Genomic DNA, 72,089 nt, shown 5'->3' with positions numbered 1-72,089 from the left:
TACTCTGTCCTCTGGGGTCACCTAGCATCAGAATTGAAGCCATGGCAGTTGGATTGATTGTTTGGTATAAGAGACCACAATGCTCAAAGTGGATAACCTTTCTTAGTTGAGCTATTATTTGGTTTTAAGATTTCAATGGACATTTTTTATTTAGGGATTTATATTTTTTGACTAGGTACATTATTTTGTACTAGATTTCCAGAATCCATGAAATAATTCAGGAAAAAAGCCTAAAATTGGAGCAGCAAAATTATCTAGCTTGGACTGAATAATAGTAAAGGTGAAATAATTTTTCTCATCTTAATGATATTATGATTGTAAAACCCATGTTATTTGGGTTGTAATCTTTACTTAATTTCTGTATGTAAACATCAAATGTTTTCTTCATTTCTTCATGTAGAATTTTACTGTCCCTCACTCCAAACCCAAAAGAGCACATTACTAATTGCTGATATAGGTGAGGTACACTTCTGTTGCCCAAAGCAGAAACAAGTCATAAGATCTGAAATGTGGTATAACCATCATACATTAGAAACTACTGGGTTAGAGAAAGAAAATGTTAAAATCTTCTACCCTAGAAACTAATAGTAGTAAGCACAGATTTTTATAACAATGCAAGCATTTTTTTTCAAAGCTACACAGGCATTTATTTTTTTACCTCTATTCTGAAAATCTTATCAAATAAAATCAGATAATACAACAAGAGGTATATATGTTTTCAACCTCAAATTCAATAGGGTTTTTCTCCAAATGGTCATAATTCATTCAGCCTTTAAGTTGCACTCAGATGTTATTTCAACAGACAAGCATCTGCACATGCCCCTCAGGCGGAGCTAACATTCTTCTGTGACCTGTAAAAAAGTTGAAAAGTGTACATGGGCATTATATGGTTGTAATCACTAAGCAAATCTTGAATCATTGCTACGTGGTCATTGGAGCTGAGTAAAATATCACTGGATTTTTGCTTCAGGGATAAGATGGAGGGACCACAGATGATGACAACTGAGGCTGCAGCTGTGTTTTAGCTCCTAGTTCATGATAATACCAACTTCTTAGGATTGCTATGAATATTAAAAGAAATTAAGTTATGAGCACAGAGTAAACCACATGCCAAAGGCAAAAGAAATTCCGTGTATTATTAGGTTAAATACATTTCCCAAACCTTTCAAACCCTAGGATTCCATGCTATGCTGATTTAGGATTTAAGATAATATTGTAGGATTTACTTAATTTAAGTTCTGCTTATTCATGCTATTTAAATTTTTTTTTAATTCAGTTGTATTTGGTATATTTTCAAAATGTACTCTACATGATTTCTAACTGTATTAGTGTGGGTAAATTGGAGAAACAAGCCCACAGAAACTCATATGTTTTATATAAAGGGTAAGTGTACATTATAAAAGCATCCCAACCCAAGCCCATAAGTCCAACTTTAGCTCATATAGTCAATACTGATCTACAAAGTCTTCCTCCACCTCACAAAGCACATGCAATGACACTGACTGCTGGAGGAAAGTCAAATCATTGAGTGTGTAAGCATCTGAGCACTGGCAGGGGTCTCCACATGGCTGCTCCAGCACCCAGGGCTACACCGGGGTAGGTCCATGTGACTTCTTCTCAGGGATGTCTCCTAGGAAGTGAGCCTTGCCAGGAAAGGCAGCTGCACCCTGGTCTGGCCACCAGAGAGCAAGTGACCCCCAGAGCTAGAAAGGAGAGGCTCACTGAGCCATTTATCTCTGCGCCCTTCAATTAATCCCACGTGTTTGTTGGCCAGGTTGACACAATACACCTTAACTATCTCAATCCACCCCTGACAACTTGACACCTGTACACAATTCTTTAGCCCAAGAAATGGAGTTAAGTATCGTCTACACCTTAATTCTATAATCCTATAATTATATTCCACCACCTATGAAAGTTTGTAAGCCATCCACTTCATGCCTTTAACCTCCTAATTTTGGATATCAATTTCTATACTGCCCACTTACATCAACCCAGTGTTTAGAGGAGATGATCATATTTTTGGACATTAAGAATCTTCATTCCAGTTGGAACCTTGTGAAGTCTGCATCCATAAGCAATGTCAAATCAGGATAGGCCATCCATAAAGTCAGCAACAATATGCACCAGTGTATAGGCTCAAAAATCTCTACATCTATTTGGGCACACACATGAATACTAACTTTTGTGGTGGAACCAGATTAATTGATGTTCATTGACTTGTGTCTCAAAGATTTACTTAAAATTGGAAATGGGCCGAAATGAACATCTGGTATGAAAACCACGTTGAAAGAATGATATCTCCCTGGTGATAAAATATAGTTGCTTTAAAATTACCAGAAGTTATAATCCCTTAGAGGGTTTTCTGTAATTAGAAGGAAAACCGAAACACTTGGTTTTATCTGGCAGAGAAACAAAGTAATAGGTTGTATTTGGAGATGCAGTATTAATTTCTTCTTAAATTTTTCCTCTGAAACTTAAAAGCATTATTAAAAATATATATTTCATTTCTAAATACATACCAGAGGATACTAAGAGCATTATTTTCTTGACAAAGGAAAAGGAGGATATTGCATATTTGATAAACTATATTCTCTAGAACATGAAAGTTAATTAGAACACCTGCTGAATGAGGTCAAGTGTATGCTGTTAGCAAAGCATTTTAGCAGCTAGACAATAAGGTGATTTTCTCAACACCACAAATTCTATTTTTATCCAATTTGTTTACTTTTCTAGAAATATCTGTCACAATAATAAACTTTGCAAGTGGATCTATTTCTGTATATTACAACAAGAATATTCTAGTTAAAAGTCAGTCTGAATATGTTTTAAAATTTTGCCAATATAGAATAACATTCATGCTTTAAAGTACTCCATGAACATCAAACTAAAGAGTTTAGCAAGATATTTCTGGTTTTTGAAAGGTCAATCTATTTTATTATCATAGCATGACCCAACACTTGTATAAATTCTAATACTGGCATTTTTGCATCTGAATTGAATGATATATTATTTAATTTGAAATGTAAAATAAATTAAATATAAGTATGGAAGACAGAACCTCTAATAAGACAAGTATAATGGTTAACTGTGCAAAGTTATGATACAGTAAATTAAGCCATCAAATAATGTAATAATGAGAAAGTGTGAAAGTAACATGGCCACATTTTTATATTTAAGAATAAATGGCAAAACCCCATGATTTTAATTATAATGTGTTAGGAGGCTCATCTTGCTACTAATTGAGACTCAGATGTACCTTCATGTGTCTCACAAATTGGTGGTGGAGGAAGCCTGAGTTCTAGTCATTCCTTTAGCTCCATGAAGGATAAGAAATCTTTGAAGATATTCACTCGTTGTGCATGGATTTCTAAGAAGAATATATTTCAGCTACATTTTTGGATATTGAGTCATTAGTAAAAATTGAAATAACTATTCAACAAACTCTGAAAACAGATATGACAGCAAGAACAATATTACCATGAGAACCTAGGGGAAAAGTTAGTGAGGAAAAGGAATTAAATGTGGCGTATTCCTGGATTTTGCCTTCCCTGGAGCAGGACATCATGTTTGGGAGAGGGGCAGCAAAACTGAGGAAGGCCATCCAGAAAGGGATGGACCTCATCGCTGCAACCATGGACTCAAGCATGGGAACAGGTGGAGGGTGCCACAGGATCAGGAAGTGTTTTGTGTTGTCATGCTTGAGACCACTATGAGTGAGAGCTGACTCAATGGCACGTAACATCAGCAACAACCATCTGATGACTCTAAGTACCCCAAACCATGGAAATCCTCCTGTTATGCTCAGCAGGAACCTTTGCCCCTGTTCAGCATTGCGATTGATGAAACAACTGTGTAATGCTAAATATATGATGAGATTTTCAGATTAACAGAAATATTTAGAGCTGAAGGGATTGGCAGGAGAATGGGGGTACTTTTAAAAATAAACCGTACTGGGAGGATAGAGAGTTATTCCTCTTAATATGATACCATCTGTAGGCACAGGTAAGGCCTTTGGAAACTTGAAGGACTTTCCAACAAATGGCTAAGAATCTTTTGTCTTCTGAGAGAAAAGAATTTGAAAATATTCTGCCAACAGATTTCTGGTCATTTGCATGTATATCCAATAACCTGGTCACTTGAGGGAAGATGGTGAAGGAAGACTTAAGGAGACTTGATGGGTGAATTGAAATATATTTCTCCTGCGTAAACTTCTAGAAAAAGTTATTGAAGTAAACATATTGCACAATATAAGATTTCTCCGATCCACACCTTGTCTTTTTCCATGGCAATGAATCTCAACTGATGTTCTAGACTTTGATTCAAATGAACTGTGAGTGAAATGTAGCTTAAAGCTTACTAAAAGAGTCACGAAATTGCTGTGAGTTATCCGTGGCTACGGTAAATAGAGTTAGGGAAGCAAAGTCAACAATGGAGCTACTCCCTAAAATAAGGAAATTTAGAGAATTAATGATTAATGATGATCTTAGGGTCATATCACTTAATAACCTTAGCTTGTGCTTAACTTTATGTAAAGTACTTTACCCATAACTTCTCCTTTATTCCCCATAATGACTACACCCTTTGACAAATCAGGAGTCTTGGTGGAACTATGGGTTGGACACATGGCCTGCTAACTAGGAGGTTGGCAATTCAAACTTAGCAGCCACGCCATAGGAGAATAACGAGGCTGTCTGCTCCTGTCAAGGTTGGCCATCTTGAAAACCCTTTGTAGCGTCAGTATGAGTTGGAATCATCTTGATAGCGGCGAGTTTGGGATGAAGTTCCGATAAATGAAGAGGCCATGCTCGTTGTAGACAGATGTGCCTCCCTACGCATCTCCATTTTTGCATGTGCCATGCACTGGGGTAAGCACTTTACCAGCATCATAGACTGTAATTCTAGGAATTGCTATTTAAAATGAAGACTTTTGAGCCTTACCAAACAAGGTGATTTAAAATAGTCCCAGGATCTTAAAGGCTTGAAGATAAACAGGTGGCCATCTAGCTGAGAAACGACAAAGCCCACATGGAAGAAGCACACCAGCCTGCCCAGACACGATCACTGAAGACAAAGTGGGTGCATAAGCAAATGTGGTGCAGAAAGCTGATGGTGCCCAGCTATCAAAAGATACAGAGTCTGGGATCTTACAGGCTTGAAGATAAACAAGCATCCATTAACTGAGAAACAACAGGGCCTGCATGGAAGAAGCACACAAGCCTGTGAGATCATGAGGCGTTGAAAGGATCAGGTATCAGGCATCAAAGACCAAAAAAATCATAGGATTGTGAATTAGAGGGAGTGCAGAGTGGGGACCCAGGGTCTATCTCTGGGCAATTGGACATCCCCTGCCATAAGGGGTGCGGGGAGGATACCAAGGTCTCAAATAGAAAGCAAATGTTTTAAGAATGATTATGGCAACAAATGTGCTTGACACAATTGGTGTATGTATGGATTGTGATAAGAATTGCATGAGCCCCCGATAAAATAATTTTAAAACAAAACAAAAAACCCTCTGAAGCAGTTCTACACATTGCTGAAGGGTGACTATGGGCTAGAATCCACTCAACGGCACACAGCTAACAAGCTCCTCTAGGAGTACATGGTTGCCAGGTACTTGGCCTGTTTTCAGAATCGTTATTTCTTGGTGCCACTGGATAAGTAGGCTAATTCAAATTCTACTTTTTCACCTGTCCAACTCCTCATAGCAGAAACATCTTTTTAGGAGTTTTAGCTGAGGGCTGAGAAAATGGTCAATCTAAGGTCAAGTATGTCAGGTCTGCTTGGGAATTTGGCTGGAGGTACCATGACTTCTAAAAATTGCCATCCAGAGACAGTGAATGCTTTCTCTGGCTTTCAGCAAATATTCCAGGTAACTACTGTGATCATTTTTTCCTTTATTTAGAAATGAAGGCAAAGTGATTTTAAAAAAATCTAAATAGGCTCAAGGAGGAACATTTTTCTCTAAAAATAATAATGTGTTGAGGATGTATAAAGATGAGACAGCGTGGGTGAAAAATCTTAGTGAACTCTAGTGATAAATGAATCTTGGTAAATTGGACAAATTCACAGAGCGAGAAAAACATTTTTGGCAGAAGACTATTTCGACACCTATCTGATACCCTAACCTGGAGAATGAAATATTCCCGATCATTTATGCCTGGAGTAAAATAAAAGCAGAGGTCCCCTAAAAGCAGTGATGCTTTCGTCTCACTAATAACAACATGGAAACCACACTCATAATTTCACATGTTCCACCCATCGGCACAGTTACAATATGCGATATGCTCTTGCAGAGAGCCTCACTCCGCTCAACTCTGGCCACAAGGATGTATGTACAGCTAACACACTAAGTTTTGACAGACTGGTGCACTGGGAAAATCAATATCCCAAAAATAAGCGCCTTGATTCAACCCTCTGCTCTCAATTTTGAAATCTCCAGGCTTGTATCTTTGAAAAAGTCAGTGCTTTAGATAATGAGTAGCATGGACTAAACTTTCCATGTTTCCAAAAAGAAAGGAAGAGAGGCAGAAATTTCATTCATTTCACAAATATTTATTGTGCTCCATTGACACAGAATAATGCTCTCTTATAAATCTTATATGTGTTTGATATTGTAAAAATTCTACTTTGTTCAATTTTTAATATTTGCTATTGTTGTACCTAGAGTTGGTTAAAAGTAAATAACAGATCAATCAATTGGGAGAAAAATCATTATATGTGCTATAAAACATGCATTATAAGAGAGTAGTACGACTTCGAGACAGTGGTCAAGGCATAAGAAAGAGTAGGAACAAAATGAGCTGAGTGTTTACAAAGTTTTGGAATCAGTAAAGCCCTCTTTACTTTTGACACCAACTGAAAGTTTGAGGGTCCCCAGGAGGACTCTCAGATAGACCTCACAGGATTCTTAAAAGCTTGTGTTCATGCTTACAGTTCATGGCACTGCAAAGGTAAAGTTTAATATCCACTGAGGGAAGAAAAATCTAGGGCAGATTTCAGAATTCATGAGAATCCACCTCCTAGTTGTCCTCTATTGAGCAATTACACAGAAAGCACCTATTGATCCCAGAAGGAAGATGTGATAATGCAGGACATTTTGCCAACTAGAAGCTAACCAGAGTCATAGTGGACAGAGATTTAGGGGGAACTTGAGTACATAAACATGGTTGACTTTCAGTGTGACTGGTTTTATTTCCTGACCTTCCCAGACACTGGGCAAACAGCACATGGTCAAGGTCCCCTACCACCAATCAGATTGTTTGCATAGGCTCTCTGCTTTGGCCATGGGTTTTGTGGTCCTTGGTGCCCTTCAGTCAGTTTTGACTCATAGGAGCCCCACACATAAACAAGAAGAGCAGTCCCTGGCCCTTGGCCGTCCTTCCCATTGCTCTGCTTCCATCCATTGTTGCAGCTGCTTTGTCAGTTCATCTTGCTCGGGGTCTTCTTTTTGCTGACCTGCTCTACTAAGAATGATGTCCTTTTCCAGGGATGGATTGGGTTGGCCTGATAATACAGCTGAAGGACATGAGGAAAATTTAGGGTGTCCTCACTTCTAAGAAGCAAACTGGATGTACTTTATCCAAGACAGGTTTGTTGTTTCTCTGGTCAACCATGGTACTTTGAATATTCTTTATCAACACCATAATTCAAATGTAAGAAGTCTTCTGCAATCTTATACAGGAACCTGAGGCAATTTTAAATACCATAGAAGGTTCGGATCCACCTTCTAATCAAGGTTCACTTTCACATTTTTCTTAATATAAATTATTTTTATTGGGCGCTCTTAAAACGCTTTAACAATCCATACAGCAATTGTATCAAGCACATTTGCACATACGTTGCTTTAACATTTTAAAGAGGCCTTGTGCAGCAGATTTACCCAATGTATTATATCATTTGACTTCTTGACCACTGCATGGATGGGTGTTGATTCTGCACCCAAGTAAAAAAGAAATTATTTATGAAATCTTTTCTCCGTTTATCATAATATGATCTATTGTCCCAGCTGTGAGTATTCTTCCTTCTTCATATTGAGTTGCAATCCACACTGAAGGTTGCAAAGGGTTCAAATCCTACCCCCTTTCAGTCAGCAAGGCTGTTCCATCTGCAATCCAGACGTCCCATGGATTTAGAGCCTACATTCCATGAGCTAAGGGCAATTGTCAAATCTCTCTTTCTAAAACCCAAGTCCAAACTCACTGCCATTGAGTTGCTTCTGAAACATAGCTACTCTATAGCTCAAGGTAGACCGGCCCCGTGGGCTTCTGTAACTGCCAAGGTTAATTATTTTTACTCTGCAGTAGTGAGGGATGCACATGACCTTGCCAACCTGACATGAAAACTTGGGCAGTCAAGTTGGTGTAGAATACGTAGTGTATTCAAAAGCATAGGATTATGGCCTCAAAGGACACATTCATAAAATGTTCGGTGTATCATATGACTGAAACCAAAGGAAAACAGCATGAGTAAAGTTAAAAATAGAAAAACAACAGGAATTATATTGTATTAACCGTGAGCAATCATTTATGTATTTTAAATCCGTAATTAAAGAGTAGAGGCATATTTGATTTTAGAAAGGTAATCCTTTGGGCATCATAGCAAGCAAGAGACTAGAATCAGAATAATCATCTAGGTGAATATTAAATTGATTATTTTTAAAAAGAGACCTAAAATTATGTAGCAGTAAATACATGAGAAAAGACTGACACCCAGATATCTAGCTGGTGTTGTACTAAAAGGGGGGTGGGGTGTGTGTGGGGCAGGGGGACAAAGGAGCAGGAGTAATTTTGGGGAAAAGATAGTGAGATAATTTGGGATCATGTGGAGTTTGATATGTTTAATGGGTACTTATGGTTTTATCATAAATTTAAATATCAACTATAGCCAGAAGTATAGGCCACAGGTAAGAGGATACTTTCCAATACGGGCTCCTTCATGCTTTTCTAGACTCCACCTCTCGGAGAAGTTCCCACCGTAGGCTTTGGATGCTGATTCCTATTGAGCCTGGGCAACTGCACGCGTTACCTTCCAAACCCATGCACGTATTTGTTTTCTAATGAAGGCCTTTAACTTTAAACCAATTCTTGCTTTCATTCCCATTCTTGCTGCCAAACGCCTACCAGGAAATTGAAAATTGCTACCAAGCTTGAGAAAGAGAAACCAGCAGGTGGACCCCATGTTTCATATGCAAACTAGAAGCCAACCGCCTACAGGTTACCCTGGTGACTCTCTTACTTGCGGCATATTTCAAAGATCGTCTAGGAGCCACAGAACCTTCTACTTACTGTCAACTAGCTCACTCAGTATTGCTTTTCCACATCCTGTATACAACCCTCAGCCTGAGAATCACTGCCCATGAAATTGTCTATATTCTTTATCTGGGCCATTTCCCCTCCCCCACATTAGGTTGAGACTAAAGTTCTACCCTTTGGGAAGATTTTTCCTTCAGGATTTTCAGTTAAAGCCACCACTGCAGGTGGCTTTTGTGCATCATTAGCACATATTCAGTTAGTACCAACACCTCCAACCGACCATTCAGCAGCCAGGCTTGATTTTCCTTTCTCTGCTAGATGCTTATAGTGAAATTGATTCCGTTTAGCCTTAGGTCTCAGATGTGGAGAGATATCAGTGGTCCATGTAATTTTACATGGATGACACGGGCATCGCAGCCACTTACTATGTCAACGTCCATGTACCTTTGACCTAAGGCCTGCCTGTCCAAGTTACACCATGACCATGCTTCAGTGAATCGCTGCTGAACCTGCTTAAACTTGATTTGTCTGAAAGAATACAGTCGTGACAGACATCTTTGATTGCATAGACATGTGATGTCACATGATCACCCTTTGTATCAATGCCAGGATTTAATAAAATCACAGGTGTTTTTTTTAATGGTGTTCTACTCAGAGCCATACAACTGATACTGCCTCTGAGCGACCATATAGGACAGGGTCACACTAGTCCCTGTGAGTTTCCCTCTTTCTCCTGTGGAGCACTTGGGGGTTTTGAACTGCTGCACTTAGCAGCTCAATGCATTATCATTATGCCACCGGGATTCCCTGGAATGGCACTACGGGTGTGAATATTAAAATTACCATAGGTTGCCAAAAGAACAAGCAAGCCTTGGAAAAAAAAGTACAGCCAGAACGCTCCTTAGAGACGAAGATGGGAGTTTTTATACTGTCAGGAAAGACCAGGCCCTTTACCTTTCCCAATCCTGCTCGCTAAGATGGAGAAGCAGCAAAAAAGAAAGTGGTCCTCCAGGAGCCATACTGACACAGAGGCTGCAGCATTGTGTGTAAACCTGAGAACACTTGTGAGGATGGCCATTAGTGCTATTGTGCAAAGAGTGAGTCAGACTGGCTCAGTGGCACCCCACGACAGCAACACTTAAAATGACAACAAGCAGCTGCCAACATCCTTCAATGATCACAAGGTGGAATGTATGAAGCATGGACCTAGGAAAATCAGAAGTTGCCCAAAATGAAATGAAATATTTGAGGATAAAAATACCCTTGTTGTTAGCAAGTTCAAATGGCTTGTATGGGACATTTTGAATGATTTAGTCATACGGTCTATTATGTCAGGAATGATAAATTGAAAGAGAATGACATTGCTTTCATTGTCAAAAGAGCATTTCATGATCAATCCTGAGGTACAACACTATTGGTGATATGATGATATTCATACACCAACAGAAAAACCAGGTGACACACTGAAGGATTCTGTGGGCAAATTACTGAATGACACAGACAGCCTAAAAGACGATGGAAAGAATACACAGTCATTGTCCCACAAAGGGTTGGTTGGTGTGCACACATTTCAGGAGGCAGAACATAATAAGATAGAAGATAGCAATGAAAGAAGACGGCCAGGCTGTACTGAAGGCATGGGCATAGGCTGATGGAGATTTTCCAATGAAAAGATTCAATGCTGGAAAATCTCCCACCTCTAGGCCAAGAAATTTGGAAGACGGCTCCCTGACTAATCACATGGAAGAGTTCTATATGTGTGCACATTTCAAAGAAAGGTAATCATATAAAACAGAAAAAATACTGACCAATTTCAGGAATACCACATGGTAGTAAAAGTTTGCTGATGAGAATTCAAACATTACTAGGACATCACGTCAAGAGAGAATCAGACAGAAATTCAAGCTGGAATCAGAAGAGTCACTGGAATGACATTGCTGATGTCAAACGGATCTTGGTTGAAAGGAGAGAAAACTACAAAGCAGTCTGTAGTTTGTGTTCTATTAAAGGAATTTGACTGTAGATGGAGCATAACAAGTTATAGATAACATTGCAAAAAATAGAAATTCTAGAACAATTAATTCTGCTCAGGTAAAACTGGTGCACAGGCTAAAGGGGCATCACTCAAACAGAACAAGGGGGCGCTGCATGGTTTAAAGTCATCAATGGTGTGCATCGGGGTTGAATTCTTTCACCATACTCACACAATGTTTGCTAAGCAATCTGTGGTTCTCAACCTGTGGGTCGCGACCCCTTTGGGGGTCTAATGACCCTTTCACAGGAGTCTCAGGATTCATAACCGTAGCAAAATTAGAGTTACGAAGTATCAATGAAAATAATTTTACGGTTGGTGGGTCACCACAACATGAGGAACTGTATGAAAGGGTCGTGTCACGAGGAAGGTTGAGAACCACTGAGTTAGACTCTATGAAGAACCTAACTGTAAGATTGGAGCAGGTTCAGTAAGAGCTTTCCATACGCAAATGGAACAATCCTGCTTGCTGAAAGTCAGAGGATTGCAGCCTTCAGCGTGGAGTACACCTTAAAATAAAGAAAGCAAAAATGATCATTCAAAAGACCAGTAAAGGGCATCATGGTACAGGGAGAATAGATTGAGGTTGTCAAGGATTCCATTTTACTCGGATCCACAATCAATGTTCATGGAAGCAGCGGGCAGGAAATGCAGTGATATTTTGCACAGTGTAAACTTGCTGCAAAATGCCTTCTCTTCAAAGTATTTAAAAGCAAAAGAAGTTATTTTCAGGACTAAAGTACACCTGCTCCAATCCGTGTTGTTCTCCATCACTTCATAGGCATGTGAAATCTTGAAAAGGAATAGAGAAGACCAAAGGAAAATTGGTGTATTTTAATTATTGTGTTGCTGGGGAATTTTGAACATACCATGGGCTTCCAGAAAGATAAAAAAATATTGTTTCTTTGAGGAAAAAAGATTTGTTTTCTTATGCTATTAACATTATTTAGTTTCTTATGATAAGAAAACCAATTAGTTGTATCAGAGGAAAAAATATTAAGAAATAAAAATACAAGGATTTAATTGCTTATACTTATTTTATCAAAGAGCTTAGTAAAGGAATAATGTGGGTGCATTGAAGTAGCTTTGTTTGTTTGTCCCTATTCATTAATAATTGGGGAAAACGAAGATCCAAGTATTGAAAATTTACTCACAGTTAATGTCCAGTCAATCAGCAGAATCAGGACTCAAATCTTTTAATGCCAAAATTAGGGATTGTTATTACTTTAATTAGACAATTCAAAATGTGTGCACATTATGACCACTAGAATCTGCTCCTTCAAGCTTGTTCTATACAGAAGTACAATGGAACAATTATGACCTAATGTTTTCTATTCAATATTGTTATCTATATAATTTATTTTTACTACATAATGAAGAAAGCTTGCTTTGGAAAGATAAGGTACAAAGTAATAGGCTAAATGCAAACACTTTAGTGAAGGTGTTTTTAATATTTTAAAAATACAGTCATGTTATTTGAATGTCTCAATATAATTGATAGGTTAGAATTTGACCAGTCTTAACAATAAATCTTTGCTGCTCTAAATTCTTAACATGAATTAGGATGATTGTCTTTGTCTCTGCTATTTTTCAAAAATGCTTTAGTTGTTGTTTTGGTTAAGTGCCCTAGTTTTAAAGAACAATTTATGTTTCTAACTCTAAAACAAAAAAAAAAGTTAGATTGAATGTAAGTTAAATGACTGATATTAAGAAAAGAACTTCATGTTTGACAGCTTTACTTTAATCATCGATCTGCTAAGTGAATCTATTTTTAGAGATGTTTAATAAATTTTCTTTATGCATTGAAAAAATGCCATATCTTCAGATAACCAGTAAGAACAAAAGAAAGAAATTCAGTATGCCCTTTACACTGGACCTATATCAATACTTTAAAAGCTTTTTGCTGCTTTGAAACACAGGAATGGTTTTCTGACAATGATTTATGTACTAATATCCCCAGCATATTGCCTCTTTTTCATAATCATAAACCTGCTCAAGTTTGAGTATTAGAGGTAAACATGCCAATATAAACCATGCTGACCCTAAAAGTGGTGTTTCTATCACATGCAAGCACACCGCAGGTAATAGCAAATAGACAGATGTGAAACAGCAAAGGAAACCTACACGTTCGGTCCATTGAGGCTTTTTCATATTAATTGACCATTTGAGAGAGATCTTTTGGAAATGGGACTAACTAAATCGTTACCGCAGGAATAGTACATGATTGGTGTCCTCAGACAGGACACATGACATGGCACTCCTTAGCCCCCAAACTAGCCAACATATGGGCTGTTGAGACCCGAGACAGGATGAAGGTCAAAGGATAGAGTCAGCACTTCCTTGGCATTTTTTCTAGCAAATTAAATTGGGCTCAGCTCAGGCCCACCTTACTTAGAAGATTACTTAGCAAGCAGCCAGATGTTGTTATTCAAGAATGGCCTGTGGGAGTCTCATTAACTGCTGCCCTAACCCTTACATGATTTATCAACATTTTCCTTCCAACCATATCCAAGACTCTGCTCAAGATGAGCTTCCAGAAGTGCAGTGCTATCCATCTTACAAGCCTCCAGGGACCATGTCAGCTTCCTCTTGGCCCTGCAGTAATTTGAGGATGCTGGTGACACTCTTGTTATCACAGAATTTTCTATTCGATCCTTCCTTCCCGTGAAAAGTGTAATGGAATGCAGAAAGGGAGCCATACGAAAAATCATTTCAGAGGCAAAGCTTTAGAGGGCAATATTGAACATGATGACCAGCCATTAAGTCTCTCAATGTACACAGTGTCCTTATGCATTTTCCTTAAGCAATAGAGTTGGGGTTTGGGGTTGTGTTTTCTTTTTAATCTATCGATCAGCACCAGGAAATCCAGGAGGATGATAATTAGGGTATCTGCTCCGGTGAGCTTTTTGTTTTCCTGAAGGTATAGCGCTGTAACTCACCTCTTGGCTTAATTACCTCATAGCAGTGATTGAAATAATATCAAAACTATGATGCCAACTTTAATTGTGTATAGCGATCACACAAAATATTCTCTTATTGTATAATACATTAAAAGGTAGATTTATAAATGTTTGATTCCACAATGAAAAATTTACACAGGTATCCACAGCAACCTTAAATTCATCTAAACATAAAGAAAACTTTCTTCCCCTCAAGTCCCTACAAAATAAAACAAAGCTATTCCCTGTCTCATAGACCTTATCTTGTTAATATCATCCTTTCATTAGCCCAGTCCAGAACATGTGGGACTTCATTTTAGATTTATTCTCTTGATTAGCTTCCACATTAAAAATTCAACACACTGGCACTATATTACACATTTTTCTTCTTGTACCTTCTTATAAATCCTTATTGTCTTTACTCTAATTTTGTGTCCATACCCTTCTCCTTAGATAATTTATTTATTCTCCTTAATTATCTTTGTTCCATAAAGTTTAAAACATAGTTGCTCTTAGGTTTGTTTTGCTGCATGGGGACTCTATGTATGGTGCTCTATAGAGTTTTCAATGGCTGCTTTTACTGAAGGCCATTGCCAGGTTTTTCTTCCAAGGCATCTTGGTATGCCCTTGATTCTCCACATTTCCAATTAATAGCTGAGCACATTTGCTCTTTCAACCACCCAAGGACTTGTCATTTTTGCATAGCCATGAACAAACACTGCTTTCCAGTTCAGTCAAAATCCTAATAGAAGGACAGAATGACACTGCCCAACAACTTTTCTAGGGTTAAACATTATTATGGAAGCAGACCTGGGAGTAAGTGGCAGGTTTCAATTGCCCACCTGCTCGTTAACAGCCAAGTTCTTTAACCGCTGTGCCACCAAGATACCTTCTTTATGCTTTAAAAAGAAAAGAAAATGTTACCACCACTGGCTCAATCGTGACTCATAATGACCCTATACATAGTTTCCAAGGGTGTAGGTCTCTACAAGAGCAGGTAGCTTAACTATTTCTCTCCTGGATTAGCTGGTGCTGATCTAATTCATTCTCATTGTCAGCTCTAGAACAATCTCTCCAATCTATCTTTCTTAGCACATATAAAGTAGAAATAATTTATTGATGATTATTTATTGAAGAATAAGAACATTTTTTGCATAATACAATGATTCTCTTAGTATGAGCCTTAGATAAATGTGGAACCTAACCTGACTCTGTATTCTCTATTCCACTTTAACTCATGGAAAGACTTCCCGGTGTCAGACTCTGTCAGACTCCCTCAGGCCTTGGCGCCTTCACACCTGATTTTCCTTTCATCTGTCAAGCAGGCTGCCAATTGCCACCTACATGTCTATTCAATCTCTCAGTCTTACTTTAAGGCGTCCCTGTTCCTTAAGTATATCTTAGATTCTCCCAGGTAACTGTCAACACCTTGCCTAAGTTCTTCCTGAACCCACTATGTAATTTTATAAGAGAAACAGTACATTGCAGTATAATTTTTTATACTAATATCTATTCCTCCACTTGTTTGTTGGCATACTGTGGTCATTTGCATGTTTCTTTAATGCTGAAAGTTATACCACTGACATGTCAAAAATCAGCGAGGTCATCTATAATGGCTAGATTTTAGCAAAGCTTCTAGGCTAGGAAGAAAGACTTGGTGATCTACTCTTTTAAATATTAGAGTTGGCCTTAATGACATCGATTGGAGTACAGCCTTCAGGATTTTTTAGTTACCTAGTGTTGCTGTTAGGAGCCCTGGTGATATAATGGTTATATGTTGGGCTGTCATCTGCATGATTGGCAGTTCATAACCACCAGTAGCTCTTCAGGAGAAATACCAGGCTTTCTGCTCCCGTCAACAGTTACAGTCTCAGAAACCCACAGGGGGTCACCATGAGCCAGCACTGATTAGATGGCAGAGTGGCTTGTTGTTGGTGTGTGTGTGTGTGTGTGTGTGTTGCTCTTACAGAAACATTATGAATGGGTGATGGCTTAACAAATACATTTACCTTATCGCTATTTAGGAGAGTAGAAGTCCAAGTTCTGGCTGCCAGCTCTAGAAAAGGTCTTTCTTTCCCTGCAAGATCTGAAAAAAGGTCCTATTTCCTTGCAATGCTTGTGGATTTGGTATTTCTTGATCTCCATGAGTCTTGATATCAATCTGCCACTGTACCTAGGAGGTTAAAAGCACAGGGATCCTTGTACCAAACGGTACTGCATTCCCAACGCTTCCTTGTTGTGGTAACTGGTTCTACTCTTTGTTCACTAGATTTCCTTCCATCTGTTGTAAGATCAAAAGTGATGCTAATCACTCCACTGGGAAAATCCCCTTAAACAGAACAGGGAACTGACCCAATTCGGGGTGTTGAGTCTCATCCTTGTCCACTGACATCTAATAAAGGCAGTGAACTGATTAAGGGTGTTAAATCCCTCCCTATTACTCTGACATGAGAACAGAGCTTAACACATCAGGTCACATCCTGTGGGATAAGTACATCACTCCACAGTTGGCGAACCACTGGGAAGTATGACCCAGCCATGTTGACTACTCTTTTCAGGATAAATAATGTGCACACCCTGGGACAGGAACCTCCATTGATGCAGCGCTGCCCCAGAGGAGAACAAAAGCAACTCTGGCTTTCCCGGAACCCCTGGCTTAACCCCCGAGGCATTTCTGAAGAATTTTTTGCACCAAATGCTTAAACAATTGTACATGTCAGTAGCAAGTTAGAGATACCAAGACTAGCCATGCTGGCTGTAAATGTTTTGCATCCTCCTTCAAAATTTTAAAATAAAATTCATTTTCAGTACCCTATGTATTACGAAAGGAAACCCTTCGTTTGGGAAGATGGGAAGTAACATATCCATTAACAGCCATAGTAGTTACATAACCTGGTGTCAATTTGGGGCATGAAAGGATTAAGAGTGAAGGGGTACAGTTTAGGCTGTCAATGAGGCCTCTGTGTGGGCATGGCCTCCTAAGAATTCTGGGAATTCTATGACTCCTGATTTTTTTTCCTCCTTAGAAATAGGAGACATTTCTCTCTCTCTCTGCTCAGACATCCTAGCTGACAAAAAACTTCCTCAGAGATGTTCTACTGACAAGACACATGGCACTACACTGATAGACCCCATGCCCTGGGAACTGGAGAAACCATGTGGAGGCCCCTGCCAGCACTGAGATGCTCACACCGCCACTGGATCCAAAGACTTTCTACCCACTGGCTTGTGATCATCCTGCATTTGGCATCATTGCATGTGCTTTGTGAGTCTGAAGAGGACTTTATAGACTAATATCGGATTTATGGGCTTGGACTGGACTGGGTTGGGGTGCTTTCTTAATGTAGCATTACCCTTTATATTAAACTCTCTCTTATACACATGTGAGTTTCAATGGATTTGTTTTTCTAGTCTACCTGGACTAACATAGCAACCAACAAGTAGAGTATGTGTAATACATGAAACTTAGAAAATTGGTTGTTCTTAGCTGATTCCAAGAGTTCCAGTGGAAAGCAAATGTTTTGAGAGTGATGACGGCAACGAATGTACAAATGTGCTTTACACAATTGATATATGTACAGATTGTGATAAGAGTTGTATGAGCCCCCAATAAAAGGATTTTTTAAAAAAGAAAGAAAATTGAGTGTTCTCAAAAATAAAATTGAATACATAAGTATCTATTTTCTTTTTTTTAAACATTTTATTAGAGGCTCATACAACTCTTATCACAATCCATACATATACATACATCAATTGTATAAAGCACATCTGTACATTCTTTGCCCTAATCATTTTCTTTTCTTTTTTACATTTTATTAGGGGCTCATACAACTCTTATCACAATCCACACATATATATACATCAATTGTATAAAGCACATCCATACATTCTTTGCCCTAATCACTTTCAAAGTATTTGCTCTCCACTTAAGCCCTCCGCATCAGGTCCTCTTTTTTTTTCCCTCCCTCCCCGCCCCCCCCCTTCCTCATGAGCCCTTGATAATCCAAAGATTGTTATTTTGTCATATCTTGCCCTATCAGGAGTCTCCCTTCCCCCCCTTCTCTGCCGTCCATCTCCCTGGGAGGAGGTCACATGTGGATCCTTGTAATCAGTTCCCCCTTTCCAACCCACTCGCCCTCCACTCTCCCAGCATCGCCCCTCACACCCCTGGTCCTGAAGTTATCGTACACCCTGGGTTCCCTGTGCCTCCAGCTCCCATATGCACCCGTGTACAACCTCTGCCCTATCCAGTCCTGCAAGGTAGAATTCGGATCATGGTAGTTGGGGGGAGGAAGTATCCAGGATCTGGGGGAAAGCTGTGTTCTTCATCGGTACTACATCGCACCCTGACTGACCCATCTCCTCTCCTAAACCCCTCTATGAGGGGATCTCCAGTGGTCGACATTTGGGCCTTGGGTCTCCACCCTGCACTTCCCCCTTCATTCACTATGGTATTATGGTATATATATATATTTTTTCTTTTTTTTTCCATGATGCCTTATACCTGCTCCCTTTGGCACCTCGTGATCGCACCGGCAGGTGTGCTTCTTCCATGTGGGCTTTAGTGCTTCTGAGCTAGATGGACGCTTGTTCACCTTCAAGCCTTTAAGACCCCAGACACTATCTCTTTTGATAGCCGGGCACCATCAGCTTTCTTCGCCACATTTGTTTATGCACCCGTTTGTCTTCGGCGATCGTATCATGGAGGTGTGCAGCCAATGATATGATTTTTTGTTCTTTGATGCCTGATAACTGATCCCTTCGGGACCACGCGATCACACAGGTTGGTGTGTTCTTCCATGTGGGCTTTGTTGCTTCTGAGCTAGATGGCCGCTTGTTTATCTTCAAGCCTTTAAGACCCCAGTCACTCTCTCTTTTGATAGCCGGCACCATCAGCTTTCTTCACCACATTTACTTGCTCACCCACTTTGACTTCAGCAGTTGTGTCGGGAGAGTTAGCATCGTAGAGTGCCAATTTAATAAAAGAAAGTATTCATGCATTGAGGGAGTGCTTGAGTAGAGGCCCAAGGCCCTTCCGCCACCTTAATACTAAACCTATAAATATAGACACATAGATCTATTTCCCCATCCTCCTGTGTATTCCTGCCCCTCCCCCCAAAAGAATTTGTTTCAAAGGACGACATTGATTCTGCAGCTCCGGGAGAGGACATATCTGATCAGAGCACACGGGAGCAGATGAAGGGGCAGGAGGAGAAAGTGGAACACAGCCTGGTCTACCAGACTGTGAGGATGATGTTCCTGAGTAGAGCAGCCAGTCCACAGAGAGAACAACATGGCTGGCCCCACTATGAGAAATGATGCCCCTCAGTGATTAAGGGCGATACAGGGGACTGCACCGGAGACACAGTGTGGGAACTGCACCTGACCTGATCCCACCACACTGAGGCAAAGCACTGGGGGAGTGCAGCGGAAGAGCAAGGGAATGGAGTGGCAAGGTCCCCAGGGAATGCTGAAAGTGGAATTTGGGACCAGGGCATGGTGCCCCAACAGACTGGACTGGAAAACGCTCCTAAGGGCCAGCAAATGATCCTTGAACTAACTACAAGCTTTTCTTTTGTGAAGTGTTTTGTTTTGTTCTTTGTCAGTGGTTTGTTTTTGTTGTTTTGTTGTCTGGTTGTATACTATTGGTTTGTTTTCCTCTGTCTTGTTTTCGTGCATGTTAGTGTCTCCACAGGTCTTTCTGAATAGGACAGGCTGGATGAACTATCTGGAGGAAAAACAACGGGACAGACAGTTCTGGGGGGACTTGGGGGGGGGGGTAGGGGGTAAGAAAGTGGTGTTAACAAACACAGGGACAAGGGAACAACATGGGACCCAAAATGGTAGTGAGGGGGGAGTGGCAGGCCTGGTGGGGAATGATCAAGGGTAAGGTTGCGTAGAGAAGAGGTATAGCTGTAGCCCAGGTGGAGACGGAGCATGGTAGTGGGGCAGGAGGAAAGTCAAGGGAGATGGAGGAAAGAGCTGGGAGTCAAGGGGCATTTATGGAGGTCTAGACAAAGGCATGTACATGCAAGTATCTATTTTCTAGGCATCAGTGAGCTGAAAAGGACTGATATTTGCCTTTTTGAATCAGAAAAGCATATAATCTATTTTGCAAGAAATGTCAAATTTAAGAGAAATTGCATCATATTCATTGTCTAAAAGAATATCTCAAGATTAGTCCTAAAATACTGTGATGCCAGTGATAGAATAATATCCATTGGCTTACAAAACAGACCAAATATTTAAATAATATTCAAATGTACACACCAATACTAGTGCCAAAGATGAAGAAATTGAAGATTTTTGATAATTTCAACACTCCAAAATTAATAATCAAACAAGAAATCCAGAATCATTGATAATTACTAGAGATTAACATATGAAAAGTGAATAAATAAAAAGAAAAATGTCAGTAGTTGGAGAAAATTACCTTGATGATGGAAAGGATGCCAGACATTGTTGAATAGAATTTTCCAAGAACAATGACTTACACATTGCAAATACTTTTTTTTCCCAACAACATAAAGTGTGAATGGCTGATTGTGAACCTCACTAGAATGCTAAGGAATTAAAAACAAAACAAAAGTGTAAATGAGGAGAAAGACTGGGTTTTCTGCTCCCATAAAGAGTAACTATTTTAAAACCCACAAGGGCAAGTCTACCCTGTCCTGTGGGATAGCTATGAGTTGGCATCGACTTAATGGCATTGACTTTGGTTTTTGGCCAAATCAATACCACTGTCAATGAGTTGATTCTGACTCATATACTATAGGATAGTATAGAACTGCTGCATAGGGTTTCTGAGATGGTAAATATTTATAGGAGCAGACTGTCTCATCTTTTACATATGGAGTGGTTGGTAGGGCTCAATCACTGACCTTGGAGTGAGCAGCCCAACACTTAACCCATTCGGCCTTTAGGGCCCCTTTGAAATAGACTACCTCTGTGAAAAAGACAAGAGCAGCTCAATAGCAACACTAAGAACAAAGCAAGAAGCAGACTATGGAGCAAACCATCAATTGCTAATATCTAATTGTAAGTTGAAGCTGGAGAAAATTAAAGCAAATGCATCAGGGCCAAAATACAGCATTGAAGTCATCTCTCTGACATTTTGAGGCCACCTCAAGAGCTGATGTGACACATTGAACAGTCATAATTGAAGGCCAGATGCATTGTGGAACCTCTGCATGTGTAAGAACAAACTGCCGTTAAAAAGAGTGGGAAATCCAGGACAGTTGACTCCTCCAGGGCCAGTGGTGAGAGTGGCGATGCCTGGAGGGTGGAGAGAAAGTGGAGTAGAAAGGGGGAACTGATTACAAGAATCTACATATAACCTCCTCCCTTGGGGAGGGACAGCAGAGAAGAAGGCAGGGGACACATTGGACAGTGTACTATATGACAAAAATAATAATTTATGAATGATGAAAGGTTCATGAGGTAGGGGGAGTGGGGAGGGAGGGAGAAATGAGCAGCAGATGTTACGGGCTCAAGTAGAAGGCAAATGTTTTGAGAATGATGATGGCAACAAATGTACATATGTTCTTGACACAGTGGATGGATGTATGGATTGTGATAAGAATTGTATGAACCCCCAATAAAATGATTTTTAAAAAAGAGTGGGAAACAAGAAAAGAGTAAAACGGATGCCAGAAGAGACTCTGCAATATAGCTTGAACTTAGGGTAGCTAAAGTGAACAAAGGAAATGATGAATTAAATAAGATGAACAGAAGGAGTTCTCAAAGAGTAAGTCTAGAGTCTAGAAGTTAAAGTATTATATTGAAATGTGGCGAGAACTGGAATTAGAAAACCCAAAGAGAAATGTATGCTCAGAATTACTAAACTTAAAGAACAAGATCCAAATCCAGCCTCAAATTGCAATGGAAAGATTTTATGAGCAAAATGCACCTCCAGTCTACTAGCTAGCTGTCCTGTGGTGGCCTTCCTGTTGCTGTGATGCTAACAGCTTTGCGACAGGGGTAACCAGGAGGGTCGCTCATGGTGAACAGTTTTCAGATTAAACACAGACTAGGCAGAAGAAATAAGTGGTCCACTTCTAAGGGATAAGCCAGGGAAAGCCCTCTGGCTAGCAGGGGACATTGTCAGAGAGAGTGCCAACAGCAGATGAGCCCCTCCGGCTGGATGGCAGACAAAATGTGACAGAAGCAAACCTCAAAGTAGAGCACCCCTTAATGACATAAATGTGGTCACTTTGGGGGCCCTTTCTTTGCTCCTAAGGTATGAATAAAATTGAGAAGAAACAGGTGTACACTTTAATTAATAATCAGTGTGGTATGTATGAAATATGACTCTAAGAAAATTGGAAGTCCTCAAAGATTAAGTGTAATACATATAGATTGGTCTTCCAGGCATTGGTGAAAGGAAGTGGACTGGTTTTGATCATTTCAAGTTGGATAATCATTTAGCTTACTCTGCTGGGCATAATAAATTCAAGAGGAATGGCATCATGTTCATCAACATGAAAAAGAACATATCAAGATCTCCCTTGAAGTGCAATGCTCTCTATAATAAAATACTAGCTAGTAACCTACAAGGAAATGCAGTTAATACAAGATTTTTTGAAATATTTACACCAACCACTAAAACTATTGAAAAAGCAATTGTATTCTTGTGGAGCATGTACTTCAAACCAGAGGATATCCTTTGAAGGAAATAAGTAGAAACTGCAAGTTTAAAATTGATAAAATTGTGCATAGGGGTTTCATTCTTTTACAATCCCTATTCAAACTCTCTACCGAGGAAATAATCAGAGAATCTAGGTTGTGTGAGGAAGAAACCTGACATTAGGGTTGGAAATATACTCATTAACTTTGTTGTAAATCAAGAGAATGTGAAACACTTTGGATGAAAATCAGTGACTGAAAGCATTCAATAATAGAGGACACATAACCATATGTAAAACAAAAATCATTATAATTTGACCATTAAGCAACACTATGATAAATGGAAAAAACCCTGAGGTTGACAAGGATCTCATTTTATTTGGTTTCACAATATACAGCCCGGGAAGAAGCAGTCAAGAAATCAAATTACATCTTCCACTGGGTAAATCAGCTACAAAAAAACCCTTTAGAATATTAAAAAGCAAAGATATTAATTTGAGGATTAAAACATTGCATTTTCTAGCATCTCCTGTGCATGCAAAGTCTGAACAATGAATAAGCAAAACTGAAGAATTGATATATTTGCATTAAGATGCTAGTGAAGTATAGTAAATATACTATGGCGTCCTGCCAGGAAAAACAAAGATAAATATGTCTTGAAAGAACTTTAGGCCGAATGCTCTTTAGAATGAAGCAACCAATCTCTGAGGAAAGTTATCGTGCTTGATAGCTGGTCAAGGAAAAGAAGACTCTGGCTGAGATGAACTGGCTCTTGGACTGCAGCGCTGAGCTCCAGCAGAAACATGTGCGCATGGCGCAGGGCCTTACAGCATTCAGTCTGTTCTACTCAGGAGTGCCTATGAGCCAGAACCAACCTGTAGGCATGGAAAAACAAGAGCAGCATCTCTCTCTCCATTCTGTCAATTCCTGTAAGATAGAGGTGAGGTTCTTATCTCACCCACATACCTACCACAGTAGGTATTTTTATACAAAGATTTGGAGCTTGAACACAGGCGGCGTACTGAATATATTTTGTAAAATAGATGAATGTGTCAAATGATCTCGGTTTTGAGTCCCAGGATAGATTAAAAACAAAACAAAACATTATGGCTTCTCAAAAATGGGGTTAGTATTGTGGTGGTTAGTAGCCCTGGATTGGGTCCGTAATTCATGGTGACCCATTCACAATGCAAGCAAGTGCTGCCTGGTTCTGAGCTGTTGCGGATCAGAGCACTGTGATCCTCGAGGTTTCTGCCAATTGATTTATTGGAAATAGATCACCAGACCTTTCTTCTGAAGCCACATTCTTTGTATGTGTCACTGAAAATTGGTCAACATCGCAAGGATAAAATGTGCCTGGGTTGGAGGCACGGTAGCCATGAGTTGAATCTAAATCTCCCACTCTGAAGGCAAAAATTTTGATCACTGTAAAAATGGTGCAGCCCAAATATGACTAAGACTAAATAATTTTTCATCCATAACCACATTATCAATTCTACATTTTAAAATGTTGGTTTAGTGAAAGGTCAACTATCTGGGACTTTTTAATTTTTACACTATTTGCCAAGGGTGATAAGCAGAGAGCAATAAAAGAGCTGTTTTATATTGGCTGTTGGATAAATATCAGCTTGTGAATCTTACTTATCAGAATGTAGAAATCCTAAACTCACGTGTTTATATTTGTTCTCTGATTCCCATGTTTAAATAGACATGTATTTTATTTTCCTAGGGTGCTAAGTGAATACAATAGTCCTCTCTATTTTGCCTGTAAGAAACAGAGAGAAATGCATTCGTTTCAAATACACAGACTTTGATTGTGGTGAGTAGTGAATTTACTGATAGATTAAACAGCATAGAGTTGGGCTAGTTACCAGGGATTCAGGAAGTAAGTGATACCATATACAGCCTATATTAGTTTTGTCAGTTCATATGAAACTTGAATTTCTGAAGGAGTAATTTCACAATAATTTTAATGTGAAGTCACAATGTTACCTTATTTAAGGTAAAAATATTTCACTTGCTAAAATTCTTTTCTCTAGTTGTCATTTTCCAATAATATCCCCAAAAGAGTATATGAGTATAAAAATAGTTCATTCTCTGGTCCTTCCTGACCTAGAAAACACTTTAAATAATTTCTTATAAAACATTAAATATGAAAAGGAACGCTGAAGGAACAATCTAAATGTTCATCTATAGGGATCAGATGTCTTCAATACAAGGAGTCTTCAAAGAGTTCCTGGGAAAATGACATAAAAATCTTTTAGTTCAATTATTCCACAAAGTTTTTAAAGCTCATATATATATATATATATATATATATATATATATATATATATATATATATATATATATATATATATATATATATATATATATATACTCAAGAAGCGGCATGATTAGAAATTAGATACTGCATTTTAAAGAACATTTTCAGATTGTAAGCAGCGAAGGTAGTGTAGGAGTGATAGTGGATAAAAAAAATTCTCCTGAGTCAGTCCTACTTGGTGTGTTAGTCTGAGTAGACTAGAGAAAGAAATTCACAGACACACATATGTGTATAAGGAAGAGGTTTATATACAAGAGCAATTGTACATTAAGAAAACATCCCAACCCAGTCCAGTCCAAGGCCATAAGTCTGATATTAGACCAACTGTCCTATACCAATCTATAAAGTCCTCTTCAGACTCATCAAACATATGTACTGAAGCCAAATGCAGGAAGATCACAAGCCCATGGGTAGAAACTCTTTGGGTCTATGGTGTTGTAAGCATCTCAGAGATGGCAGGGGTCTCTCTATGGCTTTTCTGGCTTCAGAGGTCTGGTTGCATCCATGTGGCTTGTCTTTTGCAAATGTCTCTCAGGGAGTATCAGAGAGAGAAGTGTCTTCTGCTTCCAAAGAGGAAGTACCTGATTTCCCAGAATTCTCCGGAGAAGGCTACGCCCACACAGAAATCTCATTGGTTATTTCCAGATTGACAGTCTAGACTCCACCCCTACACTCTTAATCCTTAAATTGACACCAAATTAGGTGACTACCACACTTGGTTTATCCATGAACAAAAGAAACAAACACAACAACCCTTTAGGATAAAGAAAAATCCCTTTAGTTTTCCAAGACTTTGAATCTTTATAGGAGTAAACAGCCTCATCTTTCACCCTTGGATGGCAGGTTGGATTGAACTGACAACCTGTAGTCAGCAGCTCAATGCATAATCCACTATGTCACCAGGGCTCCTTTAAAAAATTGTTTCAAGTTCAATTATTATGCATTAATTGATTCCCTGTCTCGGACTATGAGTTTCTGGATAGGTTAATTGAAAGATAGGAGGCTAAATCAGCCTGTAGACATGGTGATATACTTAAACAAACAAACAGCCAACGAAAGTGGAGCTGAATTCCCCTCTGACATAAAAAAGGTTCCCGTAAATCAAGATCCAGTAGAATACAAGTGGTTTGATCTGTCTTCCCTTGTCTACACACTTGGTACTTTCCATTCCAATTACTCTCCTACTTCTCCATCCAGTGTTTGGGGTTGCACATTAAAGAAATGATCAACTTCTCACCCAGTATTTCTTAGCTTGTGTTGAAGTGTATTGAAAGGACAAGTGTAAAAGCATAAATCACTTGGGATGGTGTCTGACCTCCTTCAAGCTACACAAAAGGAAAAGGAATAAAATTCCATATTCATATCATCCAAATCAGATTTCTATGAGGCTGAAATCATGTGTCCTACCAATTATCTGCTCTCTACTTTTCACTGGGGTCAATAATTCACTGCAATGAGCACCCTAAATTTACAGAAAATACATGGGGTTTATTGAGATGTTAATAGGTTGCAAATACTTGGAAAACAGTTATTCAGATGGGCAGCCTCTTCTCAACGGTCTCTGTCTGTGTCCTGTTTTGTACAAGGTACCAAAGCTCTTTCAGATCTTTCAAAAATGCCAAAAGAGTGTGTCACCCTTCCAAGGACTCCGTTGCAAAGCCCTCAACTCAAAGAACTAGGAGGCGAAGGGCATTTATAGAGGTGTAAATACAAGCATGTACATATGTAAATATATTTATATATGAGGATGGGGAAATAGCTCTATGTGCATATATTTATAGGTTTAGTATTAAGATAGTAGATGGGCATTGGGCCTCCATTCAAGTACTCCCTCAATGAAAGAAAACTTCATTCTATTAAACTGGCATTCTATGATGCTCACCTTCCCAACTTGGTCACTGCAGACAAAGCAGGTGCATAAGCAAAGGTGGCGAAGAAAGCTGATGGTGCCCAGCTATCAAAAGATATAGCATCTGGTGTCTTAAAGACTTGAAGGTAAACAAGTGGCCATCTAGCTCAGAAGCAACAAAGCTCACATGGTAGAAGGACACCAGCCTGGGTATCATGAGGCGTCAAAGGGGTCAGGTATGGGCATCAAAGAACATCATCATATCATTGTTTATGAGGGGGAATGAGTAGTGGAAACCCAAAGCCCATTGGAAGGCAACTGGAAATACCCTTACAGAGGGTCATGGGGAGGAGATGAGCCAGTCATGGTGCAGTGTAGTCATGATGAAACGTACAACTTTCCTCTAGTTCTTTAATGCTTCCTAGCCCCCACCGCACTATTATGATCCCAATTCTACCTTACAAATCTGGGTAGACCAGAGCATGTACACTGGTACAGATAGGAGCTGGAAACACAGGGAATCCGGGACAGATGATCCCTTCAGAACCAGTGGTGAGAGTGGTGATACCGGGAGGGTGGAGTGAAGGTAGGGTAGAAAGGGGGAACCGATTACAATGATCCATTTGTAACCTCCTTCCTGGGGGATGGACAACAGAAAAGTGGGTGAAGGGAGACGTCGGACAGTGTAAGATATGACAAAATAATAATAATTTATAAATTATCAAGGGTTTATGAGGGAAGGGGGATCAGGAGGGAAGGGGAAAAATGAAGAGGTGATACCAAGGGCTCAAGTAGAAAGCAAATGTTTTGAAAATGATGAGGGCAACAAATGTGTTTGACACAATGGATGTATGTATGGATTGTGATAACAGTTGTATGAGCACCCAAGAAAATGATTTATTTTTTTAAAGCCCTCATCTCTTGCTGCAAGGGCAGAACACATATGTCACTCTACTTAGGAGACAAGCCAGGCGGTCTGTCACTCTGTCTCATTTTCGGCCTTCTGGTTCCCCTGCTGCACCTCCACTGCTACCCCTCTGGTGTCACAATTGTGTAGAGCTCTTGGAATCCAAAGGACACACTCCATGCCTGGCTCTCTTGCTGACAGCTGGCTTCTTTTCCTGCTTCTGAGACAACTCATTTTATATCCAACAGAATAACAATCACAGTTAACCCTGTTAGCAATCACTCAGCTGAATCATATAATCCCATCAATATTTTAACCAGAACCATCTTCCTATCTAGACCAAAAGGAAAGTGCTTTGGTGGGAGGAATAAAGACTTTGGCTAGGAGATCCACCTTAAATAATTCACTGCATTGCAAAGAGAAAAGTTAGAAGAGAGAGAGGTTGGGAAGTAAGTTTCCCCTCTTCTTGGAGCAGAAGCAAGACTCTCTTGATGTGTTGTTTCTTCCCTTCCCCCTATTTCAGCCTTGGGGGAGGAGGAGGAAGTAAGGGTATGACAAACCAGAGAGGTACCTGGCAGCTTTGTATCACCTGTCTATCAAAGTGTTTCTGTCTTAAGCAGGCTCAAGAAGAAACAAGGGAAGATTGAATTTGCATGAAATCTAGATATTTGACTATTAGTTTGGTCTGAACATGTTACTGGAATGGATCTTGTAGGGAGGAATGTGACAGAAAATGTTACCATCTCAACTTGATTCCCCATTTAAAAAGAAAAGATGAATCCCACTTGGGGGAAAGTTGCAGAATCTAGGGAACACAAATATATACTTGCTTTATTATAACGTCTTATATTTCGACATGCATGATGTTCCACTTCACAATTATGGTTTTAGTAGCTTTCCCACTGCTTCAAAAAGAGGGCAGGACTTTTTTTTTTAACCAGTTTTCACAAATCCACTGTATGTGCAGCAAACTAGACTTAATTTATTTATGAGAATAATTCTGAGCATTTATTATTAAATAATGATATATAAGCCAATGCTATGGGTTGCATATTTTAATGTGGTGCATTTTATTTTTCTAAGTGCTGACTGAAGCGTAGGTTTTCCTCTACATGCTAACTGAAGTGTAGTTTTAGATAGATACATAGTCTAAATCTTTGTTTTATTTATATTTATATTGCATTTTAAAATGCAATCTCTTATCTGCATCTCAGATGTTTATGTTTCTGAAATTTGGGGATTTTGTGTAATTCCCATTAAAATTGCATTATGTTCATCCATAATTTACAGGGCTGTTAGGCTCAAATGAGATAATAATGTACATTATGAACCTTTGACAATTTTTTTAGTTCAACATTATAAATACTGCTGTTATTAAGTACTACCAATTAATCTATACTTATGATGCACACTGCTTTTATTTTTTAACTTTAGTGCCTTTTAGTATAAGGAATGTCAAGATATTCAAGTTATTTAAAAAATCACCATGTTAGAAGACATTATTTCTATTATGAATTTTAAATGCCATATAATTATTTGGATTATATTTTGAATAAGCAAAAGATTAGAAATGTGACTACATTAAAAAAGGCCTGTTTTTACCCCCTTGCATATTTTCATATTTGATTATTTTATAATGATTTTAAATGATCTTTTATAAAAGTAATGCATATTTCATTACACAAAATGCTAACAGCACATGAAAAAGATTCATATGAAGGAAAAATCCAAAAGCCTGTCTTCCCTACTGCCTTTATCCTTCCTCCAAAACCAAACCAAACCCACTATCATCTACTTGATCATGAATCAAAGTGACTCTATGCAGTTTCAGAAGCTGAAAATCTCCCTTCAGAAGAGGGCTGATAGCCTCATCTTCCTCCCCAGGAGCAGCTGGTGGGTCTGACCCATTGACCCTGCTGTTAGCAGTCAGTCCAGTGCTTGCTTACCCAACAGCACTCCCAGACCTCCTTCCTCGGAGTTTGCTAATTTGGTATAATAGTATAAGAACCCCAAAATAACTTATTCTAAACAATAGAATACTCCTTAGAAAGTCATCCCACGACTTGTTCCTTATATCTTTTTACTGGTCACTTTTTACAACCAGTTTTATTTGCCCCTTCATGTCAATATGTTGTATATAGTTCTTACTGCCTACATAAGGAGCCTTGTTGTGTAATGAGTAACAAACCGGGCTGCTAACAACCAGCTGGAAAGCACCAGCTAATCAGTGCAGGAGAGAGATCGACAACCTCAGAGACCATACAGTGCTGGCCTGCACTGTTCCCCTCTTCTATCTTTTGAAATTCAATTTTTAATACTGAAATGAATTTTCATATATTTATTTATGTGAAACTTGCACTTCTATAATCGTTGGGTATAAGAAAGAAGTGTCCTTGCTGGTGTGTTTGTTTTCAAATAAAAGCTTTCAATGGATTTGGGGTTCACACTTCATTTTGGCCCCAATCTAAGAATAATGAGTTCTTATAACATGGCCCTGATTGATGCTCACTCCAAGAAGGTATCACTGGAGATAGAGATATTATCACAACATGTGATGAAGAAACAAGATGGTGCTCAGTTATCATAAATAAAAACACCTGAGGTCTTAACGGCTTATCTTCAAACAAGCAGCCATCTAAATGAGGCAACAATTAAGGCCACATAGAAGAAGCACACCAGCCTGTGTGACTCAAGGATTGTAAATAATATAATACAAATCAGGAGGGAATGGTATCAGAGTTTAAATTGTGAATACCTGGTTTGTAGGAGGCTATGAACAACAGTGAGAGCCCCAAATCCATTTTCAGGGTCCGCACATAGATCAAGCCTCCATTGAATGCTCTCAGACTCTGCTTGAGAGATATGAACAGCTTTGTTACGCAGAAAACATTGTGAAGTTGACTATAATAGATATAATTAGGTTAAAATATAGCATTTGATCTCCCATTTAAAAGTTGTTTCAGTTAAAAAAAAGTGAAGGAGAAATACATGTGGCTTATATGCCTCTGGTGAATTTCCTTCTGATTATAGACCAGAGATGTAAAAAGCTTTGCTATCATACAAAGTGCATTGGAAAGTGGATTATTTGCATAAGTAGTTTGGTTAAAATTTAACACTTTATCATTTGATCTCACTTTGATCCGTTGTACATTTTTTGTTTTTAATGTTTTCTACGTTCTTTTCTATTGATATTTTTCTCCTTTACTTTGTTATAGTTGTTAGTTTGGGGTTTTTTAGGTATTTCTTTTTTTCTGTATATGAAGTCCAGGGTAGGTAAAGCTATAGAGACAGTAACTGGATTAATGATTTCCTAGGGGTATGGCCAGGGAGGTTGGGGTGGAAATGTTGGGCTGATTGCAATGAGTTACAAAAAAGAAGGAAAATGTCCTAAAATATTTGGCAATGATTGTACAACTCTTCTTAATATGATTGAACTATTGAATATTCTGATATGTAGATTATGTGCCCATAAAACTGTTTGTTTGTCAACACAAAAAGAGGGAATGGTAACAGAGCTTACACTGTGCACACCTGGTTTGCAGAAGGTTTGGATGATAGTGGCAGCCCCAAATCCATCCCCAGGGTCCTCACATGGATTAAGCCTCCCTCACCTCCCTTCTAACCATCCTCAAGGATGTGAATGACCTTTCTATCAGAGGGATTTGTAAAGTTGATCATGTAGGCATAGTTAGGTTCGATCTGTAGCGGAAATCTAAGATAGGTAGATTTCTAGAGAAAGTAACTGGATTGGTTTTTTACTTGGGTGCCTGGCCAAGAAGGGTGGATGGAAATGAGGAGCGAACAACAGGGAGTGTGAAAAGAAAATCTCCTGAAACTGATCGTGGTGATTACTGCGTACCTATCATTAATATTGTTGGATGGTTTAAATGTACGATATGTGAAGTGTATGCCAATAAAGCTATTTTTTAAATGTAACACATATATTGCCTATGCAAAGAATTTATATCTATGTTTCAAATTACTTTTCAATACTAGATAGAACTCACCAACTGTTGGTGATTTTATCCATTCTGTTACAGCTCCATGACCAGAATGTAATTTTGTATCATTCAAAAATGGAGCCGCATTTTCATTTTAAAATGTATGTCTTTATTATGAATAAGGCTGACCTTGTAATATAAATTCAATTTAATTTGCTGTCATTTTTGAGAAATGCTGCACGTTATTTACTTTATTTTCAAATGGGATGTTGATTCATTTTTCTTATTTTCTAGAAAGTACTGTTCTATATTTAGATGACTCCATTGAGTCTCTAATATTCCTCCTCAGTATTTTAAGGCTACAACACATTTCTATATTTGTTTTTTTTACTTGGGCATGTTCATATTCAAAGCACTTGTTTTTATTGCGTAAACTGATTATAAAAATTAATCTGGAGAAATTATCATGTGGTACTAGGAAAATTAGGGAGACCCTTCCAGATTATTAACTATAGTTTCAGTTATTAAAAAAGAAGATATCAGTGAAAATTAGATAGACCAAGAGATTAGAATATAAAGTCTAGAACTAGATTACGTTTATATCAACATTTAATTGGTTATAAATGTGGTATTTTAAACAAATTTTATAACCAATATTGTTAGACAAAAGGTGTTACTCTTTATATAAGAATCTGTTCCAGATGTAAAATAGATAATAGAAAATCTAATAAAAATAATATGAGTTAGTAGTATTCTCTTTTTGAGTGGTGAGAAGTAGTTAAAACTGTAAAATTAAAAGTTCCTATAAAATACTAAAAGATTAAAATAAAAATACAATTAATAGCACATATCACAAACCAGAGACACATAAGAAACTCCTGAAAAAGCCTTGTAACACACAAAGTTTAAGGAAGACATACTTTTAATAATTTTAAATGTAAGCATCATTTTGATTGTCAGTTTTTTTATTTTGAAGCATTCTTTTTTTATAATGATACCATTACCTTCTTTTCTCGAATATTAAAAGTGACCCATGTTCACTGTGATTAAGCAAATTAAGCATTTTTAAGATTTTTTCATTATTCATGATCTAATGCTGATTATTCTTAGTGAGAATTTTTCTAGTTGATTGCCCCTCCTTCCTTCCCTACTTTTTCCTCCTCTTTTTTTTTGCTCTTCACCCTATAAAACAAATTACATCATATAATATATGCTTTCTTCAGCTTTTCTTTGTTCACTAATCTTGTTTGAAAACTTCTATAGTCAACTGTGATCTTTTAAATTCCTGCAGAGAATTTTGATTATATTTAATTATTAAACATTGTGATGCCTATTGCTATATAAGAAGCTGGATCTGGCACATGTGTATTATGTCTTCAGTTTGTTAAACTATTTTTGGGGGGTGGGGAATCTAGTTTAATTTGAAGTTATGGATTTATAGTACAGTGATTTTTAATAACTTTAATAATTATATTTTAAAAATTACTTCCTAATGACTTCCTGCACACTTTAATTTCCTATTTTCTTTCCTCCCCCCCCCACCTCCATGTGTAATTGTAACCTTTTCTACTTGGAGAATTTCTTGCAGTAAATTCTTTCCTTGTCCTATATACTAAAATACATTCCTTGATTTGTAATATTTCAATTGTTTTACTTTTTAAAGGATATCATATGAGTTAAAATGCTTTTTAATCACATCTGAGCTTATTTTAATACCTTAGGAAATTATATTCAACTTTTGAGCTAAAAGATACTTTCTTACACTGTCCTCTCAAAAACCAATCTCACTGACTTCAAGTCGAAGTGACTCATAGGGCCCCTATATGACAGGGTAGAGCTGCCCCCATGAATTTCAGAGACTATAATGTAACTCTTTAGGGGAGTAGCAAGGCCCATATTTTTTCTGAGAAGTGGCTGATAGTTTTGAGCTGCTGACTTTGCACTTAGCTGCCCAACATGTAACCAGCACCCCACCAGGGCTCCTAAACTGATATCTAGCACCTTTTAAAACCATTTTCCATGTCAATGCAATTCTGCCTGATACTTGGACAGAATGACCTCTGGGGGAGCATTTTCTTCCACATGCTTTCCTCTTTCTTCTGAAAGTAGAACAAGTGACTGGTGTTCCACTCGAAGTAAGTAGTGCATTGTTAAGCAAGCCGTGAGTTGTCAATATTGGGAAATATCAACTAGAATATGAGGGATGCTCTCAGCTTTACGATGAGGGTCTAGATCACAGTTCTACAATACTGGGCAACTGAGTTTGCTGTGGTTGGCTCGAAGAGCACTACTTAAATAAACCAATACCAAAGAAACCACTACCAAAGGAGCTAATATCTGCAACCCAATGCCTACCTGGTAACCTTGAAAAGGAAGAATGGATAAATACCTAAAGATACATGTGCAGTATGCAGTTATAGGAAATATTGTCACAAGAGTGAGTGATGAAGAAAAATGTGGCCAAGCCAATGACCAGCTATCAGCCATACAGATACACTGCAGACAATTTGAAGGTTTGAAGGGGGTTGAGTGGGATATGTGTGCAGCCCCTTCTCCAATGGTCGCATTGGGATGTTATACAGCGAGTTGCTTTGGCCAATTATTGAGAGTAGCAGGAAATAGTTTTTCTTCTTTATTCTTTTTAGATGACAAAATTATTGTTTTGAATCTTCTCTTAGTTGATCCAATAGCTTTTCAGATTGTTATAGGCTTAGTTTGCTAGAGAAGCAAAATCTACGTAGCTTATATATGTATAAGCTTTTGTATGTATACTCACCCACTTTACTGCTATTAAGTCAATCCCAACTCATGGGGACCATATATAGGTTTTCTGAGGTTATAAATCCTCACAGAACAGTTACCCTCCACTCTCTCCCACAGAATGGCTGGTGGATTTGAACCACTGCTTTGCCAGTAGAAGAATAATACTTCTCCAACAGTGCTGCCAGAGTCTTATGCATATATACAGAGAGGTTTCTATCAATGCACTTGGTCACACAGCAGTAGAGATGGACAAGTTCCAAATCTGTGGGTGAGATACCATGTTAGAGACTTCTCTAGACTTGCATTACTGCATGAGTTAATGAAACTAAGGTCCATAGGCCAGATGACAGACTTCTGAATACAAGAACAAAGGAATCCAAGGACACTAGGTAAGAAGGCAAGTTGCTGAAGACTCCCACAATTTGCAGACAGTACGTTAGGCTGCTGGTCCAAGTCCAAAGAAGTGGAGGTTGGATGCAGAACTCAGATCCTGCAAATCATAACCAAGCTTTCTCAATGCATCCTCTTAAATTAGAAACATGACACACCCCCTTTTTCCAAATTGATTCCCTATCTAAACATAGAAGTGATTAGATTATGTTAAATTCCATCAAGGAGGATTACTAGGTCTTAACTACCAAGCCACTTAGAATCTCTGCTCAGTGAAGTTAACACAAAACCCAATTTTCGATAGAAGTATGCTGGCCATTTGGCAATATTCCATTAAAACCCATTTACCATCATAGAGAAAAAAACCTGATCAACTGACTGCACATTTATAATCTCCAACAGTATATGTGTCTATTGCTAGATATTTCTTTTAGAGAAGGTGGAGCAAAAGTCACACAAGATAGGAACCCTAAGGGTGAGCATGACTAGCTCGGTTTCTCTTTGTTGTTACAAAGCTGGCTACTAATGAATTGGTATCTCAGGGGTCATGAAAATGAATTAGAGGCCCCTTGCTCCAGGTCTACACAGTCACAATCGAGAAAAGTTCATAATTTTACCAAAGTGACAAAGTTGTCACTACAAAAACATTCTTATAATGGCAGGTATTGATTATAAAGTAATGACACCACAATCAAATAAGATAATACAGAAAATGTATTACCATGTAATGACTAAATGTCTACCAAGGAATTGATTTTGCATTTTTAAAGATGCACATTCTGCAAACACATTTATTCCGATAGCTGAAATCTGGTGTGGCAGCCAGAACAGAAGAAAACGGTCAGTCAGCACTAACGAGTCTATAGGTACTGAGAGTACCAGCCTTGCCCTCAGTACTGTATTCGTTGCATAATGAGATGTTAAAGTCAAAAACAAATGGAGTGTGTTTCCAATGAACCCGAGAGTTACCACTAACAGCTACTTGGGAGCAAGGCTGGCCTTTCTAGTTCTTTAAACGGTATAAGAGAGTCTTGGAAACCCACAGGGATCACTATCTGTCAGCACTGACTTGGCTGGCAAGGAGTTTGGTTTGAGTTTGAGAGAGAATCTGAGATAGGAGATGATTTTGATGAGAGTTATATGGGGATGAAGAGGATGTTTAATATTGGGGTGAAGACTATGTTCTCTGATGGGAAAACACCTGGTCTGGGTCAGGTTCTGTCACTCACAAGGCATGTAGCCTGGAATGAGTTATTGATGTTGCTATGTTTGGGCATACTCATCTGTAAAATGGGAATAATAAATAACTGTATCCATCTCAGAGAATTGTTGTGGGCAAAGTGCTGAGACTGTGCCTAGAATGTTATATGTTAAATTAGTGAATAAATAATTGAACTAATTAGAAAATAATAAGTACTAAAGTATTAGGTCTGAATCTTATCTTTTATGGACCATGAAGAACAACAATAATAATAACCAAACTACTAGAAGTCTGGTGGAATGGTGGGATAAGCATGGGGCTGCACAAGGTCAGCAATATGAAGCCACCAGCCACTCCTCAGGAGAAAGACGAGGCCACTTCCTCCCATGAGTGACAGCATTGCGAACCCACCGAGGCAAGTCTCCTCTCTCCTCTATGGTCACTGTGAGTTGGAGCTACCTGGGTAGCAGTGATTTTGTTTTTGATATATAAGATTGATTTGATACTTCACACACTACTGAACATTATCCAGGTATCATCTGATAGAATCCTCATAAAGCCCCAGTTTGAGGGGGTGCGGCAGAAGTTGTATCTCCATTTTTTTAGAATAAAATAAATCTAGAATGTTAAACTAATTTGTCTAACGGGCGATCCTGGCATTTAAATCATAGGTTTCCTTATTTCAGGAGGATTTGCGAAAGGTAACAATAAAAGTTCTTTCCTCCCTTTTCTTTTCCCTTTCTTATCTTTCAAGGAGTAAGACATAAGCATTTAATTTTCTAGACCTGGGAGGGAAAGGATGCAACAACAACCAAAAATGCTGTTTGAAAGAGTACTTTCTCACTTGAGGCTGTCATAGTTTTCTAGAGTTCTGTAACAAAATTCTACAAATGGGTGGCTTTACAAAAACAGAATTTTATTGTCTCACAGGTTAGAGGACTTAAGTCTAAATCTGGTCATGGGAACTAGGGGAGGTTTTGTCAGTAAGTCCTGGCCATTCCTTGGATTGTAGAGTGTTCCTTACATGGTGTCTATGTTTCTCTCCATGTCTATATTCCCCTTAGAAGACATCTACTCAGAAGGGATTTAGGACCCACCTTGTGTAATTAACATAACAAAAGAAAATCCTCTTTACAAACTGGTGATAGACTTTGGGTCAGCAGGGCTGGGCTGGTATTCTCTGTGGTTTCAAATTAAGATCTAGTAGTCTCCAGGCTTGTAGACATTATGGAAAGGCTTCCTCACTGTTTGCTTAATCTGGATCCTGCATATCAGCAGTTTGATATGCTGCTTATATATCCTTGAAGCCATCAGAGACCTGCCATCTGACCTGCTGATTTTGGATTCACTGCTGGCTTCTACAGACACAATCCCACTATCTCCCTGTCCATCTTGGGGTCATCAGTTCCCACTAGGTATGCAAGTCTGGAGATGCCTCCAGTCAAACACCTCACCCACGGACTTAGAAACTACCTGGGCTTGGATTTGCCTTTACTGTGTGAGCCAAATTCTTGATATGAATTTATACATACATATAAAAATATAGATAGATATACAAGCTTCACTTTTTTGTTTGTTTTTGTTTTTTTAAGAAAACCTTCTTTTATTAAATTGGAACTCTATGATGCTCACTCTCCCGACACAACAGGTGGAGCCAAAATGGGTGAACAAGTAAATGTGGTGAAGAAAGCTGATGGTGCCCGGCTATCAAAAGAGATAGTGACTGGGGTCTTAAAGGCTTGAAGATAAACAAGCGGCCATCTAGCTCAGAAGCAACAAAGTCCACATGGAAGAACACACCATCCTGTGCGATCGAGTGGTCCCAAAGGGATCAGTTACCAGGCATCAAAGAACAAAAAATCATATCATTGACTGCACACCTCCATGATAGGATCGCTGAAGACAAATGGGTGCACAAGCAAATGTGGTGAAGAAAGCTGATGGTGCCCGGCTATCAAAAGAGATAGTGTCTGGGGTCTTAAAGGCTTGAAGGTGAACAAGCGGCCATCTCGCTCAGAAACAAATAAGCCCACATGGAAGAAGCACACCGGCCAGTGCGATCACGAGGTGCCCAAGGGACCAGATATAAGGCATCATGCAAAAAAAAAAAAGATATAAGTGTGTGTATGTATGTGTATTTATGTGTATATGTATATATGTATGTGTATATATATATTATATTAAATGAAGGGGGAAGTGCAGAGTGGAGACCCAAGGCCCAAGTGTCGGCCAATGGAGATCCCCTCATAGAGGGGCTTAGGAGAGGAGATGGGTTAATTAGGGTGTGAGGTAGTATCGATGAAGAACACAGCTTTCCCCCAGATCCTGGATGCTTCCTCCCCCCAACTACCATGATCCGAATTCTACCTTGCAGGGCTGGATAGGACAGAGGCTGTGCACTGGTACATATGAGGGTTGGAGATACAGGGAATCCAGGGTGGATGATACCTCCAGGACCAAGGGCGAGAGGGACGATGCTGGGAGAGTGGAGGGTGAGTGGGTTGGAAAGGGGGAACTGATTACAAGGAGCCACATGTGACCTCTTCCCTGGGAGAGGGACAGCAGAGAAGGGGGGAAGGGAGACCCCGAATAGGGCAAGATATGACAAAATAACGAGGTATAAACTACCAAGGGCATATGAGAGGGGGGAAAAGGGAGGGAGGGGGGGAAAAAAAAAGAGGACCTGATGCAAGGGGCTTAAGTGAAGCGCAAATGCCTTGAGAATGATTGGGACAGGGAATGTATGGGTGTGCTTTATACAATTGATGTACGTATATGTATGGATGGTGGTAAGAGTTGTTGGAGTCCCTAATAAAATGTAAAAGAAGAAAAGAGGAGAAAAAAATGATTAGGGCAAAGACTGTACAGATGTGCTTTATACAATTGATGTATGTATATGTATGAACTGTGAAAAGAATTGTATCAGCCCCAATAAATTGTTAAAAAAAAAAAAAAAAAAGAAAAGAAAACCCAGCCTAAGACAGTTACATTCACAAATAAAGAATTCAACAGATTTGTGAAACACAATTCAATTCATAACCCTTCTTATGTTTTCCTATTTTCTAAGTGCATCTAAGAATATAAATATAATATAAATATTAATAAATATACATATATAGATATATATACATATACACATACTATACATATTATATATGCATAAATATTACAAAGGAAAAACAAACACAAAGTACATAAAAAGGGGGCTTTAGAACTGGATCTTGAACGTGTCCAAGTTCTGGAAAATAGAAGGGTACCTTTCTGTGGTTTCGTTTAGTGACTAATTATCTAGGCTAATTTAACTGTAAGCAGTAAACTGCTTGAGAGATTAGTCTAAGATCACATTTGAATTCAAATGCTAGAATTAGAGTGGAGTCTATGGCCCTTATCATTGCTGTACTCCACATCCTGCTGTGTTGCTTCAGCCTTAAATTCTCCACTGACTTCAGAATCCTGCAGACCTCAAGCTAAGAATTATACTATGCATGCTCTGTTCAAAGTCTTGGATGCTCAGTAAGAATCCCATTGCAGTGGAAAGGTGAATGGGGTTAAGCCTCAGCTTGCCCCGTTTGACGGTTTATGGAAGTTTAATGAAGGCAAAGCAATCATCTCATGGCAGTTTGTTATCTCAAAGCTATTAATGTTACTCACACCTATAATGAAAAAAAGCCTAAAAATTTTACTTATTTGAGGTTATATTTAAGGGTCTGGGAAAGGATAATTGATTAGCATACTCACTAGAGGGAGAATATCTGTCATTTTCTTAAATATATTCTCTTTATCTCTCTGAATTGATGCCAGAGAACATCGAACAGTTGTTGGATTAGCATTCATTTTCAAGCAACCTCATACTTCTCACGGGAATGGTGACTTAGAAATGGGAATTGGGAGGATCACAAAAAATGTAATTTTTCATCAATAAAAATATTACTTATTATATAAATATAACCATATAAAGTAATTTTAATACATAATTTCTAAAATTCAGTACCCATGAAAAGAGGTATAAAGTAGTTTTTTGTATCTATTTGCTTCTACTGGGTTATGATAGAAATTCCCCAGAACTATGGAATATGGCTTGTTTCTTTAAAACCTGGTCTTTTATCCACCTCCAAGTTTGTACCTTTGGGCCCTAAAAAAGCCAAGTTCACTGCCACTGAATCTAAAGAAACTCAGAGGCAAAATCTAGTCGCCTGGCATTCTCACTGCATACCAGGTGTCATCCAGTGGACTCCAATTTATGAGGAGCCCTGCCTTTCCAACCAGAACTGTGCTCAAAGGTTTGTCAACAATTGTGATCTTGAGGAAGTTCATTGCCAGGCTTCTCTTCCAAGACACCTCTGGGTGGATCGAACCACCAACTTTTTGTTCAATGACTGAGCCATATTTATCTGGGTCATGCAGGACTCCTGCCCACAGCATACCTGTCTAATAAATGCTTTTAGAACAGTACAATTTTGAGAGTTTTAGTGGGATACTGCCAGATGATTTTCTGTTCATCCATCTATTAAGTACTTCATTTCACCTATTTATTGGGTTGCTACTTCATTTCACTAATTGTAGATAACAGTATTCTGTGCCATTTTGACAAACGTAGAAAATTTTCATAATAGAGAAATCAGTGAAAATTTGTGCAGGGAGTTGAAAGTTAACTTTCACGATTTGCTGAGCTTTCCCCCTATCTTGATTTGGAGATACAGAAAGAGAGAGAGAACATTTGGGCAAAGCTATAAAAATCAATTTTATTTTATCTTTGGGAAATAATAAACCCTGTCCTAAGAGAACCTGTCTATTTTCTTTTATCTTGAAACCTCTTGACATTTATAAACTTTCTAGAAAGTTGAATAGGCAGACAACTAGAAAACTCGGGAAAATAGTTACAGATCCACCAGTCCATTCTGGGAAATCCTGTACTTTATACCTTGCATATTATATGCATACATTTTGAATGAATAGTAAAGGTAATGATCTTTTACCTAGAAAGAGTGTCATAATCTTAATCAACGGTCTCTAGAAGAGCAAAATCCTAGTTAGATAGAGATTTACGTACAATTTAATTCAGGAAAATTGTTAAAACACCAGTGGGTGTTGACCAGTCCCACATCTGTAGGACAGACAGCAAGCCGAAGACCTCTCCTGGCTCATGGGATTGTAAGGGTTGGCTGATTCAAAATCTGCATGTTAGACTTCAAGTAATGACTTCCACAGACTAACATCCCAGAAACCAGGGGTCAGGTGACAGGAGGAGGGCAAGGCAGAAAGAAAAAAAGAGTTTAGCTGGACATCTATTGATACTCTGGAGGTAAGCAATCCCTCCAGGGGAGCACACCTTTCAGAGTATTGGCTCATGACATCAAAACACATCATAGAATATGATTACATCATATTATCTTATGGAAGAATAACCAGTTTACTCAAGTTGACATGTCATGTAAACCATCATGACCATCATTGGCAGTGAAAATTTCTATAATAATAAAACAACTTGCTAATAAAAGTCCCCTTGAAGAATTAACTCTTGATGTTGTCATTAGCAAATGTGCAGACTTTATCTAGGCAAAGAGGCTACAGAATCACTGAGACTAGCACAGCAGTTAAAATAGTCCTTTCTTATGGGGGCTTGTGTGGGCTACTGGCACACGTCTAAGAATGACAACCACGTTTTAGTCACAAGTTTTCTGAGCTTATTTTCCTGTTCAAGACTATAGGGAAGGGAATCTATAGGAAAGGAAATCCACTTTTATTGTTATTAGTTGTCATCAAGTCCACTCCAATGCATGGTGCCCTTATATATATACAACAATGAGATATCAAAAGTCCCATGCCATCTTCATCACTGTGGGCATGTTCAAGTCCATGCTATGGCTATTGTATAGTCGTTTCCACCCTGGGAAGGGGGTGCTGTTCGTTGGACACTATCTAAGACAGTACTCTGTAATGATCTTTAGGTTTCTTTTGGAATTTCTAATTATTTCAAACCAGTTCGGCATATCCAATGAAGCACAACCAGCAGAATTTGATGATTTGGGTGATGCACAGTGGAGAAGATGATGGGTGAAAGCTTTGGAAGGGGAGACTTAGAAAAAGTAGGAGGTGTCCATTCAGGAGCACTGCATCATTGGCAGGACAGTGGAAAGACACGGACGTTCATCCTGGTACAGTTGACTGTCATCCTGGAGCTGGGAATCACTGCTGTTTAATCATCTTGCTGAGAGATCCCTAGTTTGGAAAATGGGGATTAACTTTCTAGCAGGCCTTTTCCCTGTTCTCAATAGTGTCCCAGGTCACCCATACATTAGAAATCGGATCTGTTCAAATCTTCCTCGATTGGCCTTCACTGCGCACAATGACATTAGTTAAAGCCCTGGTATGACTTTGCTAGTTTTTTGGATATAGATTACCAGGTCTCTCTGCCTAGTTTTCCATCATCTGGAAACTCCATGAAAACCTGTCTCCACAGTAGGACAAGCTGACAGGTGGTGCACATATCAGATACTCGGTAAATATGAGTCGGAATCATGTATTAGCACTACTTAAAGACTGTCTTATTTAAGCTTCATGAGAACCCCATATTTTTTTAAAATCATTTTATTGGGGACTCGTACAACTCTTATCACAATCCATATATACATTCATTGTGTCACGCATGTTTGTATATTTGTTTTCCTCATCCTTCTCAAAACATTTGCTTTCTACTTGAGCCTTTGATATCAGCTCCTCATTTCCCCCCCCCTCCCCAATCCTCACTCCCCCATGAACCCTTGATAATTTATAAATCATTATTATTTTGTCATATCTTATACTGCCCGACATCGCCCTTCACCCACTTCTTCACTGTCCGTCCCCCAGGGAGGAGGTTATATGTAGATCCTTATAATCTGTTCCCCCTTTTTCCCTCACCTTCCCTCCATCATCCCAGAATTTCCACTCTCACCACTGGTTCTGAGGGGTTCATCTGTCCTGGATTCTCTGTGTTTCCAGTTCCTATCTGTACCAGTGTACATCCTCCGGTCCAGCCAGATTTGTAAGGTAAAATTGGGATCATGATAGTGGGGGGTGGGAGGAAGCATTCAAGAACTAGAGGAAATTGAATGTTTCTTCATTGCCACACTGCACCCTGACTGGCTCGACTCCTCCCTGTGGCCCTTCTGCAAGGGGATGTCCAATATCCCACAGATGGGCCCTGGGTCCCCAGTCCGCACTCACAAAGCTATGATTTTTGGGGGGTGTCTTTGATACCTGATACCAAGAGGCCCATATTTTTTACCATAGCATTATAGCCTTCATTTTACACATGAGGATACTGAGATTTAGAGAATTCACATAAATTATTTAAGGTCAAACAGCTAGTTAATGATGGAGATGGTTCTTAGTGTTAGAACTGTCTAATTCCAAGGACTGTGATTTGAATCACAAAGCATCTTATCTTCTTGCTCAAAATTTCCACTATATCAATGAAGAGTGGTTGGCCATTAATCCATTCAAAGCAATTGCTAATCTACATCCTCAGTTAAAAAGTCATCAGTAATTGTGTTAACCTCATACTTATTAATTTGCATCTGTGAGGAATATTGTGAAATGAGTGAGCACTGTTAAGGAAGGTGGTCAGACTTTTCCTAAATTCATGAAGTTGCAAGTATTTAGTCAGGTTGTAGTCTATTTTTATTCATAAAATGAATCTTCATTGATAAAATTACTTTGCTTGTTTTTATGTTTCTCCTAAAATGTAGATCAAACATTTCTAGCTAAAGCCTAAGCTAAAGCCTAAGCATAATATTCTCCTCAACTACTTAATCCCTATCAAAATAGTTATATTTAAGTGGGAAATGGATTATTCCTCATAGGCCACTCGCATGCCTTTTCTATATTCCAACTGATATCACAGGGCACTCTCTTGAGGAGAACAAGTAACTTTATTGATATTACTTATGGTTTTGTTGTTCCCAGTAGGTTTTTCTTATTGCTATAAATTTCCTGCAACAGTCATGGCTAATAACGTAGGTTTGGAGACTTTGTTTCTTCTATGAATTTTATTTAATTATATTTTATTATATATCTTGTAAATGAGCTAGAAGGAAGATGCACTGCTAGACTAATTTTTCTTCATTTTATAATTTGGAAATATGAAAGATGTGTATCTGATATATAAAAATGTCTAAGGTCTAAATATCAAAGAGGAAGATCCCTTTTAAACTCAAAATTTTTCAGCTGAAAATTTGGTGTCTAAACTCACCCAAAGAACGTTGTAATGTAAGTTTGATGATCTGCTTTCTTAAAGATTACAACTAAGAAAAGAAAGCCAGAGTTATGCCATTTTCTACCCAAAAGTAGAACCCAGAAATGGCTCCCATTTTCATCAGAGTATAAACCAAAGTCCTCCTGAGAGTCTAGAAGTGCCACAAGCCATTCCTCACCAATGTTCCTATGTACCCTGTTAGTCACTTTGTTGTAGTGCTTCGATCTTTCTTATCACTGTAGCTTGAATTGAAAGGCTACAGGAGTACTCCAACCTACAACCATTGCTCTCGATTCGAATGCCTGACATGGTCTTACTTGGGGATGTTCATGGTTAACCCTCTCTGTTACTTCAAGTGTTTGCTTAGAGCTCATCTTCTGGATGAAATCTACTCTGATTTGTCTATGTGATGCTTCTACCTGGCCATATCCCACACGCAATTTCCAAGCCTACTCTAAATCAGAGAGAGGGAGTGAGTGATATCAGGTATAAAGCTTTCTATATGCAATGCAATTTTAATCCTTATATTTATTAAATCTTTTCCGTCTCATTTACACATGCCCTTCCGATTCATTAAATATAAATTTCACAAAAGCAGTAATCTATGTTAAGTGATAGATGCGAGGTATTGGGATGATGACCCGGCACATAATAGGTGTTAATTAGCTTATTTATTAAGCCTTATATAAATGAACATTTTCCATTTGCATTTGGTATTGATTTTCTTCTCTCACATGGAAGATAGCAGGATATTTTTTAAACTGGCTTCGATGTGTGACTTGATTTATCAAGATATTATCATATAAAATAAGGTTGCCTTGATCTTTACATTTATCCATAGCACAATGTCTGAACAAATGCAGTGCTGATTTTTTTTTCTTTACCAGTGGGTTAGTAAAGATAATGTTAGGTCAGGTTGACTGGAGAGAAAAATCCAGGGCCACTCGGCTGTGTGTAAGAAAGTGCATTATGACAAGTAGTGCGGTAGTTACATGTCAAGGAAACATCATAGCCCAGTCCAACTCAAGTCCATAAATCTGACACTCGTCCAGAAGCCCTTCTTCAGACTCATGCAGTCACAAGCAATCCTGCAGAATGCAGGAATATCACAGGTTGGTGGGTGCAGTTATGTGAATCCAATGGTGGTGGAAACATTCAGGATTCCGGCAGCAGCCAGGGGCAGCCAGCAGGAACATAAAGGCTGAGACAGAGAAGGGGATGTTCCCAAGGATTCTCCTTAAGAGAAGGTCATGCCCACAAGGAGGCACCTGATTGACAGGCTGAACACCATTTTGACTCTTTTATATGTCTTTAAGTTGACATGAAATTAGGAAAATACCATGGATAATTTGAACTTAAACTTTTTGAAATGAGCATTAATGGTAGGACTGCATCAGGACAGATCTCCAGCTCTGTCACTTTAGCTCTTTCAGTTTTTAATGTTTCATCCTCAGTTTATATTCCTTTATGAAATAAAATCATAACAGAAGTCCTAAGTTATAGATATAGGTGAAAAATGAAACAGAAAAGAAAAAGAAATCTCCATTTCATGGGGAAATAGTGAATGCATTCTTATTAAAAACAGAAACAAAACTCGACTATCTAGTCACACCACTTCCACTAGGAAATCTACTGGAATTCATAGGGCAAATAATTGGGCAAGAACCTTTTTTTAAATGCTGTCCAAGTTGGAAAGGAAGAAGTAAATTATAGCTATTTTCCAAGGACGTAATCTTGTGCATATACAATTCTAATGAATCCAGTAAAAAAAAATACGTACTAAAACTAACAAGCAAGTTCAATGAGTTTTCAAGACACAAGATCAATTTACAAAAATCAATTACATTTCTGTACACTAGTAATGAACAATCTAAAAATTAAATTAAAGAATCAATTCTGTTTATAATAATATCAGTATGAGTAAAATACTTAGAAATGCAACTAACAAAATTAATACAGAACTTGGACTCTAAATCCTACAAAATCATATTTAAAGAAATTAAAAATGACTTAAATAAATGGGAAAATCATTTATTAAAAGATCACTGTTTCTCCAGGAGAAGAAATTTTCAGAAATTGAATATAACCCATATAGAAGTGTAGGGATCCAACATAGCCAAAACAATCTGATAAAGAGTAAAGTTAGAGAACTCACTTCCCAATTTCAAACTTACTGCAAAGTTAACATGACCAACATTATGCTACTACCCCAGGATAGACATGTGGATCAAAAAAATCAAATTGATTTGGTATGATGACAGCACCAATGTGCAAATGTGCTAGACACAATGGATAGACATATGGATTGTGAGAAGCGTTATATGAGCCCCCAATAAATGATTTTTTTAATCGAATTGAGAGTTCTGATATATAATCAACTAGTTTTTACCCAAGTCATTAAGACAATTCATTAGGGAAAGATTATTCTTGGGAAAATGGTGTTGAGACAACAAACGAATGAATCTCAAATCATATAATAAATCTAACTCAACATGCATAACTAAGAGCTAAACCTATGAAATTAATGGAGAGAACTTGAGAGTAACTCTTCATGATCTTGGGTTAAATAATGGATTCTAAATTTCAATACAAAAAGCTTGAATAGTAAAAGGGAAAAAAAAGAAGTAGATGACTTGAACTACATTAGAACTTAAAACTTCTGTGTTTTCAAAGAATGCTATCCAAAAAAGTGAAAACACAAGCCCCAGATGGAAGACCATTTATTTATAAGGTAAATCATTTATCTTATAAGGTACTTGTATGCAGTTAACAAAATTTCTTCAACTATACAAAATAAAGTCAAATAACCCAAATTATAAAGTGAATAAAAGATTTGAAGAGGCATGCATTGAAAGAACACATACAAATGGTCAATAAGTAGATGAGAAGGTACAAAACATCAGTAGCAAAACAAACTACAGTGAAATATCCCTGTATTCTTACCCCTAAGATGGCTATGATAAAAAGGTAAAGTTGGTAATAGGTGGGGAAACTGTAACTGGCATATCATACAGGAGGGAATGTAAAATATCACATTTGTGGAAGACAGTCCAGCAGTTCTTGAAGAGCTTCAACATAGTTAACTAGTGTAATGACCTTACCCTTCCACTCCAAAAAAACATATCTGCCACAAAAACCTATATAAAAATGTTCACAGCAGCATAATCAAAAAGTAGAACCAACCCAAGTGTTCATCAACTGATGAACAGGTAAATAAAATATGATATATTCTTATTATGGAATAGTACTCGTCCATAAAAAGAAATGAAGTGTTGCAGCATCATGGGTGGTCCTTGAAAAAAATATATTAAATGAATGAAGTCAGTCACAAGAGACCATATACTGTATGATTTTATTTACATAAAATACCCATAATAGGTAAAGCTACAGCAACATAAAATACATAATGTCAATAGCCATGCTTTCTTAAATACCAAAGATTTGAAAATCATCCAAAGTAATTTTACATTGGTTATATTCAATTAATAAAATATTCATTTAAGCAATCATCTGATATTATGCACAACATGAACAGACCTTGAAAACCATATAATTGAGCAAAAATAAATAAACAAAGTCATTTACAAGAGAGCAAATACAGTATAATTCTGTTTGGCAGTGACTTCAAAAGCAGGAAAAATATCTTAATACATTAGAAGTTGAAGACAATGCTTAGCCATCGATTGAAGACAACAGATGGCATCTGGGAACAGATGTGAAGAGCTTCTCGGGAGCCAGCCTTGCTCTGTTCTCTGTTTCTTAACGTGAGCAGTGAAGTCACGGTTGTATACCGCAATAAGACATTAAGAAGATATGCTAGTCGTAATTATTGATTTTTAAACTTTTATGATTTTATGTATGTATATGCATGTATACCCCAATATACACATATGGCAGAAGTGGGTATCCATGTACAAGGGGGCTTCACAAAGGTGATATGAAGTGGAATTAAACTTATGGAATTTTTCCATAGGCTTTTTGAAGACCCGTCATATGCATGCATACACACACACACACACACACACACACACACACACACACACAGTGGCAACGTTGATTCAGCATCGGATTCATAACAGCACAGCAGTTGTGGCTTTGCGTCAACTGGCTAGGTGTTTGGGGGAGGGAAGCCCTGGTAGCATAGAGTTGTGCATGGGGCTGCGACTGGCAGGGTCAGCAGTTCAAAACCATGGGCTGTGACTCTGTGGAAGACAGATGAAGCTTCCTACTACCAAGTTGGAATCCCTGTTAGTTATTTTGAGATTTGTTTTGTTTTGTTTGAGCTTTTGACACCTGTAAACACTTATAATTTTAGAAAGCTAATGAAGCAGTTATATGGTGACCTACACATCTAGTTTAAGTTGGACTATACTAAATGGCAGTGGTTTTAGATATTTAGACGTTCCTGAAAGGTTCTTGTCTGGCCAAATCAATAACCCCCACCCCATGCGGAGCTGATCAGAGCTGGCTGATGCAACTCTCTCTGGACTGTGCACTCAGCCAGGTGTGCGCTCTTCTGGGAGCTAGGAAGTGGCCCCTTGCCTGGCTAGAGGAGCGGACATGCCTGCGTCCACCAATCCTGGACAGGAAACTTTGTCTAGCCAGGGACTCAGGTGAGCTTGCTCCATCAATCCCTGGCAGACACTTCTGCCTAGTCAGGAACTCGGACGTGCCTGTACCTTCCAATCTCTGACCACCTTACTAGATACGGGCCCAGGGCCAACCCAGCCACCCACATGTCTCCCAGCAATAAAAGGTCACTCCTATAGTCTAGGGCGTGATTTCCTCAGCCCGGATGTTGTGGACTGTGGGACTTCGTCCAAGCCGGTTATTTTTCCCTAATAAAGCCTGTTTGCTAAAATTCGGCTGATCCGATTTCTGGCACTGCTCAACTACCTTACAATACTTATCCTAAATTCCCAGATTTTTGCCTGACAAAATATCCTGTGATTTATTTTCAATCATTTATAAGAGAAAGTCTCTCTTAGAACAAAGCTTGAGCTAAACCTTCCACTTCGATGGACTGTACATTGGTTTTTACCTGGCATCTATGCACAATAACATCACATGATATTGCCCCAATGACTATTCTCCATTGGTCATGTACTTAAGGAAAGCTAACGCCACATGAGAGGTGATTTTTGTCACTGAAGAGGTATGGTGTATTAAAAGCAACAAAACACACCTGGGTGTTAATTCTCCAGTTGTTTTCAGGAGCAGGTGTCATCAAAGAGGGGCTATTTGACAAGAAAGAAAGAGCAGTATGAGCCCCTGAGGCAGAATGTACTGGATAGTAAAGACTTCATACATGCCAGGCCCCAAAATTAAGAATGCAAGTGGAGTATAAGACAAAGAAAATCATTCTGCATGCTGGTGATGCTGAGGACACAGGACAAGCACGAAGATGGCCAGACAGGCAGGCAGTGCTTGGGTCGTGCAGGTCAATGAAACAAAGAAAATGGATTTTAGTGAAATCATGGAGCCAATGAAAGTTTAACCCGGGTCAGTGACATAATCTAATTGGCATTTTTTAAAAGTTCACCTGTCTGCGGTTAAAAAAAAAGAGAGATTGTAGGGTGTAGGAGAGGAGAGTATGGGTGGGGGTGGGGGGATTACTGTTTTCGTTCTGATGAGAGTGAATGGTAGCATGGCGTTCAAAGCACACACTGAGGGAAATATATGGTGCAGGAAGGAGGGTCATTAGGGGAAAACTGAAATGACTGGGGCTTGAACCAACCAAAGGAGGGTAGTTCTACTTACTGGGAAGGGGAAGGAAGACAAAGAGATAAAGAAAGGCTGAAATCAAGGGGCAAACAAAGCATGTACACATTTGTCATAAAACATAGAAATATTTCATCAATAAGTTTTTGTTATTATTATCATATTGGATTGCCTTTGTCGATAGGTCATGTTCTTGTTGTTCAGTGTCATAGAGTTAGTTTCTACTTATCGTGGCCCTGTGTACAAGGAACCCTGGTGGTGTAGTGGTTACACTTTCCTTGGCCTGCGGAGGCCAGTTCGAAACCACCAGCTAATCTAAGGGAGAAAGTCAGAGCTTTCTACTCCTGTAAAGAGTTAGTCTTAGAAACTCAAAGGGGCAGTTCTGTCCTGTCATAAACTCGCCATGAGCCAGAATCGACTCTATGGCAATGAGAGTTTTGTTTTGTTTGCTCCTGTGTGCATGTGTGTTTTGTTTTGTTTGTGGTATACACAAAGATGACAGCGAGGTGTGCCCTCCCATCTAATGGTCTTGTCAACTGCTTCAGATGCATTTGAAAGTTGGACCCTGAATAAGAAAGACTGGAAAAGAATTGATGGATTTGAATTACAGTATTAGTGAATACTGATAGTAATCTGGACTGCCCTGAAGTATAAACAAGTATGTCTTTGACAAAGAGAAACCAGAATGTGTCTTAGAAATGAGGATGATGAAACTTTATCTCATGAGTGGTCTGGGACAAAAGCCAAGTTCTTTAATCAAGGTGGTTGATACAAGACCAGGGCTTGCTGGATACATCCAGCCATAGAGACCCCAAACCATATAAGTATGTATAAGATAGTCAGAGGTGGTGAAGAGAACATTGAATTTGAGTGTTTGGGGTGGTTTTTTTTTTTAAGGGATTATGTTTTAAGCTGACTCTACTGTGAATATTGGCTTCTCCTACTTAGTGTGGTAAAATAGACATACATGGGTGATAGAAATGAGTACTGGGAATTATGGTTATAAAGAGCTTGTAACCCCCCCCCCCTCTTCCCTCATGCCTTGTACTTAATTGGGTTTACTTTAAAAGGAATGAAGGAATTGTCTAGAAGAAATAGACTTTTTCTTTTTGGGTCAGTGCAGAGTATTTGAGGTATAGATGGAAGCCTCAGCCCCACCCAGGACTTTCAGCATCACCACATTTGCATTTGAAAGGAGCTTGGTGCTGGGTGGGGTGGGAGCAGGGGAGGGTCTGGGCTTCTGGGCCACCACCTTCCCACCTGCAAGAGCACACAGGAACAGAAGGAAAAGAAAGCAGGGCCTCCCTGTGAGCTGCCTTTATCTCCTCTGGCTGGGAGGTGTGGTTGAAGGTATTGGCTGACCTAATTGGATGAGTTTAAGCACACGTGGGTGATGTCATATTGCTGGCGCCTAAGGTAAGTGTGTCTAGATTGGCTTTTGCTCTGGCTTGAGGGGCTTGTTTCTGAGCATGCTCAGTTCTGGATCTTTCCAGAGGTGTCTAATGTGTGCCTTATTTCTTTACAATCTCTTTTTCAGAAACAAATCAACCCCTTTCCGTCCCCTATGCAGGCATCTGAAGAGACAACCCTCCCCAGTCCTATTCTGGCTACCTGACATTGCTATGTTGTAAGGTACTGTCACCTAACTATGCCATGTTCAGTAAATCAAAGCACTGCTTGGTCCCAAGCCATCCTCATGATTGTTATGTTTGAGACCATTGTTGCATGCATTTGAGATCATTGTTGAGGCTACTCAGGATCTTCCTGTGTTCACTGACCCTCTGCTTAACCAAGTATACTGTCCTTTTCCAGATACTAGTCTCCTCTGACAACATGTCCAGAGTAAGTGATATAAAGACTCACCACCTGTTAGGTAGCTTAGCTTAGGGAATTGGGAAGTCCATTTACGCATGCCCAGGAGAGCCAGCAAAGGAAAAAGCTGGATTTTCCCGCCAGTGGGCTCGGAGGGGCGTTACACCTGGAGCAGCCCACCTGGGCCAGGTGATTGCAATTCAGCCAATGAGATCGACCTGGGGTGGTTCACCATGCCACTCCCAGAACCCTTGAAAAGGCAGGGACAGGGAGGGAGAGGGGTCTTGGCTTGCTTGGGTGGTCTGGTCGTTTTCTTGGGAGGGGAGAGATCCTTGCATGACCTGGGGCAGTCTCTGCCAGGCCGCATGGTCAAAGGAATCCTAATGGGTGCCGCGTAAAACCTGAAACTTCTTATAACTCTCATTAAATTCACTTGGATCACGAGCCCGGCTTCGGTGTGAAATCTTTCTTGCGCGGAGCCAAGGACCGAGGCTGAAATTTAGGCCGGAGAGAGAAACCTAACACGCCCTTGCTTAAATCAGACATGCTTGCTGCACTGCTGAGGCAATGGCGTGGGAGGCACATCTTCCACCTTCACAAGAATCCAACTCCACCTCTACCCAATGATGAGTCCTATGAGGCAGAGGCCAGACACAGGTCTACTCTCCATTGCCTTTACTTTAATCTCTCTGACAACAGTCATCTCTCTCACAACACCCAAAGTCTCTGCTGGGTTCAATATTCCATCGCAGCGGTCACACAGAACTCACGGACACTATGATTATAAAGTTTTACTGAGGAATTTACAAGTTACCACAAGTCGATATCAGGAACCATTAGTAAGATATAGTCCTTTGGTCTGCAGACCTGCCGCCAGGAGTTGCTGTACATGAAGTACAGCTCCTTCTATGGACATTGAATGTGGACCCAAGTAAAATCATTAACAACTTCAAGCTTTTCTCCATTTATCACGATGATGCATATTGGTACAGTTGTGAGGATGCTGGCTTTCTTCAAAATATAATCAATATTTTGATCTTCATCAGTAAGTGCTTCACTTTCAGCAAGCAAGGCTGTGTCCTCTGTATAAACTGAACACCCAAACTCCCTGTCATCAAGTTGAATTCAACATAGTGACCCTTTTAAAAGGTTTCCAAGATTATAAGTGTTTCAGAAGCAAATGAATTGCTTAGCATAGAGCCTCATCTTTCTCTTGCTGAGTAGCTGGTGGATTTAAACAGCCAACATTGCAGCCCAACTTATGATGACCCACTACATCCCTAGGACTGATTCACTTGTGCACAGAAAGCCGTTAATGAGACTCCCTTTCAACCCAATGATGCATTCATCTACATATAATTCAGCTCCTCAGATTAATTGCTTAGCATACAGATTGAGTAAATCTGGTCAAACAATACCATGCTGACATGGACCTTTTTTTAATTTTAAACCATGCAATGTCCTACAACACATTACTCTGTTTGAAGGACTGCTTCTTGGTCTTTATAGAGGTTCCACTTGAGCACAATTAAGTGTTATGGAATTCCCACTCTTTGCAATGTTATCCATAATTTGTTACTATCTACACAGTCAGGTGCCTTTGCATTGTTAATAAAACACAAGTAAACATCTTTCTAGTACTTCTGCTTTTGACTATGGACCACATTACAGCAGCGATAATCAACCAATAATACTCTGATCCAATAGAATGTGCAAATTATCAAACACTAGCTTTCATAACACACACAAATAGCATGTTACTGAATATATTTTTAAAACATAGAAAATGAACGGCCAGAAATGAATGCCGGATTCCCATAGGAAAAAGTAAGAAGTTATCATTGTTGATGTCACATGGATCTTCAGCAAAATTTTACTTGCTTGTTATATCAGTAGTTTCTGCATTCTGTTGGACCACATATTTTTTTTTTGAGACAGAAAGTTCACTTACAGTCAATTTGTTAGGTAACTGTCTTCTAAAGTACTTGGCATAAATGAATAAACACTTTCAACAATGCGTCTGTTTCTTGAAGCATCTCAGCTGGTCAATTTCTGAAACCTTTTTTGTTGAGAAAACCTTCAGTCCAGCCTACATTTCTTCTTTCAGCAACGCTGGGATGTGATCAAATGTTATCTCCTAAATGTCTGAAAGCCCGCCAGTTATTTTTGGTACAGTGATTGTGCACTCTTTCTATCTTCTTTTGATACTCCCTGCATCATTCAATATGTTGCCCACAGAATCTTTCAATATTTGTACTTTGAGGCTAGAATATTGTCTTCAGTTCTTTTAGCTTGAGAAATGATCAGTTTGTTCTTTTGATTTTCCAGCTTTGAATATTTGTACTTTTCGTTTTAATATGTTTTCTTAAGCCACCCTTTGAAAATTTCTGTTCAGCTCTTTCATTTCATTGTTTCTCTTGTACTCTTTAAAAATTCTACATCCCAGATCAGGTTTCATAAATTGTGGCATAAATTTTGGTCTTTTATTTCTTTCTTGTCTTTAATGGCCATTTGCTTTCTCCGTGTATGACGCTCTTGAAGTCATCCCACAATATGTTTGCTCTTCATTCATTACTGTTCAGTGTGTTGTGCATATTCTTGAGAGGGTCTTTATATTCATGTGTTGTAAGATCCTCTTATGGGGGTGTTGATTGTTAATAATTGTGAGATGGACCACCAGAGTTCGAATTAAAAGAGTCTTTATTTTTCTGGCCAGAGACAGCCTGAGCCCAACGTAGGGGTTTGAGAGAGCAGCCCCTTCCCCCCACAGAGTTGAGTACTTATGCTTTCACAATTCTATACTAAGGCAGTTAATCAATCTACAATTTTACAGGAGGCTTAATCAAGCATTCCCAGCACCAGTCTTCAGAGTTCACCAACTTCACATTCTTCAGTTCTTGCCTACAGCCTTATCTCAGGAGGTTTGGAGCTCTGTGGGGATGTCAGGTGTCCTGCTGAGGCATTCTATTTTGTTAGCAAGACTTGTCTTTCATATGGTAATTTACCGACCCTCCTAACACAAGGGAATGTTTACAGAAGCAAGATAGCTTTAGTTAGGCCTAGAAATGTATACAGAGGTGGCATACCATTAGTTAGGTTTAGACTGGATTCTCAGTGTGATATGCTCATGGTTATACTTTGACTTCTGTGGGTTTGTTTGAATGTTCTTCCACTTCTTGTTATGTATAAACGATTTATAGTGTGTTCTACAATTGACAACTACACTTGTTCTAACTGATTATATTAACCTTATGTATTGACTTTTTCCACAGGATAAATATATTTGACCTATATATTATGTTATCCAGTGAGGTCCATATGTATAGTTGCTGTTTTTGTTTTCTTTTTTTTTTTTTAAGCATTTACAATGAAGAAGGTATTAGTTCTGCAAAGTTCTGTCATGCAATCTCCAGTTTCATTTCTATCACTAAGGTCATACATTTAAACTTCTGATTATTTTTTTTATTCCCAATGTTTGCATACCTCCAGCGTTAATTTTCAATGTCTCTTAATTACATGATTGATAGATTTAAGACGGTAGAAGTTGGTAAAATTCATCAATTTCTTCATTTTTTGGCATTAGTGATTGTTGCGTAAATTTGAATATAATTGTATTCACTGATTTTCCTTGTGGGCATGTATTTCCCTATCATGGAAAATACTGTACTTCAGATTAGATCTTGAAATGTTCTTTAATGATGAATTCAACATCGTTGTTCTTCCATTTTTCATTCCTAGCAGAGTATACAATATGATTGCTGAGTCATAACAGCTAAACTAGTCCATCTCCCCTCATTAATATGCAAGATATTGATCTTTATGTGTCCCATTTAATTTTGATAGGCTATAAAACAGTAAAATGAAACATGATCTGTGCACTAGAGTATAGCAGCTATATATAAACTCAAACAAGAGCTCTCCAAAAACAGCATTTATACATCAATGGAATTCTGAAATGCTCTTTCCTTTTATTGGTGATGAGACTAGGAACTAGAAAGATAAATATTTTTCAAGGTCAAATATATTTACCAAATCAGAATGTCTAAAAATCTCCTCCTATGAAAATGGAAACTCTTTTACATTGTTATGTAATAGAGTGGACAGGTTACTTTCTACCAATTTTGGAGTAGTTACTTGGACCATCTTTGGGAAGTGCTATAAATCTTAACTGATGAAAAAACATCTTTGCTGTACAAACGTTAATCATCTTTCATTTCTTCTGTGCTGCTAAAGTGGAGCCTGCAGTAGACATTCTATCAGTTGTAAAGAAGATCACATTAACAGGTATTTTTATGTCTTTTTAAAGTTAGGATGAAATTGGCAGAGAACTAAATGTTTTTGTTTGTTAGAAAAAATAGAATTGCGTTTTCAAGAACCTTAATTTTTATTTTTTTTAATGAATATGGGGGGAAAGAAACTCAAGAACTCATGAAGGAGAAAAGTGTCTAATCCAGCCATGTGAATACCAGCCACCACTACCATCACCATGGCTATCATTGGCCTCAGCAAAGTGGGCCAGCAAAAAGGTTTTGAATGAAAATAGTTATTTCATTTTTTTTAAACATATGATAAGTGATTTTAAAAAAAGATCAGGAAAACAAAGAAACAAGGAGGCAATTGTTTACTCAGCATATTTGAAATGCAAATCACACCATTTTTAAAAAGCAATTGTTAGGTTGGTAGAGGCAGAAACAAGGGGTTGTCCCTCTACATGCTAAGGCTTCCCTTACCCCTTTACAGGAAGCTGGAAGCTGATAAAGGCTAGAGGGCATGCACAAATCCAGGCTTTTGAGACAGGAATCCAGTACACTTGGGAAGGGCACATCTAGGCCAGGTGGACTTTATTCAGCCAATGGGATCAACCAGTACTGTCCCCCATGCCTCCCAGCAGAAGGCTCCCAAAAGGCTAGGTTGGCTGGGTCACCCTCTCTCTCTCTTTCTGACTTGTGTTCAGTAACTGTAGTACCTGAAACTGGTTGTACCCTTTATAAAAACACATAATAATAATAATAATAATAATTTATAAATTGTCAAGGGTTCATAGGGGAGGGAGGAGGGAGGAGAAAAATGAGGAGCTGCTACTAGGGTCTCAAGTGAAAAGCAAATGTTTTGAGAATGATGAGGGAAACAAATGCGCAAAAGTGCTTGACACATGGATGGATAGATGGATTGTGATGAGTTGTATGAGCCCCCAATAAAATGATTTTAAAAAATAATAATTAGATGAATAACAGTGAGTACAAGGGAGAAGAAAAGGTTCTAGAATTGATTGTGGTGATGACTATAAAACTCTTCTTGATATGACTGTATTATTGAATCATATGATACGTGAATGAAGTGCCAATAAAACTGTTTAAAAAAAAGAAAAGAAAAAACCACTTGGATAAGAAACCAGCCTTCAGCATGATTTCTTTCTTGTGTGAAGTCAAGGACCAAGGTATTTCTCACCCAAGAAACCTAACACAATCTTTTCTCTTGAAAAATAATATTTTCAATAATACTTATGAATGACAACAAATAATATTTCATGTATAGACTACTCTTCACTTATCAGATAAGTGCTTATCGATTATACTATGAATAAAATTTAAGCATCAAAATTGTAAATCATCACATTAAAATGACAAAATCTAAGTAACTGCTTGGATTCTTGAACTTCACATTTACTGTATTGACATTGAGTTGGTGCTTTTGTTTTGTTTGTTTGTTTGTTTGTTTGTTTTGAGCCTATAATTCAAGCAAGGAACTCTGGTGACACAAGAGTGACGGATTCAGCTGTGAACTGAAGAGTTGGCAAACTAACACCCCCTCCCCCCTCTTTACTCTGTGAGAGAAAGATATAGCAGTCAGCTCCTCTAAAGATTGCAACCATTAAAACCCAAATCCTAATTGACACAGTGGAAATGAATTTGATTTTCCCCTATTGATCAAACTCAGTAACAAGCACAGTACAAGGATGAGAGGTATCAGTGACTCTTTTAAGAAAGGCACAGCCCTTCTCTCCATTGATTTTAGTTCAATGTTCTTTGTTGTTCCCATGTCCCTGGGTTGTTCCCCCTCCCCCATCCTTCCTTTCTCTCACCTCTCCTTTTCCAGTATTCCCCCACAACCACTGATCCCATTCTTTTCATCTCCGAATTACTTATCCCTCCTATCTTATCTAGATAGACATGCACATACATTAATAAGTGCAAAAACCAAATAAAACAACAAAGGAACTCAAGAACAACAAACCAATAAAACAACAAAAAGAAAGCCACTGACAAAAAATGCAAAAGCCTATAAATACTTTAAGGTCTGTTTGTTGGCCTTTATGAGTATTTTCCAGTCTGATGGGGTGCCACAATCTGTCTCCAAAGTCTATTTTTGGTACTTCCCAGGAATTTCATTACTTTGCTCCCCTTGCTACTCTGTGGCATGCTCTTAGTGTTTCATGCCAGCATGATGGAGTCAGCTTGGACACAATTCCTTCACTGTGTCTCCAGTGTTGTCCCCCATGGCACTATGGTTTAGTGAGGTATGCCCTATCCCGTGGTGAGACTGGCCCTATGGTCCTCTCTGTGCATTGTCTGCTCTGAGCAGAAATATTGTCCTCGGGGTTTGGTGGGCCAGAATGTCCTCCCCTCCCTTTCCATCCCATTTCATTTTTCCTGTGTGTGCTCTAATCAGATGCACCCCTTTCCCCAAGCTGCAGCTCAAATGCTGTCCTCTAAAGTGCATTCTTCTGGCGGTGGGGGGAGGGTGGTGTCCCCATAGTTGGTTTGGGGGCCGGCCCCACAGACCTCTCTATATAGTATTCATGTCTTGGTGCATTGGGTTAAAGCCTAGTTCTCTCTCTCTCTCTCTCTCTCTCTCTCTCTCTCTCTCTCTCTCTCTCTCTCTCGTCCCTGTGTCCCTGTGGAGATATAAACAATGCCCTCCAGTTGAGTGGGTTAGTGCCCTGCTCCTCCCCCTACCAATGTCTCCCTTCCCCTTTCTTTCTTCCTCTTATTTAGCTGGCTGCCACATGTATCCCTGGACTGGGTTTGGCCCCTGCCATAGTTGCTGGACCTCACCCCAGGGATGTATGTATACAGTAGCTGTTCCACTATGCCCCCCTCCCCCTTTTTTAAGTGTACCTCAGTGGACTCATGTCATACTTGCCCTTTTGTGTTTGGCTTACTTCACTTAGCATGATTTCCTCCAGTTCTTCCCACGAGACAATGTGCTTCATGCATTCATCACTGCATTTTAGGGACACATAGAAGTCCATTGAATGTATGTACCACAGTTTCTGATCCATTTGTCTGTTGATGGAAATTTGGGTTGTTTCTAATTCCTTGCAATTGTGAACTGGGTCACAATGAACATTAGAGCACAGATGTCTGGCCATGGTTTGTTTCTTGCCTCTTCTGGGTTCATGCCTGGTAGGGGGATTTCTGGGTCATATGGTAGCTTGATTTCCATCTGATTTAGATATCACCAGATTGATTTCCATAGTGGCTGCACATACCTACATGTCCACCAGCAGTGGATGAGAGTTCTTATCTTACCACAGCCCCTCCAACACTTGTTACTTTCTCATTTAAGGGCAATGTAGCAGTGAGGATTTACTAAACTCAAATGAGGGCCAAACATGATGGTGGAGGAAAGCAAAAAGAAATGGAGGATAGAACCAGGAGGCAAAGGACATTTATAAAGGTCTAAATACAGGCATGTGCAAATGTAAATGTATATATATACATACATATATATACATATAAAATTAGAGCTAAATAGAACTATGTACTCATATCTGTTTGTTAAGCATTAAGGTTGCAAATGGACGTTGGGCTTAGACTCAAGTATTTTCTTAACACAAGAACACTTGTTCTAGCAATTTGGCACTCTGTGAGGCTCACCTTCCCAACACGATTGCTGAAGACAAAATGGGTGCATAAGCAAATGTGGTGAAGAAAGCTGATGGTGCCCAGCTACCAAAAGATATAGCATCTGGTGTCTTAAACAACTGACCATATAACTGAGAATCAACAAAGTCCACATGGAAGAAGCACACTAGCCTGTGTGATCATGAGGTGCAGATGGGATCAGGTATCAGGAATTTAAGACCCAGAATGAAATCATACCCAATGTGAATGTGGGGGTGGGGGGATGGCATGGAGTGGAGACTCAATGCCTATCTGTACATCCTCTCACAGAGGAAGAGGAACGACATGAGCCAATCAAGGTGCAGTGTAGTACCGACGAAACACACAACTTTGCTCTAATTTTTTGGTGTTTCCTTCACCCCACTATCATGACCTCAATTCTACCTTACAAATTGGATAAGGCCAGAACATGCACACTGTTACAAATAAGAGCTGGCAATACAGGGAATCCAGGATAGATAAACCCCTCAGGGCCAACAATGAGAGTAGAGAGACCAAGAGGATTGGGGGAGGATGGGGGGAAATCGGGGGAATCAAACACAAGGATCAATCTATAACCCGCTCCCAAGTGAGGGGCAATGGAGGATGATGCAAGATATGAAAACAATAATCTATAACTTGTCAAAGGTTCATGAGGGCAGGCAGGTGGGGAGGGAAGAGGAAGATATGGGGAGCTGATATCAGGGACTCAAGTGGGAAGAAAATGCTTTGAGTATGATGATGGCAGCATATGTGCGAATGTGCTTGACACATGAATGTATGGATTGTGATAAGAGATGTAAGAGCACCCAATAAAAGTATTCAAAAATGAAAGACAGAAAGAAGGAAAGAAAGAAAGAAAGGCACAAACAATGTCAAATTCTTTACAGTGACTTCTAGGATGAATGGTCATCACTGTGGTCTTGCGAAATTACTTGCTATCACTCTTTTATTAATCATCTTTGTACGTAAGATGTAGAGAATTCAATTCAGGGATTGGTCAGTTCTGTCATTTCATTGGGTATAAGAATGAGCCATCTAGGAAGTAGGAAGTGACATTTCACAACCATCATGGAAAAAAGCGATATTAGCGAAGCGCATGCAAAATCCTTGTCTGGTGTGTGTGGTGGAGGCAGCAGAGGCCACAGCACTGAAAGCCCGAGACAGAACAGTGGAGCCGCGCCAAGACCAGAGAAAGAGTGGTCAGCTTTCCAGCCCAGGAATGAGAGAGAAGCCAAGGGGTTCTATGGCTGATAATGATCACCAGAGAGAAAAGTTGCTATGGGGAAAAGACTGTACCTTTACTGTTTTCAGATGCTGACTTGTGGTAGCTTCACAACTCTCTCATAAACCCGCATAAATGTGCTGTCAGTGAGTTTTGTGCGGTGGCGCTTGCAACGGATGGTCAGTCTCAGCAGAGATGTAGACTCTCCTGAGAGGGAGGATTGGTAACAGGATAATGTAAAGGAAGTTGGAAGATAGAGACACATCTGGCTTCCTCGTCATAGTCATCATCCTTCGGCAGAGGTGGAGTTGAGTTCTCATCCTCAGGAGGCTAGCTGCAATCCCCATGCTATTTCCAGAACAGCGAAGTCTGCACCAGCCCCGGCAACTGCATCTCTTTACGCCATGGCATATCACTGTGTCAAAATATGACATAGACTCTGAAAATAATGTGTGGGTATATAAGCATGGATATATAACGCAAGTGTCCCTGACATATACACAAACATATATCACCTATTCTCATGACCCAGCATTTCACATTTAGAACAGCAGTAAAAATCTATGATCTGTTTTAGGAATTCAAGAGGATCTCCAGTGTCTTTCAGGAAGCACCGAGCCAAGGGATGTCTGTCCCGCATTCCTATTCCCTGTGTGCCCTGAAGTCTTTAGGTGCAAAATTGCTGTGGGTTGGGAAAGGAGGAAGAAGAAAGACAGGCATGGAGAGGGTGTTTGGAAGAAACGCTCAGTGGAACTGGTGGAAAGCCAGAGTCCCAGAGCACTGCCCTGAAGCTCCAAGTCTCAGTAACCTGCCAAGGCCAGAGGCCTGTGCCCCTACTGGGCTCCTGGACACAGGGTTTCACGGTGTGAAAGTGGAGCCCTGGGGGCAGTTCCACAAGGGAGACCAGCCACGCACAGGAGCAAGGGGAAACGGCCCAATGATGGGCCCTCCACCCACATAGTCCTGCTTAATCCAGTTTTGTGTCTGCCGAGCTGCCTGCTCCACAGAGGACTAATCCAAACCTGGACTCCTCACAATGATGAGAGAGTCCATACACATTAGCTGTTATTATGTCTGTGGTCATATTTCTCCCTCAAAGATCCGACAAATGGCCAGTCTAAAAACAGGAAAAAGTACCCCCTCCTCCGCATTTTCATACAATGCCACCTTTTCCATGACCTCCTTATACCTAATCATGTTGACGATGGGAAGAGTCAGGGAATAGAGAACTCAGATACACCTTCTTCTTAAAATTGTTTTTCAGGAACAAGGTGGCCTACGCAAACATGTGTATTACAGTTAGAATCTATTAAATAAAAAAGATGAATAGTTAGAATAAGATAAGTGGTTTCTAAGAGCTGTAAAAGTACAAGCCTGAAATGTAAATGGTTTTTTTTGTAGGAGTGAATTTTACATTTTATATAAGATAGTTTGGATTCCTAAGTGTAATCTGATATTGCACACAGGATGTTGTGGTATCTCTATCGAAAATTATATACCTTGCAATTTTAGACCCTATATCAAGCTCCATGTAAAGATAGTCATTCCCAGGATGATTATATAAAATGAATGTAATACAATTTTGATTACACTTTATGAAAATTCATATAAAATATGCAAAAGCTATCCTAGGTATAGAAATGCTTTCAGGTTCCCATAATTTTGGAAATCTCGTTTTTTCCTCTCCAGAAAGTGATATCTAAGGGAAAAAACTTTAAGCTCTTCTCTTGCATTCCTTTTATAACCATGTAAAGGACACGCACACAGAAATAAATGCCATGAGTGAAAATGAAGAAGGCCATCCCTCTCTTTCAAGTGATTCTTCTTTATATGAACACAGCATTCAGTCCAAATATCACCTGGGCAGCAATCTTTCAATAGTTCCTTCTCCAGGGGACCATAGATTTCTGTGTAAGGGCTTCTACAGTTATCCTGTACTGTCTACTGCATCCTCTTCATTAAAGGAGGAAGGTATAAAATCAAGTCTAGACATCTGAATTAAGACAATGCTCCTGAACAGAGAAGAGTAAAAAGCACTTCAGATATCTTAATACCATTGCACTGATGAGGCCCATATATTAACAACTGAGTGACAGAAAATCAATAAAATGCATTAAGCTTGACTTGGTTCCATGTGTTAAATAAATAAATAAATGAAAATGAAACCTATTATTCCACCCAAAATAAATGGTCATCTACATGGTCTCAAACTTCTAGGAACACGGACTGTTTTAAAGGATTTACTGAAAAGAACTAATCAACGAGAGGGCAAGGATTCAAGGTCCACACTAAGTTTTACTGTAACTGTAAATGGTATTGATTTTCTTCAAATAGCTGAGACATATTTGATTGAAACCTTATTTGTACCATGAAAAAGAAATGTCAGATTTGATCCAGATGGTTAACTTATTGCATTAGGGATTAAGTACTTTTTAAAACCTCTACTCTGGTAAATGTCTTTGCACTCAGCCTTCACCAAAGCAAAAATGCAAAAAAGCAGTCACTTTTCACAGAAGCTTCTAAGGGAGCAACTTGCCTAGGGCTGCGCCTTTGTGTACTTCATTGCTATCTCCGTGAGCAGTCTGGTGTTGTAACTTGCAATTGCTGCTGCTTTCTGTGGATCTGCCTGCTGTTTTAGACTCTGCGTGGTCCTTTGGTCCCAGGAGGTTATCTATTCGTCTGGTGTAAAAGAAACTATTTTGTTTCTGCACAATTTGGTTTAGACTCCTCAATTTGAAACCATTTTGAAACTATTATTCTTTTGGGGGGATTAGTTTCCTGCCAGCCTGCTTAGACTAAACACAATTCATTTCACCACCAGGTGGCCAGAAGGAAAGTGGAAATCCTGCTCTCCTCAGCCCCCAACTCCAGCATGCCTCTGAGATGTTACCTGCAAGTTACCTTAATCATAGTGGGTTTGCTCTGCTTTCTGATCTTTTTTGGTAACACCAACTTGTCACCTAATGTTAAAGACTGCTATTTTGTGTCCTTAAACAATATTTCGTGTCAATTAGTCTCATATTACTCATTGGTAAAATAGGACAAAGCAGTCCCAGTGACACTGTGCTAACGTGCTCAACTGCTCACTGCAAGGTTGGTGGCTTAAACCTACCAGTGCATCATGGGAGGAAGACCTGACCACCTGGTCTCATAAAGACCACAGCCTATGAAGCTGTTCTACTCTCACATTGGGTGGCTATGAGTCTGATCAGACTTAACAGTACCTAGGATAATAATGAGAGCATGGGGGAACATCACAGAGCAGACATCTTGATATTAGATGAATTATAAATGTATCTTCTATTAGGCAGGTGCTTCATCTTATTTACTTTGGACATGTTGTCAAGAGAAACCAGTTCTTCAAAAAGGGCATCCTGAATGTTAAAGTGTAAGGGCAGTGAAAACAAGGAAGCACTTCAACCAGATGGATTGGCAAAGTCGCTGAAACAATGGACTCATTGCAATGGTGAGCCTTGTGCAGGACTAGGTAGTGTTTCTATGTGTCAGTCTGGGTAGACTAGAGAAACAAATCCATAGGAACTCATATGTGTATAAGAGAGCGTTTTATCATTAAGAAAGCATCCCAGCCCAGTCCAGATCAAGTTCTTAAGTCCAGAATTAGCCCATATGTCCAATACCGGTCTATAAAATCCAATTCAAATTCACAAAACACATGCAATGACAAGAAGATCATAGGTCAGTAGGTGGGAAGGCTTGTGAATCCAGTGGCAGTGTAAGCATCTCAGCGGTTTCAGGGGTCTTCATGAGGCTTCTCCCGCACCTAAGGCTGCATCAGGGTAGGTCAACGTGGCTTCTCCAGCACCACGGCATGGAGACTATCAGTGTAGTGCCACATGTCTTGTCAGCAGAGTGTCTCCAAGGGAGTGAGAAGAGGTGTCTTCCACCTCCAAGGAGGAAAAACCGGATATCCCAGAATTCTCAGGAGAAAGCCACGCCCACACAGAGGCCTTGTTGGCTATGATCCGAGATTGACAGACTAGACTCCACACCATCACTCTTAATCCTCTCAAGTAAAAAATTGACACCACATTATGTAACTACCACATTATCTTATGCATAGGGTTGTTATGAGATAGCATGACAGCAACTAAAACAACAGCTTCCAAACTATGAGAAATGATATAAATATCCTTATTGATTAGTCAATCATTAAGAAAAGAGAAAGCAAGCCATTGATTATTCACATATCAATGCATTCACTCATTAGAATATGTAAATAATGATTGGAAATGTATTTTTCTTCCCTTATATTACCAGGACTCAAGAAAATGCTGGTATGTTTGCTCATATTCAGAATGTAAAGAACATATTTTAAAATGCAATTTAAAAATAAAGGCAACTTCTTGGCCTGAAAATTCATACTGTTCCATAACTCCGGTTGGGCTACCATGATAAAATATTTATGGATAGGGAATATCTCAGAAGACTTGAATTCTTCCTTCCACTTTGAAAGCTGCTTAGTATCAATCTTTGGCATCCGTCTTAAAGTGGGTTCACAATAGAAGCAAAACCAAGAACACCTGTGTGTGTGTGTGTGTTATATATACAATAAAATTTGTTATATATATATTCATGTTATATATATAACAAGAAAATTACTCATACAATTCCAGATGTGGACACATCCAAGTCCAGGTAGGCGCCAGCTCTGCAGGTCAGATGTTAAGCTGGACGCTTCTCCTGGCTCAAATAATTGTGGAGATTAATGAATGAAAAATCTATAAGATCACAGGCTTGCGGCTGTAGAAGTGAATCAATCCATGTTTGGCGGGTTAGATGGCAGGCCTAAGATCCTAAGATCAGCAAGCAAAATGCTAGGCAGTTGTTTCATGTTCAAAGAATCTGAAGTCGATGAACCAGATTCAGGATCCAGACCCAGCAAAACAAGTAATCTTGCCCATATTGTCCTCTTATATAGGAAGCAGGCCACATTCCTGAGGAAATGCTTTTTAATTGCATCAGGACTATGACTGGAGTAGGTGTTGTATCTCACCTGAATCTTCTTACAACGGATTAGGTATTTATAGAAGATCATGTTATGGAATTGATTATATTGTTTTGGGTCATATTTGGGGAAATTATACTCTACTCACTGTCATTGAGTCAATTCCAACTCATGGGACAACTTATTGGACAAAGTAGATAAACTCCTGTGGATTTCCAAGAATGTGACTCTTTATGGGAGTAGAAAACCTCAGTTTTCACCTGTTGTTTTGAATTGTTGACCCTGAAGTTAGTAGCCCAACTCTTAACTCTTTATACCATCAGGACTCCTTGCTTGGGAAATTACTGGGTCTTAAAGTGTCACATCATTGAGAATTCTGGCCCAGCCAGAATTTTGACACAGACCTATCTATCACAGCATCATTTAGGCTGAAGGTGCTTTAGTGTATTTACCTGTAAATGGAGAAAGATGAAGTGTATGAGGATAATATATATTTAAATCAGTCCTGCTTAACAGAAAACCCAAATAAGCAATTAAGGCTTAACCAAGAAGGTATTTAGATTCCTTCATATAATGAAAAATTCATATTTAGCAATTCTGGGAAGTTCCACTAGTCCTTTGATACTATCAGACACTCAGGTGTCCTCATCTCTTGGCTAAGCCATCCTTAGCATAGTCATCTCACTCCATGGTAACACGATGGCTGTTAATGTCCCCATAACACAACCATACTCCAGACAGGAAAAAGGAAAAAGCTGAAGGTCAAATTGTCATTTGGGCTAGCAGCAACCTGTATTTTCCCTTATATCTAACTCATCTATCAGGAATAGATCATATATAATGTAGGTACATGTGTGTTTGTGTGTGTTGATGGCAATCACTTTAAACCCAACAGTGCTTTGTTACTAGGAGCTAGGGAAAAATAAATATTGAGTAAGCAACTAGTTAAAACTGCAGTCTCTTTATATAATAAGTTATTTATATAATATATATAATAAATATTTATTGTGCATAAATCTAGGATTCAGTGTTCAATCTTCATATTTACTAACAACAGAGCATCTTATTCCATGACATAATATAATTCAAATAAATGGAAGAAAAGGATGAAAACTATAAATGTTATTTTCCCATGAAAAACTTATGTTAATTTAACAATATATTTACTGCCTTCAAATTTCTCTTTACTACTCCATTTGAATTTCTAATGTGTACTTGACATAATTTATTTCTATATATTACTTTACCCTATAATTTATTTTTGTTTAGCATTTCTCAAATAACTTATTTTACAGATATCTTACAGATATGTCACATATTAGGTGAAATAAAGGGCAAGTGGACATTGACAATCCAAAGGAATCTGAAGGGCCATTGATGGTGAGGCTTAGTAGACATTTTATTCAAAGGCTATGCTTTTGTAATGATACAGTTTTTCTTTGCTAAAATTAAAATTCATTTGTATTCCTTAGGCAAGAGAACTAGAAATTCGGCGAAGTATTCTAAGTAACACAGAAAAAGTATTCTAGATTTTTTTAATCCATTCTGGAGAAGATACATCTTTTCAAAATGCACTGATCACTGAGAATTGATTGCACAACATATTTGATTTTGTTAATTTCTTTTTTCCCCATATTTTATAAGGTTCTTGAGTAGAAGGATCAGCTGTAATCACATTCTAGAAATAATTATCAGGGATTAATAATACCAAGCTCTTAATCTGAATGTGGCCAATAGCCCTTAGTCATAAAAAACATTTATCAAGTTTTAGCTTTGAAACACTTATGAAAGTGTACAAGTTGTTATTTTTTGTGTCTTTTTCCTCTCTCTTCTGATATGAATATGTGTGTGTGTTAGAAAGTGAAGGAGGAGCTAGGAAGCAACGAGGTAAAGAACGGGCAGAGTAAAGAAAGAAAATAATGTTGCCATACACTTTCCATTTCAGCAAAAGCAACAATTACATCACCAAAGATTTTATGAAGAAACATAAGACAAGTATCTAAAATTCACATTTCATAAATATAAAGTGATTTTGGAGTTTTCATCAATGAATTAATGGAACACTTACTGCTGTTATTTAATATTGAGCAGGGTGTGCAGTAGCTGTCTCTAAGCTAGGCTCATTTATAAACTATTAATGATTTAATTTGCATTTTCATCAAGAAGGAAAAAACAGTTATTATATAGATCTCTTTGTTCTCCAGACACGGAGCCGTTATTTAATTACGAACTGTTATGGCTTCACATAATGCAGTTGCATTTTTTATCAGGCTGCTGCAATGGAGTAAACAGATATTTAATTTATCATCGCATATATTTTTAAATCTAGGCATATGCATATCATTAGATTTTCTTATAATTCCTATTTTATCTTCTTTAGCTCAGAGGCAACAGTTTCACTTCCTTCGCTTTTCAAATACTGTTGCCAAAGTGACAAAGACCAAAAGAACTCTTATATATAGCTTTTCAGTGACCTGGTTCACAGATTCCATTTTTAAAGCACACTCGTGCATCACTTAATATCTATGATCGTTTCTATCAAATATGACATTGTATGATTTGGATTTTGTGGGAACGTGCCTGAATGATTAGCAAGGACATTCCCAGGTTTACCACCTTACTGTTGTTTAATAACCTTTTGTTTCACTTCCAAGGGGATACTTTTATTTTGCCTCTTTTTGTTTCTATCACTAGCATTGGTTTGGTTGCCTTTGGAGACCATGAGGCACTTCAAAATAATGTTTTTAAAAGAAAAACAGAGAGATGATGCTATCATTTGCTGCCTACAGTGTGTGGTAGTCTGCTTATTTGTACTTAGAGAAAATTCACATGCATCCACGAGTAACATAGGTACTTATTATTACTATCCAGAGATGTTTTCTAAAGACTGTATATGTACTGGGCCAGTAGGCAACATCCCAATAAAGAAAGAAAAGACTGAATTGTAGAAGATGTTCTTTTGCTTGGGTCCACACCAATGCTCATGGAAGGAGCAGTCAGTAGATCAAATAGCACATTGTAGTGGCAGATCTGCTGCAAAGATATTTTCAAAATGCTGAAAAGCAAAGATGTCATTTCGAAGACTAAGGTGTGTTGACCCAAGGATTTTCAAGCACCTTGTTTTGGTCTGGATGGACTACAACAAACTCAGAGAGACTCATGTGTGTATAAGAAAGATCTTTTTATAAAAGAGCAATTGTATATTGAGAAAATATCCAAGCCCAGTCCAGATCAAATCTATAAGTCTGTTATTAGCCCATATGTCTGATACCAGTCTACAAATTCCTCTGCAGACTCACACAACACATGCAATGATGTCAAATGCAGGAAGATCCCAGGCCAGTGGGTGAAACGTCTTGTGAATCCAGTGGTGGTAGAAGCATCTCAGCACTGGCATGGGTCTCCACCTGGCTCCTCTAGATTCAGGGCTCTGGCTCTATCAATGTAGCTCCCTGAAGCTTGTCAGCAGGAATGTGTAGCAAAGAGAGTGAGTCTTCCTCCAGGGAGGAAGACAGGAGTTCCCAGAATCCTTAGGGGAAGGCCACGCCGACACAGAGACATCATCGGCTATGACATGATTGACAGGCTAGTCTCCACCCCTTCGCAAGTTGACAGGAGAGTATGTAAATACTACACACCTCATATGCCAGAGGAAAATGGAAAGAGAATAAAGAAGATTTATGCCTTTTGAATTATGATATTGGAACAGAATATTAATTATACCAAGGTCTGCCAGAAGAAAGAACAAATATTTGTTGAAAGAAGTACACCAAGAAAGCTCCTTTGATGTGAGAATTTCAAGACTTAATTTTATAAACTTTGGGCATGTTATCAAGCAGTACCAATCTCTGATGAACAACATAATTCTTCATAAAGTAAAACTCACTACCATTGAGTCAATTCCAACTAATAGTAACCCGGTGGGACAGGGTAGAACCACCCTTGTTAGTTTCAAAGACGAACTGTTTGCATATCTCTTGCAGAGTGGCTGCTGGGTTTGGAACTGCTGAACTTGCAGTTAGCAGCCTAGCGTGCAACCCAGTATACCACCAAGGTTCTTCAGATAAAGCAGAGTGTCGGCAAAAAGAGGCAGACCATCAACAAGAACGATGGACTGACACAGCGGCCACAAGAGGAGCTCAAACACAGCAATGACTGTGAGAATCGTGCAGGACCAAAATGTGTTTGGCTTTGCTGTACATAGAAACGATGTACAACTAGGTACAACTGCTATTAGTCAGAACTGGTCTGAAGACACCATCACCATCACCACTCCGTGCTTAGCAGGATAATCACTTCGTGGAGAAGAGACAAAAGATACACATGTGTTAGAGAAGTTATTGCCTCTTGGACATCTATTTATGTGCACCACATCCCATTCTTCTACTGAGATTTCTGAACTCTATGATAACCTTATGGTACCAGAGATGTATGTGTGCTTGAGCATTGCCTGGATAGATATTATGTGGCGCATGTCTGTAATTGCATCTCTTGCTTTACATTGTGTGGTGTTTCCAATTATTTCTTTACATAGACCTGCTTTTCCCACTGCACACTTCCTTTTGAGAGCTCTCTAAGTAGTTAACCATGTTTTGAAAACTCTACAAAATTCTTTAATAAAGCTTAAACTAAGCTAACATAAGAGAACATTATTAACATGGAAACAATGGATATAATACGCAAACTCAAGAGACCGTGATCATTATCTATAATTACATGGAGAATTATTTTCTGGAAACATAAGCAGAAACTGAAGTATAAAATTATAAAAATGAAAATTGATTTTGAATATTAAGGAAATTATATGAATATCTTTAAACTCTGTTACTCATCTAAACTAGGTAAAATAATTCCCTTGTGTAGAGAATCACTTATTGCTAAAGTACAGAAAAGCTAAATGTCAGGGTATAAATAAATACATATATATTCATTGACATATTGACACAGTGACCGAAGGGTAGTTCACACAGCAATGATTGTGAGAACGATGCAGAATCAAACATGTTTGATTTTGTTGCACAAAGAGTTGCTATGAGTCTGCACTGACTTCAAAGCAGCTAATGCCCTCTGGTAGTTAGATAATCTCCTGTCAACTTGAGGGTATTAAGAGTGAAGGGGTGGAGTTTAGCCTATCAGCAGGTCACAGCCCGAGGATGCTTCCTCATGAGTATGGCCTACTCATGAGGATTCTGGGAATTTCCTCCTTTTTCTCCTGGGAGGCGGACCACACACTCTCTGCTTCAGCATTCCTGTTGACAAGCCATAGGGAGCAATGTTGAGGGCAGCCAGAGCCCTGGAGCAAGAGGAACCACATGGAAGTCATGCCGGCCCTGAGATGTGTCCACCGTCACTGGATCCACAAGCCTTTTCACACACTGGCCTATGATCTTCCTGCATTCGGCATCATTGCATGTGCTGCATGAGTCAGAAGAGGAATGTTTGGACTGGTGTTGGACGTATGGACTATTATCAGACTTATGGACTTGATCTGGACTGGGCTGGGCTGTTTTCTTAATATACAATTACACTTTGATATAAAGCTCTTTCCTATACAGACACGAGTGTCCCTGGACTGATTTCTCTAGTCAACCCGCTCTAACACACCAGCACCAGCATCACTTCATGCTTGGCAGTGCAGTCACGTCCTAGAGAAGTGACATAAGAGATGCATGCTGTGCTTAAGAAGAGAGAAAGAAAAGGAGAGACAGACAGACAGACAGAATAAAGATGATATAAATTGGGAGTGTACTTGGCTTTTCCATTCAGAGGTACTTTGGAAGACAGGTCTTAAGCTATACTTCTAAAAACTCAGCCATTAAAAACTCAATGAGGCAAAGTTCTACTCTAATACATATGGGGTCATCATGTATTGAAATTGATTTTATGAAAGTAATTGCAAGGTGAGTATAACATGAAACCATAAGAAATTATTGGTAAATATGTAAAATAAACTGAACTTCTTAAAGTGGAAAAGATAATTGTTGAAATAAGAACAGTAGGCATTTTAGATGGCAGA

This window comes from Tenrec ecaudatus, chromosome 15 (assembly GCF_050624435.1).
Source record: "Tenrec ecaudatus isolate mTenEca1 chromosome 15, mTenEca1.hap1, whole genome shotgun sequence".
Lineage (NCBI taxonomy): Eukaryota > Metazoa > Chordata > Mammalia > Afrosoricida > Tenrecidae > Tenrec > Tenrec ecaudatus.
Note: the sequence above shows the minus strand (reverse complement) of the source record.